This window comes from Salvia splendens, chromosome 21 (genome assembly GCF_004379255.2).
Source record: "Salvia splendens isolate huo1 chromosome 21, SspV2, whole genome shotgun sequence".
Taxonomy (NCBI): domain Eukaryota; kingdom Viridiplantae; phylum Streptophyta; class Magnoliopsida; order Lamiales; family Lamiaceae; genus Salvia; species Salvia splendens.
The window spans coordinates 7,840,836-7,912,924 of NC_056052.1; the positions used below are offsets into that span (position 1 = coordinate 7,840,836).

General features: G+C 40.0%; 2 protein-coding genes and 1 pseudogene across 4 annotated transcripts in view; all 3 read right to left on the reverse strand.

The window, feature by feature from the left end:
• LOC121783646 overlaps positions 1 to 1,296 on the reverse strand; it is a 2,488-nt gene extending 1,192 nt beyond the window's left edge. Inside the window, exons 1-4 of one of the 3 annotated variants that reach the window (XM_042181783.1) lie at positions 1,174 to 1,275; positions 1,033 to 1,064; positions 496 to 617; positions 1 to 177 (exon numbers count right to left, since the gene is read on the reverse strand). The exon at positions 1 to 177 is cut by the window's left edge and continues 162 nt beyond it. In XM_042181783.1, the coding sequence (XP_042037717.1) occupies positions 1 to 177; positions 496 to 607 (289 nt within the window). In that variant the 5' untranslated portion in view covers positions 608 to 617; positions 1,033 to 1,064; positions 1,174 to 1,275. Of the gene's footprint in view, positions 178 to 495; positions 618 to 887; positions 1,010 to 1,032; positions 1,065 to 1,173 lie in introns of those variants that run through there. The other 2 variants (XM_042181784.1, XM_042181785.1) reach the window with 2 other exon arrangements.
• A 21,223-nt stretch (positions 1,297 to 22,519) lies between these two features.
• On the reverse strand, positions 22,520 to 27,391 carry LOC121785017 (shaggy-related protein kinase eta-like). The gene is made up of 12 exons (XM_042183340.1): positions 27,214 to 27,391; positions 26,194 to 26,286; positions 25,861 to 25,920; positions 25,498 to 25,770; positions 25,338 to 25,412; positions 25,200 to 25,256; positions 24,914 to 25,054; positions 24,765 to 24,815; positions 24,595 to 24,690; positions 23,728 to 23,811; positions 23,449 to 23,550; positions 22,520 to 23,097 (listed from the first exon to the last, which is right to left on the reverse strand). The coding sequence occupies exons 1-12, from the start codon at positions 27,226 to 27,228 to the stop codon at positions 22,996 to 22,998; spliced, it is 1,149 nt and encodes a 382-aa protein (XP_042039274.1). The 5' UTR covers positions 27,229 to 27,391; the 3' UTR covers positions 22,520 to 22,995.
• A 36,237-nt stretch (positions 27,392 to 63,628) lies between these two features.
• Positions 63,629 to 71,251, reverse strand: LOC121784845 (annotated as a pseudogene).
• Positions 71,252 to 72,089: the final 838 nt, after the last annotated feature.

The window sequence follows — 72,089 nt, forward strand, 5'->3', positions numbered from 1 at the left end:
GGCCATCCTTTCCAGTCGCTTCAAGGGATAGGTTCGGAAGTTTTTCACTGAAAAACTGCAATACAGGAATCTGCAACTGGTCTTCACTGAAATACAAACGAAGTAACTGCAACACAGTGCTAAATCGTTCGATTTCAACATCCCGGAGAGCTCTGATTGCAGCACATTGACGTTCAACTGATGAAGAAATTATGCAAGTAAATACTATTACAAAAATTTGATGACAATTACATACTTCAAACAAAGAAAAGTATAGCCCAAAGGTTGTTTCTGATGTTTGTTAGTTACGAGTACAACTCAAAAGAAAAGGATCATATCATAATATTGCTAAACTAATAATCTGAATGTGGTAGCTGGTGACCGTGAATTCAACAGAAATGTTGATTTCTCATTGTACTCTTCAGACTATTTTCCATATTTAACAATGCAATGATTAAGTTGGCAAGCTCACGGATAAGTAAAACATATCACATATTGCGGAGGTGAATAGCATACCCTCGTAGTTGTCAAATGCTTCGTCTTTCTCTTCCGGTGGAGCACCTTCATTGCTGCAATTTTGTTCCTCTACAACCGGTTTCTTTCTCGGTCTACCTCTTTTTGTTCCCATTTTACACTATCTGAAAGTAAAACTAAAGAAAATTAGCAATGTGTACAGAATTGAATAATCTAGAATTTAAGAAATTCAATCATCCAATCTGCAGTGCAATTTTATGTGATTACATAGAAGTAAAATGAACCAGGAGAAATTTAATCTCTGTGACAAGAAATGCTGTTCCAATCGAAAGGCAAGATTCAAATTACATTTAGCTTTAATACAAAAAGAAAAACAAAATATCAGAAAGGGGAGAACTTTTCCCAACTGAACTGATTGTTAAATCATTACTCACCATCCGAACAATCACAGTAATTCATCGCGAAATTCTCTAAATCTACTCAAATAATAAAAGCAGCATTTCTGAGAATTGAAGAACAAATAAAAAACTACTGTAATAATTTACTGGTGAAATTGATGAATTGGAAAAATGAGGATACCAGATGTGGGAGAAAACGATGGCAAAGGGTTTCTAAAACACAGAAGAAATACAGAGGTCAACAACAAAACAAGTGGCAGTATAATTCGAAGTGAAAACTTGCTGAAACGAAAAATTAGGGCAAAATTTAGGGAAAAGATACCTTATCCGAGCTACTTCCTGATTTATGATTTGAGTGAAAGAAAGAAAAATGGGAGAGAGAGAGAGAGAGAGACGAGGGAAAATTCAAAGAGAATTAATTTAGATTTCATCATTTCAATAAAACGTCGTCGCTCATTCTTCTTTCTTTTGTATCTTTTATTTTATATTTATTTTTATCTGATTCTGTTTATATATATTCAAACATAGTTTTTTTCTTTTGATTCTTTTATTCCTCAACTCTTTTTTTCTTCTTATACCACTTAATCAGTTTGATGCAAAAAACTAAATTTATTAACCTCTAATTTGATCCAAAATTTATCATTTATTACATTCTAATAAATCATGTGATGCAAATTTGTATATTAATTACTCACAATCATGTGTGGATGTTTTAAAAGAAATTCATATAATTTCGTTCTTATTTTTATAAAATAATACTACTAGTTAAAACTAAAACTAAAACTAATTTATGTTATTTCAAATCTAATTCTTTAGATATCATAAACTTACTTTTAGTCAAGCTCAAAATCTGTATGGATCTTTATTTTTTTATATATATTTAATAATTTACTAGTAGTATGTAATTGTAATTTGATGGAAAGTTATTTTACATTTAGAGTTTGAAACATCACATTAAACTTTTGATATTCAGAGGCATAAAGATGACTCAACTTATTTTTACACAAGTGATACCCACAAGTGTACGGGGCTAGTGTAGCAATTAGTAAGCAAGGGTATTGTATCCCACAGAGACAATTTCGTATCAACTTAACTACCACGAACAAAGATTAACTACTATCTAGACAATCAAGAAGCGTTTGGTTTGTTCTAACAACTAATAAAAGCATATAATAAGCAAATAATAACTAAGAACACGGAGACACGGTGAGAAAAGATAATATGGAGAAAATTGCAGAACTCAAGGATCCGATGCACAATTCTAAGCTCTTATCCAATCGATTTGCCTTACCTTTTGGTATCTCTAGAGTTACTAAGCCGACCACAATTATAGATTAAACCCCCTCCCGAGGTGAAAAACCTGTAGATTAGGTGCTAGGATCGAAGTCCCCTTCTAATCCTAAACTCCTAACTCCCAAAAGCTCGATCAGGTCAATGACCTCACTCAAAACCTCAACTCTCCCGAGTTATATTGTATTAAGGTGTGAATTATTCTTATTTCCGGATTAATTATTTCATCTCCCGATTAATCTAATTAATCCTACACAATCAAGTGGTGATCAAGCAATTGAAAGGAATAAACTCAAGAACAATCAAATAACTACAAGAGCAAGGCAAGAACAAAATCAATCGGATAAAAACTATGAAATTAGTGCATCATCACCAAGAATTCTACAAGAAAAGTTTAGCTACTCATGTTCATAAAGGAAGCCATGTTCAACACAAAGTAATCCATCAAAAACATAAAATAAAGATACTAAATACTCCTGTAAGATCGATCTATGGAGTGAAGCTTCAATCTTTCGATGTGGACTCTTCAATCTTCAAATCTCTCTCTCCAAAGTGTTCTTGAGGGTATTTGTGTGTGTAGGGGCGGTAGGTGTGGAATAGAATGAACCCTAGGCTTCTTCTCCTCTTAATCCCCATCAAAAATCGCGTTTTTGGCATAAAAATACGCCAAAATAACGTACCCGGCCGGGTGGAATTATAAAGGGTAAAATTCACCCGGCCGGGTGATGATTTTCGACCAGTTTCTGCTCAATTTGCGACACCCGGCCGGGTGAATTTACAGGGTAATAATTCCACCCGGCCGGGTGATTTTCTGGACAGCGCAGTGTTCGTAAAACGGCCATAACTTCTTCTACGGGGCTCCGATTGAGGCGTTTAAGATATCCACGCGAAGCTCTTTCGAAGACGAAGAGAATGATGTGCATTGAGGGTTGATTGGACTTCAAAATCTCCAGTAAAATTGTCTCAAACCAAGACTGCTGCACATCCACCTATTTTGCACCTTTTTTCTACACATTCTTAACAAAATGGTCAACATACCAACATAATAGAGAAGTAGATATAAACACGCCTAATAATAGACGAAATATGATCAAATTCATACCAAACCACCCTCTAAAACCATGTAAAATCTAAGTGTGTCAACTCCCCCAAACTTACAAAATTGCTAGTCCTCGAGCAATGAAGAAAAAGAACTAAAAGAAGACTTGGATTTAAAAGGGTTTTAGACATTATCATCGTCTCAAAGAATATGGAATAAAGGAGCATATCACAATACAAATTCCATCATGTTAAGCTGTCGAATGCACTTTTACTACTAACTCGTATATCACCTTGGATTCATGCTTCACTCGGGATGTATATATATGTGTGTATATTCACCTCACTAAAAAGTGTATAAGATATCAAGTAGTCACTCAAATCAAGCAAAAATGCATGGTTTACCATAAGCTTGCTCAATGTCTGACCTCTCCTCTACCTCGTGTGACAATAAATCAAGAGTCCGAAAGGTCTTTTATGTAGGCTCTTTGGTAAGGTGAGGAAATATTTGGCTAAAGTGACTGAAATTCCCAAAACGTAAAATCCCGAGAAATCGCAACAATCAACTTTTATCTTCAGTCATTCTCAAAACACTTCTCGATAATAACTAGACTTTGTCTAATTTCTTCCCAACTTCCAAAGACCTCAAATTATTCTCTATATACAATTTTTTTCCTTTCTTCTTTTTCCTTTTTTTTTCTTTCTTCTTTTTCCTTTTTTTTTTTCTTTTTCGTTCATGTTTTTTTTTTCTAAGTACAAACTCCACCAACCTTTTTCAATTATACTTTCTCAACTCTTCTTTTCAAATCTCAACAAATTTAGAGTCTAGGATTCTCAATCCACTTGATTAGCTTGACAAAAGAAAAGGCTTAAGGCTCAAACTTGGCTAACAAGGGTGTTATATACTAAGGTTAGTGTTTAGGTAAAAATGAGGCTAACAACGATGGCCTAACATCTTCCCCTATATTTAAGGTCACTATGTAGACTCAAGAAGACCAGGAGCAAGTTCTAGAAACACATGCACAATTGATGATAAAACACACATGAAAGAATTGAAGGCTAAAAAATCTCACTTGGGTAAATAGCATGAATCAAGGCAAACAAGCAATTCGTTACTTATGCACCCAATTACTCAAACTCTCAAGTCAATGGTCAAGTGATAGCTCAAAATGGATGGTTCTTTTATCATAGACGACTAGTCTTCACCCCAATTACTACCAAAATTTTTTTTTCAATTCAAGCCCAAAATTTTCAATCAATCACAACTAATCAATCTATAAAACAATAAAATAAGTACCTCATTAGTGTCCCTATCCACCATATCATCCCCCCAAACTTATTCAAAGCTATGCAAAGAATAAGTTTGAAAAGTTGGTGGAGAAGGGAGACTTACACGATATGCAAGCAACACAAAACACACCAAAAACAAACTGAAACGATAAATTTAAAAGTTACCTACTAGGGGTTACCTCCCCTATAGTGCCTTTGGTTATCGTCGTCGGCTCGACGTCCTCCATGAGCTGCATCATGTCACGCCATAACTGGTGGTGTTAGACTTTCTGTCAATATTGGAAGCATATGATCTAGCCAATCTCTTCTTCCACCAAGTATTTTTCAGGGCTCCATCAGAAATTTTGGCTTCCACTTTGGGTGAATTTTCAGCTTTTGTTTTCTTCACCTTCACTTTAGGATTTGATGTAGTCTCTTCTTTAAAAATTGATCCACCACATGAACCAAACATCCATTGCGGTAAAGAAAAATCCCCATATGTGGACTCAATTTCTTGTGCCTTTTGGACCTCTAAAACGTGCACAGCTTTGCACTCCTTCTTCATAACAAGTTTTTCTTCCTCACGACTCTTCATAGCATTGTAGATAGATATGATGTGACGTTTGTTGCCCATATGAAGAGTGACCTCTCCCTTTGCTACATCTATCAATGCTTTTCCCGTTGCAAGGAATGGGCGCCCAAGGATAAGCGGTACATTCACGTCTTCTTCCATATCCAACACTACAAAATCGACGGGAAATATGAAGTCGTGTACCATCACAAGAACGTCCTCAACAATTCCTTTAGGATAGGTGATGGTTCTATCTGCCATTTGTAGCGTGATTGTTGTCGGCTTGAGAGTGCCGATCTTCATCTTTCTGAAAAACGATAATGGCATCAAATTTATGCTCGCCCCCAGATCACAAAGTGCCTTTGTCTGTCTGTCATTTCCAATGACGCATGAGATGTTGAAACTCCCAGGATCTTTAAGCTTGGCCGGTAGCTTTTTCTGAATTATGGCACTACAGTTTTCAGATATGTTCACCGTCTCATAGTCAGTCCACTTCTTCTTCTTGGAGAGCACATCTTTTAGAAACTTTGCATATGTAGGCATTTGCTGTAACGCCTCTACCAATGAGATGTTGATGTTCACTTTTCTAAATATGTCAAGAAACCGAGAGAAGTCATCATCTAGTTTCTTCTTCTGCACGCGCTGTGGAAATGGAATCTTAACCTCAGCAGGGGGTGCAGGTATCTCGGTGCTTGCCTTGGGAGGTGACACCTTTTCCACTGGTTCTTCTTCTTCCACTGTCTCATCTTGAGAGATTTTCTCCTTCTCTGCAGGCATGGTTGGGCCTTCATAGCTCTTTCCACTTCTCAGATTAATGGCCTTGCAATCCTTACAGTCTTTAGGATTTACAACCGTTTGTGAAGGAAATTGGCCTGGTTGATGCTGAATACCCACAGCCTGTGAAATCTGGCTTATCTGGTTATCGATGCTCTTCATGTGAATATTCAAGTCATTCACATTAGCTTCAACCTGCACTAGCCTTTTGTTGGAGTCTTTCATGCACTCTCCCGTTTGTTTCATAAAAGCCATTAACACATCTTTTAACTCATCATTCTTCGGTTCTGTGATTTGGCCATCTGATACCTGGAATCCGGGTGGTGGTTGCAGGGCATTATTCGGGTTCCCGTAGGACAAGTTGGGATGCACCTTGTTCCCATAGTGGTTGTAATTGCCTCCTCCTTGGTTGGGGCGGTAATTGTTGAAATTTCTGTTGTTGCCACCTTGATGAACGTAGTTCACATCTTTGACTCCTTGTTGCATCTCAGTCCCAACCTGACTCGTTCCCAAATACCCAAGCTTGTCAGTTATGAATTCCGGCTGCTTGGATATTGCATCCATCCTATCATTATCGGAGGTGGATGCCACCCTATAAGATCTGCCTCTGTCGTTTCTCCATCCATCATCATTTGAAGCCACCCTCTCAATCACTTCAAGTGCTTCTGCTTCCCCCAATTTCAAGAGAGATCCTCCGGCGCTCATGTTTAGTTCACGCATTGCTTCCAGCGTGCCTCCCCTGTAGAAGGTTAAGATCTGTTGTCCCGGAGTTAGCCCGTGATTGGGGCATCTTCTCATCAGCTGCTTGAACCTTTTCCACGCCTCCATGATATTCTCCTGAGGGTGCATCTTGTATTGAATGACCTCAGCTTGGCGTTTGAGTGCCTCGCTAGGTGGATAGTATTTCTCCAAGAACAGCTCCACCATTGCATCCCATGTGGGCACAGAGTTAGGACCCATGCTGTCATACCAGTCCTTTGCATCATCCTTCAAAGAGAATGGGAATAATCTGAGGCGAACTTGCTCATCTGTGACCCCGTTCGCCTTCACTGTATTGCTGATCTGTATAAACTTGGTGAGGTGCTTGTTGGCATCTTCTGAGCCTGTCCCACCAAATGCATTTGCTTCTGCCCTGTCTATCAACCCCGGCCTCAATTCGAAACTGTTGGCCGCTATCCCCGCATTGTTGACAGGGGGATTAGTGACCTGTCTGTAGGCAAACTGATTCTGTACGGGCACTGGCCTCACGTTCTGCTCATCCAATTGCCTCTGCATATCAGCCAACTGCAGACGGAGTGCACGAATGACAGGATCCTCATTGTTGTTCTCCTCCCCGTTATCCATTAGAATTGGGGAATGAGGCTCGTACTGGATAGGTGATGGAGGTGGAGATGGAGTGGGTGATGGAGTTCTCTGAATAGGAGAAGGTAGTCGCCTATGAGCGGGTGAAGAAACCCGATTCCTTTGGTTTAACCTTCTCTGTGCGTTCCTCCTTCTGTTGGTTGCTTCGATCTCGGGATCGATAGGCTCTAAAGGTGGACCTTTAGAACGCGTGTGCATACAACCTGAACAAGGAAACACATCTATTAGAGCACTCAAAATAAAAAGTAAAAATAAAGCAAGTAAAATCTAGACTAGTAATCTCAATTATTATCACGATATTAAGCTATAATGACACACAATTGTCCCCGGCAACGGCGCCAAAAACTTGACTCAACTTATTTTTACACAAGTGATACCCGCAAGTGTACGGGGCTAGTGTAGCAATTAGTAAGCAAGAGTATCGTATCCCACAGAGACAATTTCGTATCAACTTAACTACCACGAACAAAGATTAACTACTATCTAGACAATCAAGAAACGTTTGGTTTGTTCTAACAACTAATAAAAGCATATAATAAGCAAATAATAACTAAGAACACGGAGACACGGTGAGAAAAGATAATATGGAGAAAATTGCAGAACTCAAGGATCCGATGCACAATTCTAAGCTCTTATCCAATCGATTTGCCTTACCTTTTGGTGTCTCTAGAGTTACTAAGCCGACCACAATTATAGATTAAACCCCCTCCCGAGGTGAAAAACCTGTAGATTAGGTGCTAGGATCGAATTCCCCTTCTAATCCTAAACTCCTAACTCCCAAAAGCTCGATTAGGTCAATGACCTCACTCAAAACCTCAACTCTCCCGAGTTATATTGTATTAAGGTGTGAATTATTCTTATTTCAGGATTAATTATTTCATCTCCCGATTAATCTAATTAATCCTACACAATCAAGTGGTGATCAAGCAATTGAAAGGAATAAACTCAAAAACAATCAAATAACTACAAGAGCAAGGCAAGAACAAAATCAATCGGATAAAAACTATGAAATTAGTGCATCATCACCAAGAATTCTACAAGAAAAGTTTAGTTACTCATGTTCATAAAGGAAGCCATGTTCAACACAAAGTAATCCATCAAAAACATAAAATAAAGATACTAAATACTCCTGTAAGATCGATCTATGGAGTGAAGCTTCAATCTTTCGATGTGGACTCTTCAATCTTCAAATCTCTCTCTCCAAAGTATCCTTGAGGGTATTTGTGTGTGTAGGGGCGGTAGGTGTGGAATAGAATGAACCCTAGGCTTCTTCTCCTCTTAATCCCCATCAAAAATCGCGTTTTTGGCATAAAATTACGCCAAAATAACGTACCCGACCGGGTGGAATTATAAAGGGTAAAATTCACCCGGCCGGGTGATGATTTTTGACCAGTTTCTGCTCAATTTGCGACACCAGGCCGGGTGAATTTACAGGGTAATAATTCCACCCGGCCGGGTGATTTTCTGGACAGCGCAGTGTTCGTAAAACGGCCATAACTTCTTCTACGGGGCTCCGATTGAGGCGTTTAAGATACCCACGCGAAGCTCTTTCGAAGACGAAGAGAAATATGTGCATTGAGGGTTGATTGGACTTCAAAATCTCCAGTAAAATTGTCTCAAACCAAGACTGCTGCACATCCACCTATTTTGCACCTTTTTTCTACACATTCTTAACAAAATGGTCAACATACCAACATAATAGAGAAGTAGATATAAACACGCCTAATAATAGACGAAATATGATCAAATTCATACCAAACCACCCTCTAAAACCATGTAAAATCTAAGTGTGTCAAAAGACTTTCGTACTCTATGACAATAAAAACAATACTACTATACATCAAGATAAAGTGATTTTATGTTAAATTTGTATGAGTAGTCTTTTTACTCATGTTATGATACGATACCACAACCAGGGGAGCCGGCACAGCCACCGGAGACGCGAGCCGCAGCAACGGGAGCAGGCCAGCTGACGGAGCAGGACTCCATTGCGACGTCAAAGCCGAAGAGGAATACGAGGCCTCCACAACGGTTGGGCGATTTTGTTCCAAAGTAGTTTTATTTATTAATTAAGTTAATTACGTTAGTTTTGCTTTATTTAAGGACTATTAGTATTTTTATTATTTATTTTTCGCATGAGTCGAGTCGGGTTTTCTTTGTTAATTCTTTCCCGATGGATATAGGATTAGGTCGAATCAACCCTAGGGTCCGTAGTTTATAAATAGGGCTTTTCTTCACACATTATGCATCAATAAAAATACAGTTGCCCAAACCTATCGTTGTTTTCTTGTGACACAAGTTTTCGAGCCTGATTGCCTGACGGGGAAGAACTCCCGCACACAATCCGCTCGCTAGTCGTCGATCCCAAAGCCGGTCGCCGGCCGATCGATCTTCGCCGAGAAAGAACTCGGAACGGTTAAGGGAAAGGCCCTTAACAACTGGTGCTTTCATCCAGTACTCATGAAACGATACAACAACAACGGCAAGGCCGTGTGGGGCTCAGGCCGTCAAGATTCTTACCCACCGCACAGATTCGGTGGACGTGTTCCGATGATGGGGGGCCGCCGTGATCAGGGGGGATTTCAGCGGCCGACTATGGAGAATAGTGAGTTTGAGACGCGGGTGGGGGACGATTTGCCCCCCGGAGGACCCGGTTGGCATGAAACTAGACCGTATCCTTGAACGATTCGACAAATTAGATATATGGAAAGAGGAGACCGACGTCCGGTTAGACAATATGGAGCCGCCGCCGTCGGGGTCTGCGGACAGGGACGAGTGGGAGGACGATGGAAATCGTTGGCGCAATTCGGGGGACAGAGGCCCGCGAGTGCAGACCTGCCCATCCAGAAATCGGGGCGGGGGGATGGATTATCGTGGTCGTGGCGATAACAGAAGTCGTACGGGATTTGGAGGAGACCATTCTTCCGGGTGTGCCCCGTCTGGGGAGCGCCCGCCATCATGCTGGGACCCACCCCAGCGGTTCCAGGCTGCGGGCTACGACAAGCCAGAACGAGTAAAAATGCAGCCCCCCCGCTTCGACGGGACCGATGTAGCAACGTGGATTTCGAAGGTCCAATTCTACTTCAACCATCTGATGATGCCCGAGGCCCAGCGATTGCACTACGCGGTCATGTTGTTTGACCAACCGGCGGCAGAATGGGTGTTCAATTACTGCTCAAATAATGAATTCGTGACATGGCAAGAATTCCTGGAAGACGTACGTCACCGTTTTGATCGTCAAAGCTTCAAAAATTTTTACGGCTTGATAGCAAAGTTAACACAAACTGGGACGGTACTGAAATACCATGACACGTTCGAAAAATATATGAATCGGGTGAAAGGGGTGCCGGAGTCGGATCTGTTTACATTGTTCATCGCGGGCCTTAAACCCGACATGCAGGAGCGGCTGCAGCTGCACAGACCGTCGTCCCTAGCAGCGGCTATGGCTCTAGCATTGGAGCTGGCGGACACGCAGGCTGACCGTTGGCACCAGCCGGCCCAACCGGCGGCAAACCGTCGGCCCTGGCAGAACAGGGACAGAAGGGGTCCGACGGGAGCCACCCCCGGGCAGCAGCCACCCCAGGCTTCGGGTGCGGCGATTCAACCCCAGGGAGGGTCGGTCCGACCGCCTGTTCAGATGAGATCCCCGATGGTTCGGGTTTCGTCGGCGGAGAAAGCGGAAAGGGCTCGGATGGGCCTGTGCTATTACTGTCCCGACAAATGGGTAATAGGCCACGTATGCAAGCAACGTTTATTGTGCTATGCGGAGGAAGAGGATGTTAATGTGGCTTCAGACGACGAGTTTCTAACGGAGGAGAATGTAGCGACAGACATCTCCCATATCCAAGCCATGAAAGGGGGACAGCGGTCTCGACACCTAAAGGTAACGGGTATGATTCACGAGAGGGAAGTTAGCATCCTCATTGATACCGGCAGTGACAGGGATTTCCTACACCCGAGGATTGCAGAGGTCCTCCACTTGCCTTTATCGCCGATTCATCCCTTTCGGGTAGTGGTCGGAAATGGCGAGGCCCTACTTTGCACGCATGTCTCGCGACAGACGAAGTTGGAGGTACAAGGGACAGTTTTCGTGATAGACTTACATATCCTGCCTATCCATAGGCCGGACGTCATTCTAGGAATGGATTGGTTGGAATCGTTGGGGAAAGTAACGACTGATTTTGTGGGAAAGACACTGGAATTTACTCAAGGAGATAAGCCGGTCATCTTGAAAGGAATTCTGCCCCATCCCAGACGTCTTAATCTACACTCGCTGTTGGCACTGTCATCTTCTCGCGTGGATTATGATCTTTTTGAGGTTGTGCTGATGGAGCCGGAGGATACTGCCCCGACCACCGTCGCGGCGACAGAATTTCCAGCCAACCTGCCGCCGGGGGTGACGACCGCGTTGGACCGCTTTCGGCAGGTTTTCGGCCTTCCGACGGGCATTCCCCCGGCTAGACCATTCGACCATCGCGTACACCTGTTGCCTGGGGCGAACCCCGTGAATGTGAGGCCATACCGCTATCCGTATTTCCAGAAGAACGAGATAGAGCGGCAGGTCAAGGACATGTTGGAGCAAGGTATTATTCAGAGGAGCAGTAGTCCATTTTCGTCGCCGGTTCTCCTGATCCGCAAGAAAGACGGAACCTTCCGGTTCTGCATTGATTACAGAGCATTAAACAACGCTACTGTGCCCGACCATTTCCCCATCCCAACAGCAGACGAGCTCTTTGACGAGTTGGGCAAGGGGCGGGTTTTCACTAAATTGGATTTGCGATCGGGATACCATCAAATACGGATGCACGACAAGGACATATTCAAGACGGCCTTTCGCACTCACGACGGCCACTATGAATTCTTGGTCATGCCGTTTGGATTAACAAACGCCCCGTCCACATTTCAGGCAGCTATGAATGCGATTTTTCAACCAATGCTGCGAAAGTTCGTCATTGTTTTCTTCGATGACATATTGGTGTACAGTCCGTCGGCGGAATCGCATGTAGAACATTTATCGGCGGTCCTGACTGTGCTGCAAGATAACAACTTCTATGTAAAGCTTACTAAATGCTCATTTTGCAGTACGACTGTGGAATACTTAGGCCACCTAATCAGTGAAGGGCTCCTTAAAGCCGATCCTGCCAAAATCGAGTCGATGACCGCGTGGCCGCAGCCAAAGACCGTAAAACAGCTCCGCGGTTTCCTGGGCCTGACGGGTTACTATCGTCGGTTTGTGGCAGGTTACGCAGTGATTGCGGCCCCATTGACAGAATTGCTTAAGAAGGACGCTTTTGATTGGACCGACGCAGCGGGTACAAGCTTCCAGAACCTCAAGCACGCGATGACCACGGCTCCGGTCCTACACCTCCCGGATTTCAACCTTCCGTTTTGCATAGAGACGGATGCATCGGACCTCGGCATTGGGGCAGTGCTCTTACAGAAAAATAACCCTATTGCTTACTTTAGCAAGAAACTAGGACCCCGTCGTCGGGCGGCGTCAACCTACCATAAGGAACTATACGCGATAGTGGAGGCGGTCCAGAAATGGCGACAATATCTGTTGGGCCGCGCGTTTATCATAAGAAGTGACCAAAAGAGTTTGAAGGAATTGCTCCAACAAGTGGTCCAGACCCCCGATCAACAGCTGTATGTCTGGAAGCTTATGGGTTATAAATTCACGATAGAATACAAGAAGGGGTGTTCGAACAAAGTAGCGGATGCCTTGTCGCGTCGCGAGGAATCATCGCTTGTTCCGGGTGAGGGCAACGCGCCCACGACAGGGAGTTCCGAGGCCGACGCCGATGCCGAGGCCGCGTGCGACGGCGCATTACTGAGGGCAGCGGTTCAGCCCGTGCCCAACCTGATCGATCTGCTGCGCAGTGAAACAGCATCTTCCCCTGAAATGCGCGAACTCACGGCGAGGATCAAAGGGGGAGAGGCGCCGCCTCACCTGACGTGGGTGGATGGTCTTGTTTATCATCGGCGCAGGATTTTTGTGGGGTCACGCTCGTCGGCGAGAACGCCGATTCTTACCGAATACAACAGTTCACCCGCAGCGGGTCATCCGGGCTTTGAGAGGACTCTGCGGCGAGTCGGAGGGGATTTTTACTGGCCCAACATGAAGAAGGAAGTAAAGAGATTTGTGGAAGCTTGCGTCATCTGTCAGACCACGAAATACTCCACGCAAAAGCCAGCTGGGCTATTGCAGCCATTACCGATTCCATCACAGGTATGGGAGGACGTATCCATGGACTTCATCACGGGCCTTCCACCATCGCGGGGGTACACGGTTGTTATGGTTGTGGTCGATAGGTTATCTAAATACGCGCATTTCGCGCCTCTCCCCACCAAGTTCGATGCCATGAGGGTGGCACACTTGTTTGTTAATACTGTAGTGCGGCATCACGGGTTTCCCAAAACCTTAGTCTCGGATCGTGACTCGGTGTTCTTGAATAAGGTGTGGGAAGAAATTATGCGACTTAGTGGGACTAAACTGAACTTCTCAACTGCTTATCACCCACAGTCGGATGGCCAAACGGAGGTCAGAAATAGGGGTCTCGAGCAGTATTTGCGGGCATTCACGGCCGATCGCCCTTCACGATGGACCAATTTCCTTCCGTGGGCGGAGCTGGCCCTAAACTGTTTCCACCATGCGGCGCTAGGCTTGTCCCCGTTTAAGGCTTTGTATGGCCGTGACCCACCAAGCCTCGTATTCACGGCGCCCTCAACCGGGACGCCCCCATCCGTGGCGGAGATGATCACGCAGCGGAGCGAGCTGCTGGTTGAGCTCAGACGGAACTTGGAGCGTGCACAGCAGCGAATGAGGGACTCAGCCAATAAGCATCGCCGCCATGTGGAGTACGCGGTCGGCGATAGGGTGCTTTTGAAATTGCAGCCCTACAGACAACATTCGGTCGCTCGGCCCTTATCCGCGAAATTGGCGCGTCGTTACTATGGACCTTTTGATGTATTGGAACGAATTGGGCAGGTTGCATATCGGTTGAAGCTACCGGATGGGAGTCGGATACATAACGTGTTTCATGTGAGCCTGTTACGACCTTTTGTGCCCGGCGATAGCGATGGAGTGGGCGGGGAATTGCCCAGCGATTTTTTTGGAAATAGGCCGCTTGTTTACCCGGTTAGAGTGTTGGAGAAAAGGGTACTTTGGCTGGAGGGACAGCCACGTGACCACGTGCTCATCCGGTGGTCCGACGGGTCGGAGTCACCAACATGGGAGCCCTGGGAGGTGGTCGAGCGCAGATTCCCGAACGTGCTCCTTGAGGACAAGGATGTTGCTATCGAGGGGGGAGTTGATACGATACCACAACCAGGGGAGCCGGCACAGCCACCGGAGACGCGAGCCGCAGCAACGGGAGCAGGCCAGCTGACGGAGCAGGACTCCATTGCGACGTCAAAGCCGAAGAGGAATACGAGGCCTCCACAACGGTTGGGCGATTTTGTTCCAAAGTAGTTTTATTTATTAATTAAGTTAATTACGTTAGTTTTGCTTTATTTAAGGACTATTAGTATTTTTATTATTTATTTTTCGCATGAGTCGAGTCGGGTTTTCTTTGTTGATTCTTTCCCGATGGATATAGGATTAGGTCGAATCAACCCTAGGGTCCGTAGTTTATAAATAGGGCTTTTGTTCACACATTATGCATCAATAAAAATACAGTTGCCCAAACCTATCGTTGTTTTCTTGTGACACAAGTTTTCGAGCCTGATTGCCTGACGGGGAAGAACTCCCGCACACAATCCGCTCGCTAGTCGTCGATCCCAAAGCCGGTGGCCGGCCGATCGATCTTCGCCGAGAAAGAACTCGGAACGGTTAAGGGAAAGGCCCTTAACATGTTACTACTCAAATGGAAGATGAGTAGTATTAGTCAGATCAATTTTGACATTTTATCCACAATTTTTGCTACGAAGGAATTAAAAATCCAAATCCAAATTGATATCAAAGGTATTTTAATTATCTTATATCCAACTGAATATCACTATGGATGTGGATTTTGAACAAAATATTCCTCCCTAACAACTGACATTACCTAGGACATGAAAGCTCAATGGCCTCAATTACAAACGATGACTCTTCACGAGTTTCGTTCAAATTCAACGAGAAACTAAACGTTCGACCTTGACATAGGTCCGTCGCCGGCTGCTCCAGCTTCCCGTTTATCCCTTCTCAAGAGCAACGCTACTAGTCCTATCATCTCGACTTCTGTTTGAAACTGCAAACGTTTTAGGTGCCGGATGTTGAACTCGTAGTCTTGCTGCACTGCACACATCCAGATGATCATCAAGATGGTTATGCTATCGTCGTTTTTTAAGTATGGTGGTTGCATACGAGGAAGAAAGAGATACGAGGGCCATGACGAGGTACCGTATGATTTGTTGTAGCACCCCGGAAAATTGTGACTTTTTTTTATTATTTTTATTTGATGGCTTATTTTATTTTAATTAATGTGGTTGTTGAATTTGGAATATCTTTCATGTAATTTAATTTCTATGTGTTTGAGTTAGCGATGCGAGTATTAGTTGTTGTGAGTTATGCGAGTTAATGTGATTAAGCTTCCAATGTGTGAATTAACTTAAATGGGATAATGCATAATCATTCTAGCCATTTTATTTGAAATTTTCGGCCCTCCTATTTATTGGAAATAATACTTTCTTTCTTGGATTTAATTAATTGCTTTGGGATATTTATCTAAATTAAATCCAAACCAAATTATCCATATGCTATTTTACATGATTTTCGACCCCTTGGCCATCCCTTGAGATTTTCGAAATCTCCTATTAATTAGGAGAGGGAATTATTTTTATAGATTTAATTGGTATCTTGTTTATCTATTTCCTTGAATTAAAGTCCAATTAAATCTTACAATATCTTGCCAAATCTCTCCATATCCTATGTTAATTAGGATTTGATTCTTTCTTTCCCTAAAACCTCATAATTTTCGCCCATATGCCTTTCAATTACTTGTGGATTAATTTATTTGTTACCTATTTTGTGGGAGTCTTTTCCTACAATAAATTACCAAATTTAAATCTTATTCCTATTTGATTTGAGGATTAAGTATTTTTCCTTGATTTTTCCCATTATACACGCCCCTTTTTATTTCCCCACTTGGAGATGCTTGAATTATTTTGTTACCTTATTTATGAGATACTCAATATCTTTTTACCTATTTTGTGAGTATCTTTCTCTCCAAGTAAATACCAAATAAATATCTATGCTAATTAAATAGCAATTTTCGAAAATTACTCCCCCACATACTACACGCCTATTTTCCCTTTAATGGTGGGATTTATTCATTGACCTCTATTTTATTCTTCCACAATTTTAATTGCTTTATTGTGGGATTTATCCTAGACTATAAATTAAAAGAACCCTAACCCTAGCCCTCATATTTTTGCCTCCATCTTCTCTCCATACCACACGTCTCTCTCTTCCTCTCCTTCTCTACCAATCCTTCACCAATTCTTTGTTCTTGCATCATTGTGGAGTTGGAAATTCAAGATTCATCGAAGAATCGCATCATTCGTCATTCCTACCGATAGTTTTTCAAGAGAAAGGTATACTTTGATTCATCTTTCTCCTTCTTACCATTGAATCCATGTTTCTTGGTCCCCTCATGCATATAGTGAGTGTAGAAATCGTAGATCTAAAAATTAATCGGTTGGGAAGGATGTTTTCATGAGAAAGTATGTGTATGTGCGTGTATGTATGTGTGTGTGTGAGTTTGTGGATGATTCATTGGTGAATGCTATGTGTAAATAGGAGAACATGGTTGTGATGTCGTTTTTGAAGCGGGAATATGTGTTGAAAGCATGAATATGTATGCCAAAGGGTTCGTATCGTTTATGATGGTGAATGTTGGGGTAGGCAATATGAGAAAACGATGAAAGGAACGATAGGGCATGCATGAGTAATGTGTTGATAGAAAACTGATTGTGTTGTATTATGTGGTTATGATGTTGATAAGGGTTGTTGTGCGTACGTGGGTACGAAGAGCAAGGATTTCAATAAAGTTGTGAACCGTGTTTGTAAGCAATCGAGGTGGGCTTTCTTTTACTAAACTCTTTTACGTTTCAAAATTATGATATTGGAGATATAAGGGTGGTTTAAAGTGTTATGTCATGTCATGATTGTTTTGATGTTGAGATTGTTGCCTAGTTCGTTTGAGTTTGCTCCGTTAGGCTATAGGGCTATGTGTGAAACGAATTCGGGTCTGAGTAGGGCCGCAAACCCTATCAGGTTGTGTACACAGGTGGGATTGGGAGCCGTCCTTGCTAGTCGGCCGGTCTCATGGGCGAATAGTGTGGCCACACTTTCATCGCATTATGGTAAGAGGATGTGATTGATTGATTGTGGAGAAAGTGGGGAGATTGTTTTGACTGGCCAGTCTACGAAAATGTTTTGTGATACTCGATGATATTCTTTTCTAAAATGTTAAAACTCGAGTTCACTATGGTATGGATGACATAAATTTTATCAAATATTTTGGCGTGTGTCCACTGAGTAAGTCAAGTACTCAGCCCTGCATATGTTTTCTTTATGTGCAGGTTGAGCGGTGATGTTGAGGCGGATGTTGAGTCGAGCCTTAAGAAATTCCGGATGCGTCGTATCTTCATACATTGGCGTCTCCCTATGACTCTCTAGACACCTTTATTCAACTGCCTTGTTTCGAATCGTTCTTGATAAAGTCATTCGTTATGCTCTACACTACTTTATGACATTAATTACCTTGAGATATTAACCAGCTGCTTAATTGTTTAATTGATTAAAACTTTTCTTTTGAAGCTTTGTTTAAGATGTTGTCTTTCATTTTTTTCCCCTTCTTCTTCCCCGCTCCTTAGTCCCTTCCCTAGTCACGATTTCCCCGTCTTTACTATCCTTAGTAAGGGCGGTCGTGACATTTGTTGAGGGCGCAAGACCTATACAAGTGCACCCAGCATACAAGGAGTAAGATAGAAATAAGAAACGCGCAGCTGAGTCTGATAACGACAGCAACAGCTAGATGATGACGACGGTGGCCGATAATCTTTGGATACGAAGTTGTTTCTGAAAGAAAAAGATATATGAGAACACAAACCAAGATATTGTTGGAATCGTGCTTGGTCAAATAACTTTGACTAATAATAAATGTTACAAGACATTTAATTTTGTGAAATTAAATGCAATAGCGTCGATCTACGTTCCGAGTAGATGACCGTAGTATATTCATTTTCTCAAATCCGATTCCCGGTGAGTGAGAAATAATATATTAAAGTTGGTCACAATAAAGCTAAAAATGAGCTATGAGAAAAACTAAGGGAGTAATTAACTAAGTGTTAATTATCCCACATCGGGGATGATAAACTTCTTTGATGAAGTATATAATAAGATGAATTATTATGTGTAATAATTATCGTGGAACAAGACGGGTGACAGAGCCCACACGAGCGCGCCGCCGCCCGCCCACGAACCGCGCACCGTGCCCCGGGTGTCGGGTGCCTTGTACCTTGTGCCTTGTGTGGTCTTTGGAGCTGGTCGTTGAGCGTGATTCAAGCCCCGCTTATTCTTTTTAGACCACCTCAAACTTGGTCTTTGGGCTGTTCTTTGGAGCTGGTCGTTGAGCGTGGTTCAAGCCCGGCTTATTCTTTTTAGACCACCCCAAATTCCACGCTATCCCCGTTGGACCTCGACGCATAACGGGAGACAAAAGGTCCACGTTGGACCCTGACGGTCCATGGTTGTATCCCGTCGTGTAGCATGTCCAGGTGCGTCGTGTCTCTTCAGCTCCCAATAGCTAGTGCACCAGTCAATAACCCCCGACGGTTACAGTCAAGCCATCATGGCACACATAATGGCTGTTGACTCCATCAATGCCCCAGCGGGTGGACTTGGCCTATAAATAGGCATGCATCCATTGCATTCCACACAGAACAAACACAAGCATTGTTGCATACACGCTCTCTCCCTCTCTGCATAATCTTCCCGTCGAAGCTCTGCCCCCGCCTTACTCCCGTTCATCGGAGCTCTGCTGCTAGCGGTGCTGCTACTTCAGAAACGAAGTCGTTTTATCTTTGGGGACGACACGCCAAACCGAGAGCACTAACGGGGCGTATCTCGTATTGTGGAAAGAGGACTCCTAGACTCGGCTTACTGCTTTCCACAGACTTTTCCGTGTAATTTTGTTTTCAGTTGTTTCCGTGTAATTTCCTTATTTTTATTTCCGTGTATTTTTCTCCCGGCAAGTTTGTATCTCAAATGATTTTGGGACAACGTGCTTCTCTTTGCTGGCGTAATAAAAGCATCAGCAATGGCGGACGTCCACGCGGAATTCCCACCGGCGTGCGGGAATTCCGTGGCGGACGACCGCCATTGTGCGTCCCTTCCACAGATACGGAATTTTGCGAAGGAATTCGCAGTTCCGCCGCGTTCCGCGGAATTCCGTGCGGACGTCCTCCATTGCATTGACGCCCGCGGAATTCCCGTTTAATGCATTAAATGTTTTTTTTGGTTCCTATATATACATCCCGTTGAACTTCATTTCATTCGTACCACTTGTATTAAAAAGTTTCTCTGTCTCTAAATTTCTTTTATATATCCGTAATGGCCGGTAGTGGTAGTGGTAGTGGTAGTGGTAGTGGTAGTGGTGGGCATTATGAACACATGATGCGGATGATATACGCACGTGTGCGGGAGGCCGCAGAGAGGGATGAACAAGCGGCCTCTGCGCCGGCAGTGCCTCGACCCATCCATCGTTGCACTATAGTGCCCCGGGATCACCTCGCTGCCCACAGGCGGTTGTACGAGGATTACTTTGCGCCGGAGCCACGGTTTGGAGAGAACCTATTTCGGCGTCAGTTTAGGATGCATCGGCAGCTCTTTATGCGTATCGTGGGCGCTTTGGAGCGTCGATACAGGTATTTTAGGGTGCGGGAGGATGAGGCTGGTAAACCCGGCCACATGCCAATTCAGAAGTGCACTGTCGCAATTATGCAGTTGGCATACGGAGGTTCGACGGACATGTTCGACGAGTACCTCCACATCGGCGAGACGACTGCGCGCGACTGCCTGAAGTATTTTTGTCAGGGCGTTAGAGAGATATTCGGGGATAGGTATCTTCGGAAGCCTACCCCCGAAGATTGTCAGGCTCTGCTGGATATGCACGGGAATCAGCACGGGTTTGCGGGGATGTTGGGCAGCATAGATTGTATGCACTGGGAATGGAGGAACTGCCCTGCTGCTTGGAAAGGGATGTACACTACTGGTTTTAAGGCCAAGAATCCCACGATGATCTTTGAAGCGGTAGCTACTACCGGCTGTGGATTTGACATGCCTTTGGAGTAGCCGGGTCGAACAACGACATCAACGTCCTCCAGTCGTCGCCCCTTTTCAACGACCAGTGCATGGGCGTTGGTCCGACCGTCAACTTCGTCGCCAACGGCAACCAGCACAACATGGGCTATTATTTGGCGGATGGGATATACCCTATGTGGCCCGTCTTTGTGAAGACGATCAGGTGCCCAGCAGATGAAAAGAAGATATATTTTGCGGGTCGCTAGGAGGCAGCGCGCAAGGATGTGGAGCGGGCATTCTGGGTGCTACAGGCTCGATGGGCGGCAGTGAAGCGTCCAGCACGGCTGTAGTATGTTGACAGCATCGCCGACATCATGTACGCATGTATTATCATGCACAACATGATTGTCGAAGATGAAGGTCCAGCACTGACTGATTGGACCAACGATGACGCAGATGCTGCGGGTTCAAGCCACGGCGTGGCCACTGGCAATGTCCGCATGGGGATACCCCACGACGATGTCGAGCGAGTCTGTGCATTCGCCGACATGCGCCAAAAATAAGCCCATGTTCGACTCTAGAACGATATTATTGAAGAAGTATGGCAGCGGAGGCGTCGTCGTTGATGTGGGGGTGGGCATTATTGAAATGTATTTTTTAATTTGGTGAAATGTACTTTTCTTTTTTTTATTAATGGAATTTTTTCCCTATTTGTGTCGACTATTTAATTCCGTAAATTTCTTACTTACGGAAATGGTTTAATCCGTGAATTTGTGAATTTTTTTATTGTGGGAATTCCTTCGGGAATTCCTCGGGGAATTCCGTTTGACGTGGCAGTGCAGTGAGAAGTTCGTATGACGTGGCAGGAGGTGTTTTTGGGAATTCCGCGGGGAATTCCGCCGGGAATTCCGCACCACTGCTGATGCTCTAATGGTGCAGCTGTCTCTGTTTATTTGCACAAGAGTCCGTGGTTGGCTGAAACGACGTCGGAGCAAAGATTTCCCTCACATGATTTTTAAATTGTGGTTATTACTAGTACTCCCTTCGTCCCGGCTAAAATGACACATTTCTTGTTCGGCACAGAATTTTAGAAGTTATTGGTTAATGTGTTTAATTGGTTGTAACTATTAAAATAGAGAGAGAAAGAAAGACGAATGTTTTAATAGGAGTGACAACAAATGGTTAGGTGTATTAATTGGAGAGAGAAAGCTTCCAAAAAAAATGTGTCATCTTAAGTGGAACAGAGGGAGTACAATCTAGTACTCATGTTCCATGTTAATTGAGTCATTTTACTATTTTGAAAAGTTTCAAATTAATTGAGTCATTTCTATTTTTGGCAAAAGTAATCATCTCTCTTTACTTTATTCTCTCTTCATCTCTCTTACTTTATCCACCATCCGCTTAACTAAATATTCTTATTTTCCGTGTCGAAAAGAAACGCCTCAATTAACAAGGAACAGAGGGAGCATTGCACAATAATTGCTCACCCGGAAAAATAAAAATAGATGTCAATGATGTCATATTTATCATCTTATATCCCTCAGTTCTTGGGCGGTACTTCCTCCGTTCCGCTATAAACGAGTCACATCTTTTAGATATATAGTATTTAAAAAATTTATATTTAAAGAGTTAAATAGAAAGAAAGGGATAAAGTATGAAAGAGTAAGTGGAAGAGTGAACAAATTATAAAGTAGATCCCATAATAAAATAAGAGAGAAAAAATATATTAATATTTTACTCCATTTGTTTCACTATAATTGAGGCGTATTCCAATTTTGGTTGTCTCATTACAAGTGACATATTTCCTTTTATAGCAAAAATGCAACACTATCACTCTTACCTTATCATCTCTACTTTTTTCTCACTCCTACTTTATTTTCTATTCATTTAACCACTAAACACCACTCCATATAACTCACTTACAGTACTAGAATAAAAGGAGTACAAGATTTTAAGTGAGACAGTGAGTGTAGTATTTTCTAACTTTAGATCTATTGGGAAAAAAATGAGTCATCTAAGATTGAAACAGAATATAGGTAAATACTTGTGGAAGCATAGATGAAAACAAGGGGCAAATGAGTAGGAATAGAGAAAACTTGGCATAAATAAACAACATATTTTCTTTCACAAGGGCAACTGTAACAAGAAGAAACAAAACAGAAACAGAAGAGAAGCAAAAGACAAAATAGGAAAATAAATCGAACCCACCATTTTTGGTTCAGGCTGGCTCCTATAGGACAACATCTATTCATACACTCTCATCATATCTTTTGCCTGTTACGTTTCGCTTTCTCGCGCGTAACCAAACATATACACAAAAAGGATCTCCCCTCTTCCAGGTACACTACTGCCCGGAGACAACTTTGTAGGAAAAACAGCTTGATGGAAGACACAATCCAGATCAGCCTGCAACGGGATTGCCTCCCCCCTCTGTTCTGCCCTCGTAGCTCAACAGATGCCATAGCTAACCCCTCCCAGTTAGAGGTGTTATCCAACCGTTTTAATAGTTCTTCAACCCATTAACTACTGTTTTACTTGCAGATATAACTATTTTACGTCATTCCCTCATAGGATGCAAAGAACTGTAGGCCCATTTGTCTTTTCACGTGGTCGGGTATCAGTTTGCTGATGAGATCTGGAGATGCACCAGATAACTATACACAGGGAAGAAGACAGTAAAGTTTAATACGATAACTGGGACTAATCAAGATATTATAGCACTGTTCAATATAGGAAGCAACTCTATTCACCATTAATAACCAAACATGCAGAAGATTTAACTTCATTCTGCTTAACTAGCCTTCAGATTTTCACTAGTATTGTGCAGATGTAGGTTTCTCTAAGGGGGTCCAAATTGAGCACCACCCTTGAAATTACCATCAAGAAATGCATATATTCCAAGCTTGGTTTATGTAATTTGACTGCTGGTATGCTCCGGTTCACTTAAAGACATAGCTTGAATCGATTCTTTACTGTAAATGCAAGATAATATAATATACACACACCTCCTGTTTAAAGTTCAAGAGAGGCGGCAATGGGCGGCCATTTGGTAACCGAGCATTAGGTTCCCGTAGCTCATCAAAGAAAGGGTGGGCACATGCTTCAAGCTACAAGAAGAAGCATCATTTTAAAGGATGTGTATACAACGGCATGCATATATATTTGGAATGCATGTAGGCAGCAACTTACATAAAATATGAAACCAAGAATCAGATGATATTTACTTCAACCAAGACCACATCAATTTTTCCAAACAGACAGCAGAAAACATAGAAGAAACTCACCGCAGTGCATCGAAGATTTGGAGAGTATTGCAGCAACCTGGAAGTAAGATCTATTGCTTCAGGAGGCATCCTTTTTTGAAACACCTGAAGTTGGCATGGGTATGTAGCAAGTCAATAAACAAAACATATGAAAAATATGCAATGTTTGCATCACGGCTCTCAGAAGGACACTTTCAAAACTAGAAGTCTAGAACAAAATACAGAACATAAGCAAAAATGTAACACATATACTATACATCAGCATCTGCACCATTCCACAATACGCAAGGACAAGAATCCCACATAGCTTAGATTGTTTGACAATTGTTTTACCTTTACTCCTCTTCCCCTTTATTTTATACATACCATTTTCAAAATTACTCTACAATGGGCTTAAATAATGTGCATGATTATGCACGTTTAGGCTTAACTAAGGGGATCTCAAATTCGGATTGCAGTAAGGGGTCTAAATTCTCGCGAAGAAACCAGATGTTGTATAACATCGTTGCACAATGCAGATCCACTTGGATTCAGCAAGATTTTCCATTATGACAATCCAAAGCAACACACTATTAAACAAACTTAGCAGTCGATACTGCAAACTAAGAAAAATACACCAGTGAGGTAAAGATATCAATGATCATTCCATCATCTTTTGAGCACAAAGATAAGTAAATACACAAAAAATTGTCAAAGATTTGACTTCACCAATAAGAGGAACTATAATGCAACTTAAGTATGTATTTAATCCATGCTACCCTCTTCCCATACTTCTCAACCTTCCCCAATTCAGGTATGCCAATTCTAGTTTACCAACTATCAGAGGGTAAAAAGCATACAGCATCATTAACAAGACAAATAACCAAATTTAAAATGTGGAAAGTATACCTTGTGCCAAGGGTGTGCTTTAATTTGGGGAAATCTAAAATCGTTGTAGTTTGGATTCATACAACGGATTTCCTCTCGTGTTGGAGTTCCAAGTACCTAAAAGAGATATAATATAATTTACAGACAAGTTAATGCACAACATCCCCTCCAAAACAATGACTAAATTATACCTTAATGACTTCCACAAGCTGACCAACAGCATTTTCCCCAGGAAACAAAGGCTACAGATTGCAAAATATATATTATTAAGTCAGATGACCATGCTAATAGCCAGTGAGGGTTTCAAGCATGTACTTGTATGGATACCAAGATCACTCACTTGACCCAGAAGAAGCTCAGCCAGGACACAGCCAGCTGACCAGATATCAATGGAAGTAGTGTATTCAGTTGCACCAAAAATGAGTTCAGGGGCCCGATAAAATCGAGAACAGATGTATGATATGTTTGCTTCACCTCTCACCTATTTAATAATCAAAGTTAAGCAATCATAAGTACAAAAACAAAACAATTGAGACGCAAATAACTTCAGTAAAAAAAATAGAAACTAAGAAGCTATCATCCTCATTTTATTTCCAAATCATAGGGAGCTCACAAAGATCACTTACCAGTACTTTGGCACTTCCAAAATCACAAATCTTGACCTGATGGGTGGCAGGATCAACCTACAACGATACAGAAAACAATATCAATATTATACCATTCATTTTATTCTATTTGAAAGTGTGGAATCTATTTATCCCCACCAAAACATTTTGGGGCTTCAAGTCTCTGTGGCAAACACCAGCAACAGAATGCATGTAAGCCAACCCTCTGAAAATCTGCAGAATATATCCTAATTATCACATTGAAAACAAAGAAACCATTAAGTTGAAACTTGAAAGCACTACAGACAGAGTTACTTACTTGGTAAGTATAGAGTTTCACGTAGATGAGTGGCATTTTGTGGTTTGCATCACTATAATGCTTCAGAACACGAAACATACTTTCTGGAACATATTCCATCACTAAATTGAGAAACAGCTCATTTTGGCTTGTAGTTGAAAAGAAACAATGCTTCAAGGAAACAACGTTCGGGTGATCCATAGTCCGCATTAGCTGCAGTTCACGATTTTTATATCTTCTGTCTTGCAATACTTTTTTTATAGCCACAGTCTCTCCAGTTTCAATGCATTTTGCCTAAGTCAAGTAAGATATATAAAATAAGTTTCTGGAGAACCGACAACAAGACATAGGAAACTAGCACCTATAGCCTATAGATGTAAATACCTGAAAAACAATTCCAAATGAACCAGTCCCTACAACTCGCTCTGCCATGTAACTTACTGTCTGCATAGTAGAAAAAAATGAAATTAGATATAAACCAATGTTTCCTTCTTCCTAGATATTTTCTCCTTGCAGAGAAAATGAGGTGTAAGAACCAATTTTAACCCCTGTGCCAGTTCCTCTCAAACTTCTATTGAATACTCAAAGGCCACTGAAGATAGGCTTAATTTCAAGAGCTAGACTTAACAGTCTTAGCCAAACCTTACAAGCTTCATACAACCCAAATGACCAAATCATCTCAACTGAAGCAAAATTAAGCTGAATCAATAGGCTTACCTGCTTAGGTTCCCCATTCTTTCCCCCAATGGTGATCGAAATTATGTGACCAGTGACTGTACCATTCCCATCCATCACAGGAGCAGACATCTCCTGTATAATGATCAATGCTCGAATTAGAAAACACATTACTCCACTGCTATTAAAGATCAGCTATGAATGCAGTTTCAACAGATATGCGCAGTTTCTACAGATATGCACATTTCGCAAGAATACACACTCTAGCTGAGCAAAGATCAAGGGCATAAATCAAGAAAAATTATGAAATCCATAATTGACAACCAACACACAAATTAGCCAGAATAAATTTCCAATTAGCAAGAAACATTGGAACTTAAGCATCGATCTAACTCTCCAAGGCCATAGAAACTTTCTAAAATTCTCGTAGCTCGTCTTAAAATTGAAAACCTAGGCAAATCATAGATACAATATTAGAAATGAGTCACTCACCCCTCTAAAAGGCGAGGGTTATCCACACTTATATAGAAGAGATAAGATCGGGACAAGATATTAGAATTTTAACACGCCCCCTCACGTGTGGGCCGGAATGACACATCGGACTTCCATCACGTGGGTAGGCAAGAGAAGAGATAAAGAAAATAAACTCCATCATCGAGTTGGGTCCGCTCTGATACCATATTAGAAATGGGTCATTCACCCCTTAAAAGGCCTCATAAGGGGGAGGGTTATCCACACTTATATAGAAGAGATAAGATCATCACCAAGCCGATGTGGGACAAGATATTAGAATTTTAACACACAAGACCGATACTACAGCTCCTGCACAACGATTACAAGAAACAATAACCTCAGGAACCAAAACTATAAAAATCAGTTAAATTGAAGGCCGGAATTCCACTGGTTGAGAAAAAAATAAACCGAATACAGAAAATGCAGATCTGCAATATCCGGAATTGTGACGATGGGAAACAGAAGATCTAAAACGGTGCGATATTAGGAATCAACTAACAATATGAGCACAATCGAAAAGCGAAATCGAAAGCACAAAAACAAAATTACCTTATCGTCGGCCATAACGGTAGAATTCGTGCAAGCAAATCGAAAGCGAAAGCCTCAAAAAAACGGTGAACGTAAAAGGAGACTTTCAAGTCTGCGATCTGCGCAACATTTTGGCGTCGATGATTGAGAGGTGATGATTGTCGGTAGAGAAAAGGAAAAGAAGAAGAAGCGAAATACAGAGAGAGAGAAGGAGAGAGGAGTGTTAGAGGGAGGGTGGTGGTGGTCGGGTTGCTGGGTCCCACAAACCAAACAGCATCCCATGTGAATCCCTAAGAGCATCTCCAGTGGGCGGACATCCCACTCGGACATCCACTAGGATATCCCAAAAACACCTCCTGCCACGTCACTAGGACATCCCACCCCCACTGCCACATCACTAGGACATCCCATGCATATCCGCCCTTCCCATCGCCCTTCCCACTAGGACATCCCGCAATAAAAAAAATCATAAATTCACAAATAAAACAATTTACGTTTACGGAAATAAAATTTGACCGAGAATACGAACGGGAAAAATTAACAACTTTATCGGAAAAAACATACATGATTCGAAAAAAAAAATTACACACTAATAAAAAAAAAATTCATACATTATCACGTCAACCCCTCCGAGTCCAAACCTCTTCGATAATATCCTGCACGAGCCGTATATATAGAGTTTCAAAAAAAAATAATAAATAAAAACGGGACGTCCGACCGGACGTCCGAGTTGAAGCCACAGTGGCGGACGTCCGCCCGCCCGTCGCCGGGATGTCCGAGGACACCCGACGTCCTCACGGGACGTCCGTATCCGACCTCCGACCTCCCAACGGCGGACGTCCCGTCGCCCTTCCCGGTGTCCGACCGGACGTCCTACCGGAGGGGCGCCATAGGAGATGCTCTAAGGGTTCGTTTGGTTGTAGTGATAGTACTGTGTTTGATAGGGTTGACATATCTAATCTTCCAAAATTGTGTGCTGAGATTTCTCAATTGATGTTTGATTGCACCGATAGCATTCCCTTGATAAGTTTCATGGTATTTGTTTGGGAATGAAAAACTATTGATACAAATATACATCAACCAATATGACCTTATAAACATAACGTGTTGACACATTTGTCCTTATAAACCCTATTTCTTTTTGTGAGATTTCATTTAAAAAACCCGCCTACATCGGCCCAATTTCGCGCGGCTCTTCGACATTCAACTCCATCGACGGCTGCTGCTGTGTTGGGGTCCGATTATCGGCCTTCCGTGGTTTCGTGTTGACCCACCACAGGTACGTTCTGAAAGCTGCTGCTGTGTCGTGGTTTTGGAAGCTTTCATTTTATGTGTGAATGCTAGTCATCTGTGAAATGTTTCATATAAATTAGGTTGTGCCTCTTCATACTACAATCGACAATAGGTGTGTTCTCGGAGTTGTGCCTCTTTTGATTTCATCATATAAAAGTTGTGAAATTTTTTTATATAAAATTAGGTGGTGCCTCTTTTGATTTCGTCGCACAAAAGCTGTGAAATGTTTCATATAAAATGTGGTTGTGCATCTTTTGATTTCGTCGCACAAAAGCTGTGAAATGTTTCATATAAAATTAGGTTGTTCCTCTTTTTGGTATCGTCGCACATTTGTGAAAGTCCAACGTTACTTTCTGTATTCATTGTTGTGTTCTCGGAGCTGAGCTCGACATCTGTTGAATTCAATTAATCATTATTGATTCACCAATCTGGTGTGATGATGTTTTGTCTGAATCACTAATACATTCTTTGGTGCAATATTAGTCTTCCTTCAAAGAGCCTTCCACTTGTGTAAAATGGCATCCCAACAGATGGGAGGTAGTGATGATGAAGGTCTCCCCATGCCAAAGGGTACGATTACTTCACATGAGTGGCATATGTTTTTTGTTGTTGTGTTGACTATGGGTTGCAGGTAGCAATGAGTTGGGCAGGAGCAAGTCCATAAAATCGGACAGGTCGAGGTGCGTTTGGTCCGTGCGCGAGGAGGAGATCCTCATGGCAACATTGAAGGAGTTGACAACGAATGGATGGAAGTGCGATAATGGATATCGAGCTAGGTATTTAACTCGTATCAAGGAGACGATCAAGTGTGAATTCCCAAATACTGATATCTGCCCTCACCCCCACATCTATTCGAAGATAACTACTTGGAAGCGAAACTATGGCTCCCTCAAGATGATGCTTAATCATAGTGGTATTGGCGTTAATTCGGATGGTCAGTACAAGATAGAATGTGACGATAAGCAGTGGGCACAATTCGTTAAGGTTGGTGCTAGTTTAGTTTCCATAATAATGCATCTCTGATTAGGTTGAAAATGTGTGCTTTTGATTGAATTTAATTGTTTGTCAAGAGGCAGTTGATAGATATGTTTATAATAGTTGTGACGATTACTTTGTGCAGAAAGACTCAAATGCAAGGTACATGAGGAACAAGGCTTGGCCTCAAATAGAAGACTGGAAAGAGGTATTTGGTAATGATCGTGCTGGGGGTGTGAAGGTTGTAGATCTAGGAGATGCAGTTCAAAAAATCTATGGAAATAAAGTTGACTTGCCCGATGAGGCTGATAAATCCCATCCCATGACATTTGAGGAGCTATTCCCCGACGAAGTCTTCCCCCTGGTGTTCTCCCAGAGATGATAGACGAGAGTCAGTCCACTACTGAGGGAGATGGGGTTGGGGCTGGTTCGAACTCAGGAGCTGGGACTGGATCCAACTCATGAGCTGGGGCTGGTTCAGGATCAGGGGGTGGGGTTGGGGCTGGTTCTGGGTCAGGGGCTGGTACTGGCGCTGGCTCGGGTTCAGTGGCTGCTGCTGGCTTGAAGTCAGGGGCACATCCTGCTACTGTGGAAGCTCCGAAGGTGCCGAAGAAAGTTGTTAGAAAAAGGAAGATGGAGGATATTATTGATGGAGTCCTTTCACTGATGAGTCAGATCCACACTGACACAAATGACCGCTTGAAAGAAATTTCAACTAGGATTGGTTATGACTTCGATCTTAGTACTAAGCGGACTGAAGTTTTTGATCAACTGAAAGACATCCCTGGCCTAACTTTGAAACAACAATTCTATATATCAATGAAACTAGTGAAAGATCCGGAGCTTATGGATCTCTTTCTAGGATTGCCAGAGATTGCTTGTGGGGCCTTGGTCTTTGACCTACTATAGATTGATGGGATGCTTTAGTCGAAGAAGGTATGAATGTTCTGTATTTTGGATAACTACATGGGAGTTTTTTTGTCAACGATACTACTGAAGAGTTGTTGAAGCATTTACACATGGTGATGGTATATGTTTGACCACAACTCTTTTCTGTTGTAGAATTTTTTGTATCTATTAAAACCATTTCGAACCTTATGTATTAGGTGAATGTGTATGATATGCTCTAACCTCCCAAACTTTTATTGGCAACCCATCATTTATAATACTCTATCCAGTATCAGTGGGTTAATTTTCATGGGCACTCTCCTATTCCTATGCATTCCTATGTTTCCCCCCCTTTTTACCAATCAATAGGGTTTCCTTTTTATGAGGTTCTCGAGCAAATTCCTTGTAGACGGTTGGTTCTCTGGCTCTCCAGTGAGCCCCCTTCTATTTTGAACCATATGATCAGACTCCCATTCATAGTTGAGTACCATGTACTATTTTATGCAGCTTCTTACTTTATGAAATGAGAAAACGTGTATATGTTGCAAACCATTTCATCATGGATAACATAGATCAAATCTATTACATTCCCGAAGCTTCAAACTTACTAATTACCATTACATAGACTAATACATTGCTAAAACTACATCTCGTGACATAACGTGTGCCTTAAACATCACCTAACCCACTTGATGCATCATCCATAGACAAAATATTTTATAAAATTCCTTTATATACTAGCAAATACGAAAGTGCACAACAACCAAAACACTATGAGCCTCGACATGCACACAACATCATGAACCTACGGGGCTGGTTTATGTGAAGCCGGGCACAGACTCCATGATGAACACGATGAAGCTTTGGGTGACACGATTACATCCTTGTTTGTGGGGCAATAGCGATTAGGAGACTCGTAAGACGTCGTTCCATCGAAGCATGGAGCTCCAACATCAAAAAGCTTACGGCGTACTCGTGTGGAAGGGCCCGACATCGGTGAGTTAACTTCATCTGAATCGGCGGGGGATTGATACGTAGACACGCGAACTGGTGCGTTGGGTTCCACTGTCTCGGCTAGCACTATGACCTCGATGGTGTCGGAAAGTGTAATCACCTCGCGAGGGAACTCATCTTTGACGTCGAATAAGCCAAACAAACTCTCGAGAAGGCAGAATTCGGGCTCGTCCCGATGGTAGTAAGCGCCTGCCGAGGGATCCATCTCTCGATTCCATTTGCCTCGATAGAAGAACGTTGCTTGTTGTGGGATTTGGGACTTAATTTTTCAGATAAAGGTGTTGAAGCTATGGTCGCACTCTTCCCCTTATATACAACAATCGCCCGTGACTGCTTCCTCCAGCGACATTAAATTGGATTGGTTGAGAAATTACTCCGGTAGATAAACGTCAAGCCTAATGTTTGAGGGGTCGCCGACCTCATTTTTTTTTACTGTGGTATAGCACCTCATGGACAGATGTAGTAGATAAAGATGGAGGCATGCCATAAATATAGTGCATACATATTTATTTATATAATGGGTATTACCAGTTCAAATCATCCACACCCATTCCATGTAAAAAACACACGTGTTGATTAATTAGATACGATTGTTGGCATGGTTTGCAGCCAAACATATTTATTCTAAATACGCGTGTTAAAAAAGTGTTTGCATGTATGAATACAAACACTAAATTTGTTTCGACATTTTTGGTGGTGTAGTTGTATATACTAGGTTATTATGTTATTTTTTTAGTGGAATTATACACGCATGATGTAGATCATGGAAAAGTGAAAAACCGTCTATCACCAATTACTTTTGTTGAAAAATAACAACAAAAAAATTTATAAAACATGTACAAATAAATTGATTTGATTGATTTTTAGATAATAACATTTTATATTACATGTACAACAAATTAGCAAATAAATTTTAATATAACGTGTACAAATAATTTGATTTGATTGATTTTTAGATATTAGTTCTCACCAATTTCTTCTCTCCATAAATCATTCTCCTCTCCAGATTCTCTACACCATTCGTCACCCCATTTCTTCCAAGCAAAACCGCCCAAAAAAAACTGCCCAAGAAAATGCTAATTTGCAGTTAGAATTGAAGGGGTTTGCAGCGGAAGCGTGCATGATAGAACCGATCATATGAATTTGATCTATTTAGCATATTACTTAGACAAATTCTATTCGCGCAATTATCACATGCATCATGCTCGTAACTTGAATTTAAATCATGCTTTAGAACAAATAAATCCTAAAACATGCATACTACGGAGTCAGCCAATTTACCTTGTTGATTCTCCAAAGAATCGAAGATGGCTTGCGTCTTCTCCACGTGAAGATCTTCAGAACTCATCCTCGGATCTTCTGACTGGTGTCCCAGACTGTATACTAATATTTGTGTGGGCAAATCTCACCAGAATACTAGGACTCGAATAACGAAGACAGAACTCTACTCACGGAGGAAGTAATTTTTGAACTCTCTCTCTCAAAAAGGAGGGGACAAAAATTTTAATGAGAATAATTGTCCTTTCTGTCTCCTTTATTCTCCTATTTATATTAAGTCACATATTGGGCCCAGTCAGGGATCTAAGGAAGACCTCTTTAATACTCCATTTGTCTCACATTATTTGAGTCACTTATTTTTTCACTCATTTTGAAAAAAATATACAATAAATAGTTAAAGTAGAGATAGTAAAGTAAGAGAGTGTCACGACCGCATTTTTGCTAAGGATAGCGAAAGCGGGTAAACCGCGACTAATGAGAGGGATTAAAGAAGCGGGGAAAGAGAAGGGGTAGAAGTTGAGAAACTTGCACAACGGCCAAATCGAATAGATAGCATAGAAAAGAAGCCAGGTACTTGACTACATGCTTCGAAGCTAGAATGTAACAATTCATCAAATAAATCAGAGTTTGATGGTGAGATTCTACGATTCTCTCTTCACAAAAGCAAAGCGGAATAAGTCCTTACTAAACGACTTCGTGTATGGAGACACGAATCGTTGGAAAATCCACTTGATTATTTAATAACATCGACTCCGATCATCACTCCATTCTCTTGACGTTCAACCTGCACATTTATAAATACATGCAGGGCTGAGTACAGGAGTACTCAGTGGACACGTGCCGAAAAGCAAAACATACATTATATACAGTTGTCATCCATCACAGTAACACACGGGGGTTTTTCTTAAAAGGCCCGAGCTTACTAAATTCTTTTGTGAGCTAAAAGTTCGTCTGCAGACTAAGTTCTTTCATCATTCATCATTCCATTCATCATCCATCATCCATCATTCATCATTCCATTCATCATTCATCATTCCATTCATCATTCTATTCATCATTCATCATTACATTCATCATTCATAATTCCATTCATCATTCATTTGTTCCATCGTTCCGGGAAGGTGGCCACCTTCCGTAAACACCATATCCGGCCAACCCTCTTGGATGGCTCACAGCCCTCGCGCGCTCTATTCCAAATCGTAACGTTTTGGCTTAGCCAAAACCAACAAACATACAGTCCAACAGATAGGCCTCGAAAACAAACATTTTATGGCATGGCAACAACTTAAAAAAATAATCACAGCTCCATTTTGAGAAAAGATGATATTTCATAATTTCACAAGTATTTGATTTATCTCCACCCTTATGTGCTGGATATTAAAAGAAAGCCCACAAAACATACTTCTCATAAAAACTGTAAACATACTTTAAACTGAAAGCTCGCTAAAAATACTTTAGTTCGAAAGCCAACCTGATATGCTTATTCCTCAATTCAATTAGTCGTGTTGGCCTCACTTTGCCCTCGAGCAAAAATTCCCTTGTTCTGTTGATTCCTCTTGGTTCCTTGGCTGCCACTCCTTGCTCCTCTCCCTTCCCCTTGCTGCACTCTTTGGTATTGTATGAAGTTTATGGTGTCGAAGTGGTGGGGAGAGAGGAGGGGGTGAAGGCAGCTTATATAGTTCTCATTCTTGGCATCTTGTGCCTGAAATCTTGGGAAGAAAGTCTTCTATTTTGAGGTTGTATCTTAGCTCCCTTTCAAGCTTTGTAAGTAGGCCATCTATGCCTTTTTGGTGTAACTTATGGTGTTCCTGCAGGAGCTCTCCCTTTTGGGGCTTACTATGAGCTCATGTTCTAAACATTATTTGTCTCTACTCCCTTGTTGGGAAATTTGGAATATCTCAGTCTGTTGTCCATTCCTTGGACTTGGTAGCATGATGACATGTTGCATTGCTCCCATTGCTATTTTTGTGAAGCTTCAATTTCTTAGTTTTTTTATGTGAGAATCCTCTAACCTTTTTTTGGTGTTTCACTTGTAGGGTAGGGATGGCTTTGTAGGTGTATGGGTTGTCCCTTTGGAGTCATGTGGAGGCCGAAAATTGAGAGAGAAGAAGAGAGAAGAGAGAAGAGAGAAGAGAGAAGAGAGAAGGAGAAGGATTGCATTCCATTACTTGATTTAGTTGCTCCAATAGACTAGTATCCAAGTACTTATAGTTTGGAATCTCTAAGATGCGAAGCTGTATTATAACTATTGTGTATGCACAAAAATCTCACACATATCAATAAGATTGTGTAGTCCTTTTTCATTTATCTCTCCAAGATATTCTCCTAAGTTATTTCACAAGGAAGTGCACTAATTTACTTTCTTTTCTTTTGCATCCACAAAATTTCCAACAATTACGCCACACACTACTCCCACTAGAAATTAATAATACTAATTAATCCAATTTATCTCGAAAGAAAGGAACAAAATTTCGGGGCGTCACGGAGAAAAAATACGAGCGAGAAGACTCTACTCTACATTATTCCATCTCTTACTTTACAATCTCTCCACTTTAACTATTTAATACTTCTATCATTTTTTCAAAATGAGTGCAAAAAATAAATGACTCAAGTAACGTGGGACAGAAAGAATATATTAACTACCCACTTAGTCCCATAAAAATATGTGCATTTGAAATGATACGGGAATTAATGCACAATGAGTAAAGTAAGAGAGAGGAAGAAAATGGTAATTAAAGTAATGTTAGTGGATAGTGAGACCCTGTTTAGTGAGTTATAATGGTAAGCTATAGTGGTATAGGTTGTAAATAAATTGATATATATATATATATATATATATATAGAGTCTCATTATTCACAAATCCACTCTTAAAGACCGAACCACCGAACCATATCAAATTAGGGTTTTTAGATCTAGTTTTTTTTTATAGATGGGAGACACAAATTTATCAATTATTTCCGCCTTCATCACGAGCATATTTTAATTCATCCGAAAGTAAATAAGTCATACTAACATGTTACGAAGATTTAACTTCATTCCAGTAGGTTTTTACTTCATTCCAGTAGGTTTTTACTTCATTCCAGTAGGATTATTACTTCATTTCAGTACGTAAATGCGGTTTCGCCGTCGCGTGCCGTTCTTTCTCTCTACAATATCTATCACCACCGCCACAACGCTGATATGATGTAATAAACACATGGAATGATGTAATAAATTATTGGAATGAAGTATGTGTAGAAGCATTTGAAGTCCTACTGGAATGAAGTAAAAACCTTATCCAATGAAGTAATAACATTTATGAATGAAGTAATAAACGCACTTGAATAAATTGCATTTTTAATGTAAATAAAGTAAAAACTCAGGTCAATGAATTCAAATGAAACATATGTTGAATTATTTCAAAACCTAGTGGAAGAAAGTAAAAACATGTTGTAGTTTCAAGGTATTACGTACGGAATGAAGTAATAAACCTATACAATGAAGTAAAATGGGCTTGTAATGAAGACCGAAAAATTTACACAGCAGCACATCTCATAAAAAAAACTAGATCTAATGGCCCAGATTTGGTCTCTAGTTCGGTCTTTAAAATTGGTTCGACATTGATCACAACTATATATATATATATATATATATATATATATATATATATAGGTAATGAGTTGGGGACAATTTCTACAAATGAAAATGTCCATATTTTTATGAGACGAACGAGAACAAAAAGTGCATATATATTAATTTATCTAGTGGTGTTATTATTACTTTGTTTGTTTCTAATATACTAAAAAAAGTCACTAGTAGCTAGCAACTTATAATTTTGTTAATTTTTTTATAGTAAGACATTCAAAAGGAAAACGTGTTACTTAGGGTGGGACAGAAAGAGTATTTGATTGGACAAAATTGACCCGCATATTTGTATTCTATATATCACAAGAGCCTTTCAATATCATAAGAGCATCCCCAACTATTCGCACTAAACTCAAACGCATTTTAGTGCAAATGTTACATTAGTCCAACCATTTATACTAGACTCAAACTTAAAATAATATTTTTTTTACTCACAAAATTTTTAAAAAAATGTAGTTTTATTTCAGTATAAACCTAAAAACAAGATATTTTTACTCGAAAATAAAAAAATAAAATTAGTTTTGGAAATGCATTGGAGCTAATTCACTATCTTCATTTAGGTTGTAGTGAATGCTATTTAATTAAGCAAGTATATAATTTTAGTATCTAAGCCAAATAGCACCTAGCAAATGGAGCCTTATTACATTATACTCTATGATTTGATCTAATATTGGATGGGGTGAAAAGTGGTTTTCGTCCCTATCTAAACTTTACTAGCTGATGCACAACTGACTAAGAATGTCTGATGTGTTATCCAATTTTTCAAATTTTATGGTACAACTTTAATGGTTAATAAAATATGACACGAAAGTAAGTCAAACATGATTCTGTATTATCCGTGAATATGGATATTTCAAACATGGAGTATTATTTTTGTAAAAGTAACAAATATACCACGAAGAAGAGATAATTTAGTAGTTGGTTCATAATAAATAAGTGTCTCATAATTTTGGCATATTGATGTACACTAGTATAAACGGATCGACTTAGGTCCGCAACAAGGAAAATTGTTTAAATACGTCTAACACTATCATGTACTGGCTAAAGCCCTCAATAAAAATATTTTTTAAACATTTTGCTTTTATATATTTTTTAATATTTATACAAGTTTAATGTAAATTATAGTATAAAAGTCTTAAATAATCTAAAACACCCAAAAATATAACTTTTGAACAAAATTTAAAAATCACAGTCTATCAATATTTTTTTCTACATTGTATTTTCTTATACACCTACATTAATCTCAACAAAATTAAATAACTATTATCTATTATTCTATCATATGTTAGCGCAGTCTTTATCTTATCTATCCCCATTACCTCAATATTATTTCAATGGATATTAAGAGATCATGGATTAATTAGATTTTGATCCATGAAATTAATTATCAAGAACTTTCATATATTGTTAGCCGGATCCAATTTTTTACTAAATTCAATTGAACTTAATCCTTTTTAAATTGTACTCCTACTATAGAGTATAAATAAGGGTTAATCCAGTTCAAAACACGATAACTTTACCTAAGCTCCTAGCTTTTATCTTCTTATAAAATATGAAATCTTATGCTATGATTTTTTTTTTCAAGTTATTAAATACAAAGATTTTAAATTTTGAGTCGTATTAATGTATATTAGAGTATTTCCTTTTTCATTGTCAGCACCTACTTTAAAATTGATCCCACCTGTTACCTACCTATGCCGACGTCATTAGCCATCAAATTTATTTATTTTTTTGAAAAATAAGAAAATTATTACTAGAGGTTAATTTATACTATAAGCTGGTTAATGAAATCAGATTAAAAAGCAGTGAAATGCTGACACCAAGAAAATGAATTCTCAAACATAACTTGATCGAGGTATATCCGAACTGCAACTTACTCACTCTAATGGAAAACACATCATATTTGAGAGTGACACTCGAAATACCAATTTCTACAATCAAGACGTCCAATTAAATTTCTATCTAGCATTGTATTTTGTTATATAATTACTTAATATAGTTGAATAAACCTAACCGCTACTGAATCAGCTTGCTTTTAAATGACTAAGAAACTGTATAAATAGAGATATATGATCATAAATCCACTCATAGTTTTCAAGAGCTACTATGACTAAATTTTAAAAAAAATGGTGAGTTGCTTCAGATACTTGTTAATGTGGCTTGTGATTTGGCTACTGCTTTCATCTACAGAAGTTGTTGCAGCTCGGTTCGATAAGAATATAAGCATAGTGCGACGAGCCCTCGAGACTCAATTTAGTAAGCAAAACACGAATCAAAACGACCGCGACCGGCCTACAAGAGTTAGCCCTGGGGCCCAGATCCGCATCACCATAAATTTTTTCTAGGACTCGTGGTATGTATATATGTACTGTACAAGATATATGTTAAAGTTTTCTATATACATTTCATAATTTGAACTGTTATTAAAACATTTCAGTTGTATCAATTGAATGTTGGCCTCTGTGTTTTATGACATCTTGTAATATACATATGATATGATATGTGTAAAATACCAAATGGAAGATAAATGTAACAATAATATTGAAGTCCCCATCGATGGATATCAACCAAGTTGACCTCTCATAATTTGGAAATCATTTTTTTTCTTTTTTGTTGTTTGTTTTCCTGGGCGTAAATTGTACTACTTCAATTTTAATAAAAAAAAATTGTCTCATTTTACCATGTTGATAAGTGTTAATTTCAAACTTTGAAAGTGTTTAACTACCTGCATTATAATATAGATTTTACTATCCAATCATATTATTTCAATTATATATCTATTTCTCTTTCTTACTTTTTTTTCAATTTTACAATATTAAAACTCACATCATCTTCAAAATCTATATTATAAGGGATAGAGGGGTAGTATAATTCAGCCAATTTTGTTCGTAAATCAATTAACTGACATGGGAGTAGGGGTGTCAGTGCAACCTGTAACCCATGGGCTGGCCCGAATAGCCCGCTAGAGGGTTGGGGTTGAAAATTTTCAACCCGATTAGTCTGCACCCGATTAAACCACAACTCGATAGGGCCAGACCCGAAACCTGATAGGCTAACCATGGTGGATTGGACCTAGGTACTACAATTATTGTCTACTATTTCTTCTAATTTGACACATATTCGACATTTCATTAATTATTTTTATAACATCAAATCATAAATAACTATATAAAAACAACATTCAATTTTATATTTAATATACATGTATGATAGATATTAATATAATAAATAAATAAATAAATAAAATTCATATTAACTATACAAAATATTCTATTTCTAAATTATACTTTAAATTACTTAAAATATTTATTTTATTTATACATATTTTAAATTAGTACTTATTTAATTATGTTTGATTTTAAACATGTATCTTAAAATTATCATAATTAAATTATTTACATCCTATAAAAATGACTATTTTTCATCATTATGTATTGGATTGACTACATGTTAATTTTATCCCCAGCAACCCGATTAGCTCGCTGGGCTAGCCCTAAACCCGAACATTTAGGGTTAGAGTTGAATATTTATAACCCGATTAAGCCGCAGCTCGAGTAGGGTTGACCCGAAATCCACTCGGCTGACCCAATTGTCATTCCTACCTGGGAGCTACGCTGTGTATGGAACCAAAACCGGGACCAAAGCACTTTCACTTAGTACATTAACAGATCTATTAACCAATTCACCTAGACTGATTCAAAAATGCAGAAATTGAACTGGGAAGGATTCGATTTTGGGTCTCCAGCTTGTGAGGCACCATGTCTTATCGTTTAGGCCACTCTAATGCTTTAACAATATTTTATTTGATTATTATTCGATCCGCGACTTTCAGGTTGGATTGCGCTATCATATAATTATCATATGATGTTGTATAAGTAGTATTGTAATTACCAGTATTTACTCGTTTGGAATCCATCTCCATTATAAGCATACTTGCTAGCCCAACTAATTAGGGTTGGAACGGTACGGTATACCGCGCCGAAATGGCCATATCGCATACCGTACCGTACCGTGCGGTATGATCAAAAACCATACCTTTACCGTACTGCTTTTGTCGGTACAATTGCGGTATACCGAAAAGCCGGTATACCAAAATTTAGATATTGTTACCGTACCGCTTTTGTCGGTATACTGTACCGTGATTTCGATATACCACAATATGCGGTATACCGCGGTATACCGTGATTTTCGGTATATACCGTATTTGCGGTATACCGTGTTATTTGCGATATATACCGTAAATTTGCGGTATGATGCGGTATAACGCGGTATACCGCGGTATATACAAAATGGATACCTTTACCGTACCTAAAACTGTCGGTACGGTATACCCTACCGAAAAGTACGGTATACCGAAAATTCAGTATTTTCGGTATTTTTTCGGTACGGTAAGTGCGGTATTTCGGTATATTTTCCCAGCACTACAACTAATAACCCTTTTTAAAAGTAATTGTCATGTTGCACTTAAGATCTTTGGGATAGTGGATAAAAATGGATTCAGGTTAAACGAATAACTGAAATCCTGTAGCTGGAAATGCACTTTGCAACATGAAAAATCTTTTTGTAAAGTAAAGAATCTTTTTGATAAAATTAGTAATAATATCTCATTGTTAAATATACCCGCCTTCTATTTTTATTCATTATCTTCTAACCGAATGGAAAATAGTTACATACATATATATTTGAAATGGACGCGACTACCAATAATTTGAGACGTGTTTTTATAAAAGTTATGAATTTATTTATATGATCAGTGTAAAAAAAATCTTTACTTAATTATTTTTATAATAGTTAATATAGATAATGATGAGCTATGTTTATTTTTTTTTCATAAATAGATGTACCAAATGAAGATAAAATATGAAGAAATTGTGTCTAGAAAAGGAAAGTAAAAAATGCACTATTTTTCGGAATATAATGTCTACAAAAATCGCAATGTGGCTTACAGATAATGTTTAAGTAATTTCAGATTATAATGTCTAAAAAAAGCACTATTTTTAGGTTGCAATATTGGTTTAAAAGGTAGTAAATGCAACACTTAATTAATCAAATTGTGGCCCTAATTTTGAATTAGGATAAACATCAAATTGTTTTTAGCAACTAGCCCTATAATCGATGACTAGATCGCAACTTTGATGCGGCAAAAACAGAAAGAAACAACAACATATCTCGGCACGCAAAGGGAGTGCGATCTCACAAAGCAATCCCATTTGTAACACTCAGACAAAACAACTCTTGGATTTTCTCAATACTTCACAAAAAATTAAATGCATGCTTTTGTCCATCATGATCAATATTTTAATTTACAAAATCCAATTTTTTTGTTATATAATGACCCGAGCTCTCCTTACATTTCACAACACAGTCGAAAATTCTCACAAACAAAATGGCAGCTCCAAAAATATCCATGTTTTTATTAGTGCTACTAATGTCTTCAAATGCTTGCATTATTGAAGGGCGAAGCTTAGGAAATGGAATAAACAGCATGAAAATAATGCGTGAATTGTTGGTGGGATATCCTAAGAATAAGATAGAGGCAAATGGTAAGAAGGTTATAACTAGAGAGGCGCCGGAGGGGCCGGACCCTCAACATCACTAGTGGTCTTGACTCGGTTATAACTAGAGAGGTGTTGGAGGGGCCGGAGGCTCGACATTACTAGGTCTACACTCCAATGGCAAAATAATCGGACGAGATCCTTGTTTGATTATAGAATTGTTGTCACTTGTATTTTGGATGTTCTTAATTCTTGGGACATTTTTATTGAAGTACACTTGCTGACCTTTAGTGCCTAATTCTCTGCTTTTATTAAATTTTGTCAATGGTGAATGTTCATGTTATTTGTGAAAGAAAGGTGCGAAAGCTATTGACACACACAAACTAGAGATATATTTGGAGAGAGAACGCTGAAATTGGCATTTTTCATTACTTCAAATGTAACCAGATGCAATAGATATATACTACATTCCAATGACCTAAAACATTGTACTAATCTACTTTAACAAACTCTGCAAGACATGTTTCCTCTTTAAACTGCGCAACACCACGTCGAGCCAAGTACACATGTGGTCCTCCATCTTAGCTGGCTTTTCGGCGGTTTCAACACGTGTGAGGTTGATCATTGGCTCCTTTTGTGCCGCACACTCTTTCCTCTTCTTTGTCTCATTCTCAGCTTCAGCTCTCGTGAAGTTCATGGTTGTTCTGGTTTGCGCACAACGTACTGCAGCTTGATCAGCTTGACAGTCCAGTCACTTGAGATCACGGATCGCGGCTTGTTGATCAACTCGGCAGGTGGCGGCTTGATCAACTCGGTTAGTAGCGTCTTGATCAACTTTGTTATCTCTTTCAACTTGATCAACTTGGCATGCAGCGGCTTGACCAATAACTTGATCAACTTGGCATGCAGCTGCTTGACCAACTTTGTTATCTCTTCCAACACGCCCCCTCAATCCGAGTGAGGCTAGAGATATTATTCCCAATCTTTCTCTCAGCTTCACGAAGGGTTGTCGACTCAGGGGTTTAGTGAATATATCTGCTATTTGATCCCCCCGTTGGAACATGCCTTAGCTCAATCTCCCTGCTCAGAACCTTATCTTGAACAAAATGGATATCTGTCTCAATGTGCTTAGTTCTTGCATGTAAGACAGGATTAGACACCAATGCAATCGCACTCAAGTTGTCTACCTAAATCACTGGACTCCCTTTCTTCTTAATCTTCAATTCACTAAGCATAGAAGACAACCAACTCACTTCAGCAGCTGCTTGAGCTAGGCTCCTATACTCAGCTTCTGTGCTGGATCTAGCAACCACAGTTGGCTTTTTAACACACCATGAGCCAAGGTTCCTTCCATGATAGGCACACACTCATGTGGTGGATCTCCTGTCGTCTAGGTCTGCTGCCCAATCTGAGTCAGAGAACGCACAAACCTCACCAGTAGACTTTCTAATTTGAATTCCATATTCTAAAGTCCATGAAAGATATCTTAAGATCCTCTTCACAACCCTCCAATGTGTGTCTAATGGTTCAACCATGTACTGACTCAACTTGTTCACAGCAAAATTGATGTCTGGTCTGGTAATAAAAGCATATTACAGAGCTCCTACAATGCTTCTGTAGAGTTTTGCATCGGAAACTGGTTCTCCAGAGTTTTTGCTCAATTCCGAGTACGAGATCATTGGAGTTGGACAGCCCTTAGCTCCTGTCATGTTAGCTTTCTTTAAAAGATCTTTGATATAGTTGTATTGGCAAAGATGTAGACCTCTATCAGTAGTCTTAACAACTTCAACTCCCAAGAACAGAGTCATCTCCCCAAGATCTTTTAATGAAAAGCATGAGTTAAGCTGAGATATCACTCTCTGAATGGAGTCTTGAGAAGTCCCTGTGATGAGCATATCATCTACATACATAAGCAAGTAGATAACCTCCCCACATCTCTGTCTGATGAACATGGAAGCATCAGATTTGCTCTGGGAGAACCCAAGCTTGATCAAAACAGAATGACAGTGAAGAACCATGTTCTAGAAGCTTGTTTTAGTCCATAGATTGCTTTGTTGAGTTTGCATACCAAGTGAGGACCCCCTTGTTCAAAACCAATTGGTTGTTTCATGTAGATGTCCTCCTTAAGCTCACCATTAAGGAAGGCATTATTTACATCAAGGTGAGTCACTGTCCATCCGAGAGACACAACAAGACTAAGGATAATTCTGATTGTAGTAGGCTTCACCACAAGGCTGAAAGTCTCATTAAAATCGAAACCAGACTGTTGAGAGAAGCCTTGAGCCACTAATCTTGCTTTGTATCTAGCAATAACACCAGACAAGTGAAGCTTAATCTTGAAAACCCAAGTGCAGCCTATAAGATTCTTGCCTGGAGGAAGTGTTGTTAATATCCAAGTTTTATTGTTAAGAAGTGCATTAAATTCACTCAACATAGCAGATTTCCAGCAGGGAATAAGTAAGGCTTCTAGAGCTGATTTAGGAAGACGAGATGACACAGAAAGAGTGAAGACTCTGGGCTTAAAGATTCCAGATTTTGATCCGGTTGTCATTGAATGAGTTGCCTGAGTGACTGCTGGAATGATTGGAGGGACATCATGAGGTGAGGAATCAGGCGACTGGACATCAGGTGATAACAGTGGTGAGGACTGCAGACAGAATCTGTACCAGATGAGTGATCTGGTGCAATATTTTCTCTATGAGGAGAAACAATAGGTGCAAGGATTGAAGGCAAGGAAGAATGATCACATGATGATGGTGGTGGAGCAACAGTGGCACTAGGAGATGGAGAATTTTGAAATGGAAAAACAGTTTCATCAAAGATGACATCTCTAGTCACCATGACTTTCCCTTCAGGCAGAAGAACTTTGTATCCTTTGTGAGAGGAGCTATAACCTAGGAAAATCCCTTTAACAGACCTTAATTGAAGTTTGTGGTTTTTATAGGGTCTAGTATAAGGAAAACATAAACAACCAAAAATTTTAAGTGCTGAGTAGTCAGGTTTGGAGTGAAAAAGAGCCTCAAATGGGGAAATGTTATTGATGATTTTGGATGGCATAAGATTAATGAGATAAACAGCTGTGACAAATGAATCATCCCAGAATCTCTGTGGAAGATAAGACTGATGTGTTTTCTCTCAGCCAAACCATTTTGATTTGGTGTGTATGGACAGGATACTCTATGAACTACCCCACTCTCTTTCAGAAAAGGAACTAATCCCTGATACTCACCTCCCCAGTCTGATTGAAGTATCTTAATTTAAATGCATGGACCTATATTTTAATATATATGTATCTTTTAATATTAGGTTTAACTTTGAGAAAATGCTTATTTGGAAACTAGGTTTGTAGTTTAAACTTTAAAGGATGATGCCTAGATTATCCTTTTCTACAGTAATAAATTACTGAATATTACAATAAGTATGTAAGTTGTCTGAAGAAATAACGTGTAACGCCCCACTTTTCGAACCCTAAAATTTTGCATTTAATGTTTTAATGCCGTGAAGTATGTGGATTTATTTGACGAGTGAATTAATTACTTGATTTCTATGCGACCTAATTTTGTTTTGGAGTTGAGAGGTGGAATAGTCAATCTTGTCGAATTGATGACGTGGCCTTAATTAATCGATGCGGAATGAAATATAGCCGCAAATTATATTTTTATTTTGGGGAGTGAGATTTTAATAGGATCATCAATAATTGCCTTACCCATTTTATTGGAATTTTCGACCAATATGAATTTATGGAGAGGAATTATTTTCTTAGATTTAATTATTTGCTTGGGATAATTACCCAATTAAATCCAAAGCCTAATTATCCTATTTCTTGATGAAAGAATCGGCCCCTATTATTCCTAAGGGAGATTTCGAAATCTCCTAGCTTGTGGGAGAAGAAATTATTCATTATTTATTTTGATCCCTTAATTATTTCTTTCCATGTTTTAATTGGAATATACTAGCAAATCTTGCCTTATCTTATTTTATTCAAGTTTTGGAAATTTATTCCTTGTGGAGGGAGCATAAAAATCGCCTACTCCTTATTTTAATAGGGGGATTTTATTATTTTATTCTGCTCCGTATTATTCTATTCTACTCCGTAAAAAATGCCAAATTAAATCATGGGCTAATTAAATAAGCCAAGATTGGAAATATTCATCCCCAAATTCACGTTAATTCCCTCCCCCAAATCTCCCCTAATCTCTTTCAAATATTCATGCAATTAAATCTCCAAATCTTCCTAATTAATTGGGAGCCTATTCTAATCCTATAAATAAGAGGGGAAAAGAACCCTAGCCCCCAAAACTCACGTCCCTCTCTCCCTCCACCCGCCCCCTCCCCTCTCCAACCCTCTCCACTTGTTCTTCTATTCCATCCTTTCATTTGGCCAAGAGTTGTTGAAGAATCAAGAATTATATTCGTTTCTACCGATTGTTTCGTTCAAGAAAGGTACAATAAAACCTCTATTCTTCATTCCTCTCCATCTAAACATTCTTTTGACTCCCTCATGCATCTAGTGAGTATAGGGATTTCAAATCTAAGGATTTAATCGGTGGGAATTTGTGTTTGTATGTGTGTATGCGTTTTGAATTAATTGTATGGAGATTTAATGAATCATTGGTGAATGATGTATGATTATATGAAAACATGAGTGTGAGGACTCTTTTAAGCATGTTTGTGTGTTCATAGCATGAAAAGGTTGTGTTTGAATGAATGGGGATAAAACCCTTATTCGAAATTTTTAAAGGCATGATAAGCTGTAAGTTCGGACAGTATGTTCCGACATGTATTTGACCGACCAAATGAACTCCGATTTGATCGATTCTTTTTCCTGAGTAAACGTCATGATGTCTTCTGTATTTTGTGCGAATTTCAACTCATTTGGACGAAAGATGAATTTATGGTGAATTTTTAAAGTTGACTGCGCATTTCTGGCAGTGAGTTACGTTTTCTATTTGACTGACCTAACAACATTATTTTAACATGATTTTTAAACGGGAAGTTATTTGATGAGTCTACTGCGTGGTGGTAAAAATTTAGCCCTAATGGAAGTCGAGTGAATTTTTAATAATTTTTATAAAATGGTTGCGCAGTGCTGCCAGATTTCTACCTTTACAAAAACACTATGTTGTTATAAGTGATATACATGATTGATATATGTGATGACATGATGTGTTGTTCAAAGATGGGAAAAGGGAAAACGATAGGGACATGCATAATATTAAGATATATACATTATCTAAAGGTGATAACTCGTGCGCGAAGCGTGATAACAAAGGAAAGGCAGTAGTTGGTATCTAAACGGTCGAGGTGGGCTTCTTTTCTACCCTACACTATGTGTGGGCTTTCTTTTACTAAACTCTTTTACGTATGATTGTGGAGCTATAAGGGTGGTTTAAAGTATTTATCATGCCATGATTTGTTTTAACGTGCCTATCTGATGTGGCTGTTGCCACTGTTATATAAATCGAATTCGGGTCCTCGTAGGGCCGCAAACCCTACCTGGATTAGTGTACACCTATGGTAGATCGTGTGCTAGCGTACGGGCTGGCCGGTCTAGTGACCTGGTTTGCGGCCGCATTCCTTGTCATGTATTGGCAGATATGGCTATTGTCTATGGGAAAATGACTGATCAGTCGAATTTTACAATGGGAAATGATTTGAGTGCCTCGGGCCTTTCTAAAGCTAAACCCCGATGGTTACTTACGTATGGCATGATAAACTATTTCTTTATTAAAAATATTTTCGGCATAAGTCCACTGAGTATTTTATAAGTACTCAGCCCTGCATATGTTTTCCTTATGTGCAGGTTGAGCGGCGACGAGCGGTTGGCGGTGTTGAGCAAATTAAACGAAATGATAATATTGTCTTGAAACTCCGAGTGTCGTCGTGTCTTCACACATGACTTCACTCTTTCTCTTGGTCGTTTTCCGCTGCGATATTTCTTTTACTTATTAGCAATTGGGCTTGAACTTGAATTTGTTCCGTTATTGGATATTTTAAAGTCTTGATGGATAATGTCAAACTCTTAATCTTTTCCATTAATATTAATGTCTGGCCCAACTCATTATTTAAACCCGAGCCCTCATCTTGTTTTATACTTAATTGCTCGTTTAATATGTTGGTCAAGCCTTATTGATGAAACCCTAGCCTATTTTCCTTGTTATATTTAAGTCTGTTTAAGTCGCGATCGCCCGCATTTATTATACCCTAGAAGGGCGGTCATGACATAACGACTCAACTGTAAATGCCGTCTCGGCCTCTCTTCCGACTTGGTTGCGTTTTTTCTCTTCATCATCGGCGCTGCAATTTGGATTGTCGGGTACCTCTTCAATTTTAAATTCTCGATTTGTCATTCATACTTGATCAAATTGTGGTTTTAATGCGTAAGAGATGAAAGCCAAGAAACATGGAGACGTTTTATATATGGATGAAGTGTTGGTAAAATTGTAGCACAAATTATGTTAGAAATAAATACTAGCTATCCAAGTAGAGACGAGTCATAGAACGCACGGGTCGAGTCTGGACAGCCCATAGGCCTCATCCAAACGGTCCTGGTCCTGGAGTCACACCCCACCTGCATAGAACGCACGGGTCGAGTCTGGACAGCCCATAGGCCTCATCCAAACGGTCCTGGTCCTGGAGTCACACCCCACCTGCACAAGTCTATTTCTACATAGTAGACTGATTAAATTTGTAAAATTAATAGATAATAGAACAAGCAAGTCTAATTTCTACATTGTAGACTTATTAGCAGACTCATGGTTATAGAAAATCTTTCATTAAGTACTTTGTAATTAATTGATATTCTCAACCTAGATGAATATAGATAATTAGTAATTAATGATTGCTAGTGTCAATCTGAAGTCACTTCTTATCTTAGATGACTAATGACAAGTGTGGTATAATACTAAATGAATCTATCTCAATGAAATAAATATTAGGACACTTTCTGATTTTCTCATGAAGTCAAAAACAATCAATTAAATGACAAATTTTGGATTTTGTGCAATTTTCGCAACCTAACCCGTCTTTTTCTAGCCAAATTTAGCAGATATGGTACGCCTATACATATACGTGGCCACACTGAACTTATAATAGTCAAAAGAGCATTGTTTTTGTGAATCCAAGATCCAAGAGTGAGATGGACAATACAAACAATAAAAAAATTAGGAAGAAGTCAATACACGATCAACCACGAAGTAAAAACACCAAGAACACAGGGGATACGTGGTTCGGTTTCAAGAACCTACGTCCACGGGAGAATGATACGTTCATGATGTCAACACAACAATTATAGATGGATCAACTTAATCACAAAGTTGTTGCTCGATCGGAACTATAGCTAAACAATGTATAAACTAAAAAACTCGATTGAAACAACTCTAAGATCACTGTACTTTAGCTTGTGTTAACACTCAATTTTATGTGAAGAAAAGTAACTCCAAATCTTGATTGAATGAACTACCCATGCCTCTGATCAGTTTATATTTTTATAACTAAGCTCCCACATATGTTTAGATGTTGGATGTTGTGATACTCCGATAATCAGTTTCGTTTTCAGGTTTTGAAAAATTAACCACGTGAACACATAACTTTGCGAATGACAGGTTAAGTTTAGGTGGTGGAGATGGGTCGCAGGTGTTGTGTAGGCTAATTGCAGTTTTCATGAGGACTGCCCATAGCAAGTGCATGGTTGTACCCGTTCAACTTGAAACTTATTATCACATACTTAGTAAAATCTTAAACTTGCCTTTTTCTGATATGGAGTATGGATTTTTTGGAGTATTTGGTGTTTTTGTCATGACAAAACTTATGCGCTTGAAATTAGCAAACTGTCTAGAAAATTCATCTGTCTCGAATTAATCATTTGAGGTTTCTGTTTTATCATGGTCTGACATGGTTTAGAGTTTCTGGTACAAGTTTGTATGAATGTAGTTAAAGTTTTTTGAGTTTATGATCTTGGGTTGAGGCTTGTTGTGTTGTTTATGTCTAGTGTTGCTACGGTACTAAAGATTATTTAGGTTGTTCCTTCAATTGATGTTGAATTTGTTGGACTGTAATCTCGTCAATTTTACAGCGGCTATGGCAGATACTAGACAGTGCTCGCCGATTGTGGCTTCCAGCCAGGGGACACAAGATGAGTACATTGACTGAAAATTGCATAAAGACCTTTTAAAGTGTAAACTTGTAGCTCCCTAATGACTACATCCTTTGCTCTATTGTTTGTTCTAATTTTCAGGAAGCAACCAATATCGGAGGACAAGTTTTTGCAAATGCGAAAGGTCGAGGCGTTGTTGGTCTGATAGGGAAGAAGTTGCGCTGATAGCTGCCCTTAAAGTGTCAAAGCATATTAGAAGATATACTTTCCAAGAAGAGAAGATTGCAGAATAATTCCATGATTTCATAAATCCCGTGATTGATACATAATTGATTACAGTACTAATTGTATTTCCATAGTTGGATATAAGTCATGCCTATATAACAAAGGTTGTAAATCATTATGTAAAAAAAACATCAAAGAAATAAACTAATATCAATCTTCTTCTCTTATTCTTTTCGCCATTATGCATCCTGCAAATCCCACCTCTCTCGATCACCATCTCTAAGATGGTATCAGAGAAGGTTTATCTCGGGATCGAGACTCAGAAAAGTATCATCATAGTCTCGGTACCTTTCCCGACCTTTTAAGACCTGTAAAAACAAACAACCAATCAAATGTCAGACATCGGATCCGAAACCCCATCCAACAACAATCAATCAATAACCCTTTCAGCAGAGCAATTTGCTGAATTCTTGAGACTGAATGGGTCTCAAAAATCACCAAACCAGGAGCCTTAATCCCATCCAGAATCATTAGGTGAAGTACACATCGCCACCAAGCTCAATGGGGATAACTACCCCCTATGGGCGAAACTGATGAGACTGGCCATCGGTGGAAAAGGGCTGGCCTCTCACATCTCTGGAGTTCCAGACCCACCACTACCGAGTGACCCGACATACACCCGATGGCAGCAACGAGATGACTGCTGCTTCAATTGGATCATCAGAAATATTGACGCCAGCCTCGTAAATGAGGTATCCCAATACACAACGACTCACGACTTATGGGAGAGTCTGGCCACTACGTACGAGAGCAGCGCGGACCAGTTCCAGATCTCCGATCTACACAAGCAAGCCTACAGCTTGAAACAGGGAAATCTGTCATTAGAAAACTTATGGCAGAAACTCCAGGATTTGTGGATCTCCATCGACACCCGAGATCCAAACCCCATGGATACACAATCCAGCATTGACAAGTATAACCAACACATACAACGACACATATTATACCAGTTTGTATGGGCATTGGATGACCGGTACGACAAGATTAAAAGAGAGATCCTAAACATGGATCCAATACCAACCGCAAGGAAGCCTTACGGAATGGTCAGGCGCTAGTACGTCAATGAGAGACTGATGAACCCAACATCGAAGGATCCGAGAATCGGCATCGGACTAGGAGTGTTCGACCGAAACCGAAACCCTACCTCACAAATCCGCCGCCTCCACCGACCTTCCAAAACCTACCGACGGGAAGAGGACAAAAGCAAAATGGTGTGCACCCACTGTGGGGGAAAGAAACACACAAAAGAATGGTGTTTTCACCTCCATGGATTCCCGGAGTGGTGGGAGGAGATGAAGAAAGCTCGACAGAATCGAGGAGGCTCAAATTGGAACAGCAGCGGCGGGGGGGTAGTGGGAGAGCAGCAGCCGCCGTAGCTGGAGGGGATCGAGTTGCCTTCACCGACTCTTCGGTGGGTAGCATCGGTCCACCATCCACAAATAGCGGCGATGACAAAATCGGGGCAAATGGAGGAGGAAAAGCCGTAACATCGGCGTCAGTGGCGAGATCGTGGTCGGAAGTTATGATATTACCGATCACACACGCCGTCAGCGGCGAGGAGAAGACGGCGGAGGTGTCTAGGGTTTCCACAAGTGGTGAGGCGGCTAGGGTTCTACTCCAGCCGAACCCTTAAATACTCCCTCATTTCTTAAATCCCAAACCAACCCCACAAAAAACCCAAACTATCACTACCCACACACCCCAGAAGTCCATACAATCCCAAATCAACCCCCACAGTCTTCCAATTTCCCACAATCTAACCCAAACTTCTCCAGAATTACAAAATACACCCCATACTGCCAAGAATTCGCAAATTAGCCCCCATCATTCTCAACACATAGAAATACACCCCTCAATACCATGTAAAAATTCCTACGACACCCTGGCATGTTCCTCTACGTCCACATCAGGCCCAAAAGACCCCCATTAGATTTTTGACTGCGGGGCGACAGACACTATTTCCTATGAAGCCTCCGATTTCTTATCCATATCCGATTCCAAAAAATCCTATGTCCAAACCGCAAGTGGGGACCTATCACAAATTCACGGGGCAGGCACAATCAATATTTCGCCTATCTTATGCCTCTCGAATTGTCTTTATGTTCCATCCATGTCACATAAGCTATTGTCTATTAGTCATGTAACTAAGGAGCTTAATTGTAAACTACTAATGTAACCCCAATTTTGCATGTTGCATGATATCAAGACGGGGACGATAGTTGGGCGTGGCACTGAGCGACACGGACTGTACTATGTGGACGAGATAGCCCAATAGAGTACTGCCATGATGCTCACTCACGGACCGACCGACAGGCAGGCTTGGTTTTGGCATCGTCGGTTAGGACATCTATCTATGGGATACTTTCGTCTTCTTTTCCCACATTTAGTTACTTCTATGAAATCTTTCCATTGTGAAACTTGTGTGTTAGCCAAAAACCATAGACATTCCTTCAAGTTGAACAATACTCGAATGAAATCCCCTTTTGCTTTAATACATTCTGATGTGAGGGGTCCGGCTCCTATTACTGGGGGCCAAGAATGGAAATGTGTCATTACTAAGAGCAAAGAATGGTCTGACTGTAACAGACTAAGGTAGTAGACCAAGATCATACATCAGCTCAATGTAAGCTACTGACGAGATCTAAATATATTACCTTAAAATGTTTCTACTAGGGATCCGTGCAGTCATTCGCTACAGGCTCGGGTTTTAGTATGAGTAATGGATGCAATTGAAGAATCGCTCGTAGGACAAGATTTACGTAATGGGATATAGTTTCACCAGATCGTATGAAATTAAAACCGACTATACGATTTTACTTGTGGTGCGCCAAAATACCTAGAAAAATAGCTACGGGCTCCTCCAACATGACAAACCTCCCGTTACGCAACCACCCCCAGCCGGCCAAATGTATTCCTATCCATACGTAGGTTGGAAAGGCAATCAACATGTTGATTCTAAGGATTACAAGAGATAAAAGCCGGGCGTAATACAACCCAAAAGAAGGAATACAAGAAACGAAACTGAACTGAATTACAATGAAACAAATAAAACCGTGAATGTTTAGCCGAGTCGAGGAGGCCTCTTCCCGCAAGACGAGATACGCCCCGGTAGTGCTCTTCGGTTTGGCGTTTCGTCCCCAAAGGTAAAACGACTACGTCTCTTTTGATGCAGCACCGCAATCAGTAGAGCTCCGGCGAACTGGATGGAGGAGAGGGCAGAGCTTCGACAGAAAGACAATGCAGAGAGGGAGAGAGCTTATGATGCAGAGAATGCTTGGAATTGTGTGTCCTAATGCAGTGGTATGGCTAGCCTATTTATAGGCCAAGCCACCATGCATGGTCAACCGAGCCATGAAGGCTCATCATGGCAGATTCGTAACCGACGTCGGTTACGAGCGTGTGGCAGGCGTGTGCCTTTCGCATGTGGAGCGTGTGGATTTCTCACGTGGCAGCCGTGACTGTGCCTCGCTTGACGACGTGTCAAGCCACTTGGATTGCTGACTCGGCGGTGGTCCAAAAAGAATAGTTTGGGCCAAGCCCCAAGCCCAAAGACCAATTGCCAAGATCCAAGTCCAAGTCCAAGCCCAAGCCCAAGATCGAGATCGAGATCGAGATCGGGATCGGGCTCGGGCTCGGGCCCGGGCCCAGGGCCCGCGGCCCGCGACCGCGAGCGCGAGCACGAGCACGAGCACGGGCTCGGGCGCGGGCGGGCGGGCGGCGGCGGCGGCGCGCGCGTGTGCGCGCGTGTGGGCTCTTTCACCCATCTTGGTCCACTATAATTATTAAGTAACATAAAGTCACTTAATTTATACACATTAAAAGATGTGTTAATCCTCCAATGTGGGATAATTAACACTAGTTAATTATTCCCTAAGCTCCAACTCCAAGCTTTAATTAAAAGCTAATTATGCCCAACTTTAATCCACTATTTCTCACTCACCGGAAATCGGATTTGAGAAAGTGAATATACTACATTTATCTACGTAAAATGTAGATCGACGCTATGTCATTTAATTTCACAAAATTAAATGTCTCGTCACATTTATTATTTGGTCAAAATCCATTGACCGGGCATATTTAATTCCATGATTTCTACAATCCCCCACATGAGTGGAAATAGCCGAATGCATATGCATGCAGACACAAGCTCAACCCTCGAGAGGTATATAAGCATAAGGATAGGTAGTTGTTGACTTTGAACCCTCCATAGTCGACACCATCGGATACACAAGCGGCTTAGTAGCGCGATGCTTTGAACTAATCCCCCACGGCGTGCACCGAGACAATGGTGTTAACGCTTAAACACCTCAACCTTATCCGTTTTCACGTTTTGTGTCCATTGCGGTCTTGGACACCACTTTGGATTCATAAGTGCATTTTTTTATGAAGCGACCACACTTCGCACTTACATAGGTGATTCTTAGTCAAGTACCTTGCCATACTTGGTCTCTTTGAGAATTCCCATCTCTTTGAGATCCTTAAGAACCATTAAAAGTCATAGACTTAGCCTTTACCACTAGGCAAGCTCTCCAACACTCTATTGCTCTCTAGGGAATAGATATAGTTGAATGTTTCTCATGAACTCTCATAGCTTAGTTGTCCCTTTGAACCAAGTTCTTGGGATCTCCAGTCATCATGGTTGGGTTACCACTGTGATAGTTCTTTTAGTTTGTGGATTTCAAACTCATTCCCTCTAGCAACTTATTCATTTGATCACGGTTTAACCCTTTGGTTAGCGGATCCGCTAGATTATCTATTGACTTCACTAGTCAATTGTAATCACCCCTGTTGTGATCAAATGTCTCACGGTGTTATGTCGTCGACGTATATGTCAAGACTTACCGTTATAGAAGCCATTGTTTGCCCTTCCAATAGCTGCTTGGCTATCGCAGTGGATCGGCACTGGTGGCACTGGCTTAGACCAACATGGAATGTCTTCAAGGAAGTTCTTAAGCACTCGGCTTCCTCACCCGCCTTGTCTAAGGCGATGAACTCCGATTCTATGGTTGATCGGGCTATACATGTCTGTTTTGTGGATTTCCACGATACAACACCACCCCCAATAGTAAAGACGTATCCACTTGTTGAAAGTGAGTCTCTATTGTCGGATATCCAATTTGCATCACAGTACCCTTCAAGTACCGGGGGAATCTCGAGAAGTGTAGCCCAAGATTTTGAGTATGTTTTAAATATCTCAAAACCTTCACAACAGCTCTCCAATGCTCTTTGCTTGGATTGCTCGTTTAAGGACTTAACTTGTTCACGACACAAGCAATGTCAGGTCGAGTGCAATTAGTTAAGTACATAATGCATCCGATGACCCGTGCATACTCTTCTTGTGCAACGGGCTCGCCCTTGTTCTTGCTCAAGTGAACGTCGAGTTCAATTGGAGTCTTAACCGGCGCCATCATAGGCTTTGAATTTATTCAATATCTTCTCAACATAATGTGATTGTGTTAAGATGATTCCATCATTCGTTCTTAGAATCTTCATTCCAAGAATTACATCGGCTAGACCCATGTCTTTCATGTCAAAGTTTCTCTTTAACATGGCCTTTGTATCGTTAATTACTTGAGTGTTGCTACCCAAGATTAACATATCATCAACGTAGAGACACACTATAACATGACCGTTATTAGTGCTCTTGATGTAGACACATTTGTCGCACTCGTTGATTTTAAACCCATTTGATAACATCACATTATCAAACTTCAAGTGCCATTGCAATGGCGCTTGTTTCAATCCATATAGGGACTTTACGAGCTTGCATACCTTTTTCTCTTGTCCAGGTACTACAAACCATTCTGGTTGTTCCATATAGATTTCATCTTCTAGTTCACCATTTAGAAACGCGGTCTTTACATCCATTTGATGAATCTCAAGATTGTGCAATGCAGCAATAGCGAGAAGCACTCGTATAGATGTAATCCTTGTTACAGGTGAATAGGTATCGAAGAAGTCATGTCCTTCCTTTTGTTTAAAACCCTTTACTACTAATCGGGCTTTATACTTATCAACTGTTCCATCGGCCTTAAACTTTCTTTTAAGAACCCATTTGCATCCTAAAGGTTTAGCACCTTCGGGCAAATCAACCAACACCCATGTGTGGTTTAGCAAAATTGAATCAATTTCGCTTTGAACAGCTTCTCTCCCAATGCAGCCCGTCTGGGCCAGCAAAGGCTACTTTTATCGATGTTGGTTCTTCATCCAACATGAAAGCAATGTAGTCAGGACCAAAAGTTTTGGTGTTCTGACTCTATTACCACGTCTTAGTACTGTATCTTTGGATCTGGCCTTGCACGCTTGCGCGATTCAGGTTCCGCATCTGCTGATTTAGAGCTAGTGGCTTCTTCTTCCACTTGTTTAGAACTAGTGGCTTCTTCAATTCTTGTCTCAGAATTGGTTGAGACTTTTTCCTTGTCTTTGCACGGAAATGTATTTTCGAGAAATACAGCATTCCTCGACTCAATTGTTGTTCCTACGGTGATAGTCGATATTCAGACTTGTGAACAACAAATCGATATGCACTACTGTTAAGTGCATATCCAATGAAGATGCAATCAACCGTCTTAGGTCCGATTGTAACTTCTTTGGGGCGGAGGAACCATCACCTTTGCCAAACACCCCCACACTTTGAGGGTATTTGTAGGATGGCTTCCTTCCCTTCCACAACTCATAAGGAGTGACATCTTTTCCTTTGAGAGGGATCTTATTCAAGATATAGTTGGCTGTCAAAACAGCTTTCCCCCCACATGTTATGTGGTAATCCTGAAGTTAGAAAGCAGTGCATCATCATCTCTTTTAGAGTTCGATTTTTGCGTTCTGCAACACCATTAGATTGTGGTGAATATGGAGCAGTTGTTTGATGAATTATACCACTTGCGTTGCATAACTCCTCAAACGGGGTCTACATATTCGCCTCCTCTATCGCTTTCGAATCATTTTGATTTTACAACCAAGTTGATTCTCAACTTCGTTCTTATAATTTTTGAACGCTTCTATTGCTTCATCTTTACTTCTTAAAAGATAAATGTAGCAATACCTTGTGCAATCATCTATGAAAGTGATAAAGTACTTTTTACCACCTCATGTTTGCACCATCTTTAAATCACATATGTCCGTGTGAATTAATTCAAGGGGTTTTGTGGCTTCGTTCAACCGAGTGAAACGGCAACTTAGTCATTTTTGCTTCAAGACAAATTTCACATTTATCTTGGGTATCCAATTCATTAGCCTTTAGTAAATTTAAATTCACTAATCTTTTAATAGCTTTTGAATTCACATGTCCCAATCTACAATGCCACAAATTTGAAGACTCAATCAAATAAGAGGAAGTAGATGCTTTATTCTTATTAGCCAGTGGCTTTGGAACACGCAGTGTTGCTACACTAAGCTTGAAAAGTCCGTCGGTTACATAACCTTTTCCGAGGGACTTCCCAAACTTATACAATGCAAACCTATCGGATTCAAATACAAGTTTAAAACCCTTATTCACTAGTATTGATCCTGAAAACTAGGTTCTTCCGGATGTCCGGAACGTGCAGTGCATCCTTCAAAGGTGATTGAGACGCCAGACGTCATCTGAGGATTACATCACCAACTCCGAGGATTTCAGACGAGGCTTGATTCCCCATGTTTATCTTTCTCCTTCAACGTTGTTGTAGGTGGAGAACATACTCCTATCTGCGCAAACATGTGCAGTAGCGCCGGTATCAATATACCAGCCACCCTGTTGTTGTTAACAAGGTTGACCTCTTCAGTGACCACAGCAATGAGGTCGTTCTCATCCCAGTCCTTGAACTCCTTCTCAACGACGTGGGCAGCCGGCTTCTTCTTCTTGCTGCGGTAGTCTTTAGCAAAGTGGTCTGGTTTGCCACACTTGTAGCAGTCGCCTTCAAACTTCTTTGAAGGCTGCTTTCCCTTCCCTTTGTCATTTGGACGGTTTGGGCGAGGGCGTTTGTTGGAGGGTCCGCCCCGCTCCAACAGATTGGCCTTGGCTTCATTTGGGGCGAATCCCTTAGCCTTTTGATCACTTTTGCGCACGTCGGCCTCATGCGCAACTTCACGATCAAGTCTTCAAGGGTCATCTGCTTTCGCTTGTGCTTGAGATAACTCTTGAAGTCCTTCAACTTGGAGGGAGCTTGTCAATAATCGTGCACCTTAGGAATTTATCGGGCAAGGTCATCCCTTCAGCCACTAATGAGTGGATGATCATTTGAAGCTCTTGGACTTGCTCCATGACCGGTCGAGAGTCGACCATTTTGTAGTCCATAAACTTGGATGCTACAACTTGTTCCGTCTCTGCAGCATTATCTATGCTATACTTCTTTTCTAGGTTTTCCCCCACATTTGTTTAGATGTGGTTACATTGGAGTATACATTATAGAGGCTATCATCTAATGCACTTAAAATAAAATTTTTACATAGATAATCCCCTTTTCCTTGTCCTCTTTCTCCAAGCTTCATAGTCCGCCATGACTTCGAGCCTAGTCTCTTTGGTCGCTTTTCGCGGGCGGCTCGTTCTCCGCCTCGAGGGTTGGTCGACGCCCAATGTTGTCAAGTAGAACAACATCTTTTGATACCACCGCTTGAAGTCAGATCCTCCAAACTTTGGTGGCTTCTCGGCAGGTGGCATCATTCTTGGTGCCAAAGGTGCCGCAGTTGGTCCTTGGAAGGAACCAATTCCGTTGCCCCCGAAGGAGCCAACAACTTAAAGAAATTAGTGGGGGACATGCCCCCCTGCCCCACCCTCCCTCCGCCCCTGCTTACGTCTCTATGCCTATTTCCTCCTTATCCTCGCATCAACTACTGATTCGACAATCAAATTCATTATCTCATAATGGCAAATGATTTTAGTTATTTATGATCTATAAATGAAACGAAGAACAATGTTACAACCTCAATATCAATTATCGAAATTAAAACTACAAAATCTCATTACTTACATGAAATACTTTTAATTTTGTCAGTAGTAATAATTGCCTCCAATATATCAATTCATCTAGTGTATATAATTTCAGCAATTACATAACCAATGAGAGTTAATAAAATCTCTAAAAATACGCTTACAGAAGATTGTAGAGTAAAGTTTCATCGGAAGAAGAAACCCGATGATAAAGTTTATCCGAAATTCAGTAACACATGCAAAGAAATAGAAAATAACATAGTGAGTGAATGGATTTATAGCTATCACACATCATATATTTATTGCCCACAAAAAGAACGGGGATGTTATTTTTAAACCTTTCGCTTGCTCCCCTATAAATTTAATGCTAAAAAATCCTATTTAATGGCGTAACCATATTTCTACCATTCTCGTACAATTTAAATGTCCATTTTATATCATTTAATTAAAACTGAGTTTTATTTATGGATTTATACATTTCAACTGCCGGTTTCACATCTTTTATTGAATGTGATGAATATTTAAGAATTGAGTATACGATTCTTTATACGTTTCAATCGGCCGTTTCACATTTTTAATTGAATGTGATGAATATTGAAGAGAGTATATGATTATAAAAAAAATTTGACATTAATTTAATTTGATATTCAATTTCAGTTAAATATATTAATTTCAATTAGCATTTATCATTATACAATTTCAATTGATAAAACGTTTCAATTGAAAACTATTTTGTGATTTTAGTATTGTGCTGATTTGCATTATTGAGCAATTGCAAAAGTAAATTGATGGAAACGTTTTGTAATATTTTAGGACCATCACTCAAAACTCCTAAATTTTCAGGATGTTGCCCAAATCTATACATATATATCGTTTCACATTTTTAATTGAATGTGATGAATATTGAAGAGAATATATGATTATATAAAAAATTTGACATTAATTTCAATTTGACCTTCAATTTCAATTAATATATTAATTCCCATTAGCATTTATGTGATGGATTAAAACGTTTCAATTGAATATCATTATACAATTTCAATTGAATACCATACTGTGATTTTATTATTGTGTTGATTTTGCATTATTGAGCAATTACAAAAGTAAATTGATGGAAACGTTTTGTAATATTTTACGACCATCACCCTAAACTCCTAAATTTTGAAGATGTGCCCAAAATTTATAAATATTTTAAAAGAAGATCAAAACTCGCATTTTATATATGTATAGATACAGAGTATAATCAATACACAATATAATCAATACATGTATACATTATACTCGATGGTAAATTTACTACTCCCTCCGTCCCATTAAATATGCAACATTTGAGAATAGGCATGAGTTTTTATGTAGAGTTGTTTTGTGAGATAATGAAGAGAGAGTAACGTAAGAAAGATGAAGAAGTAGAGATATAGATGTTTCTATTTTAGGAAACATTTCATTTTTAATGGGATAAACTAAAAAGGAAAATGTTTCATTTCTAATGAAACAGAGAGAGTGTATAATTCTACACATACTCTCTCATTTCAGTCAGTGTAAATATTTCTTTTAGCATAAAGATTAAAAATGTATATTAAATAAATAATAATAAAATAAAAAAGAAAAAAATAAAGATAATATGAGTCTCACTTGCATATAGTAATAGTTTTAAATGAAATATGAGTGGAATGAGTTAGTGGAATGTAAGACCATATTACCATTTATGGTAATAATGAATTGAGACTCCTATTTAAGGACAGACAGAAATGAAAAAGCGGAATTCTATTTACAGACAGAAAGAGTACTTTTTATTAAAAAAATAAAATGATTATAGAAAGTTTAAAATTGAAAAATAACTCTAAGTAGTATGAGCCGTTGAGTCTCATAGAATGTATGACAACCTTGGAAAGTGAGAAAAGATAGAATTTCATGTGGCGGTAGACTTGGGGCCCATCACTTTGCCCAATTTCCAACTCATCTTCTTCATCCCACACATCAATCTAACCGCAAAATAGTTTGTCCAAGCTTAAAAGTTAAAACTCAAATTTGTTGCATTCGTTCTACATCGGTTGAAGATCAAAAGAAAAGGCGTCTCAATTTAAATTTATTTGCCTGAAACAAACAAAGTTTTATTCAATGGCATGTATGTCATCGTGCATTTGTAAACCATATATGGTCCTTATTAATACTATACTCTCTTTATCCATACGATTTTAACAAGATTTATGTAAATATTATTTGTTGAGAATAAGAGCATCTACAACGGTGGACGGACGGCGCCGTTCGTCCATCCGTGCCGTTGCACTTGCGCCGCTGGCACAGCTGCTCGATGCATCGAGCACGTCCATGCCAGCGGCGCAAGTGACGTGTCGTGCTGTGATTGGGCAACATCATAGCCGTTGCATTTGAATTATTATTTTTTTTTAAAATCAGTTTTTAATTTAAAAAACAGATTAAAAATAAAAAAAATATTTTTCCACTTCCAAAAAAAATATATCCGTTTTTTACCGTTTTCTACCCACTTTTTATTTTTTTTATTTCCCCCCCCCAAAAATACACATTTTCATCTATAAATACCCCCACTTTCACACCCAAAAATTCACACTACGCTACACAATTCTCATCTACATTCTCTCATTTTCATTCTCATCTACATTCTCTCATCTCCATTCTCAATCTTTCTTCCACACATACAACATAACAATGTCCGGCCAAGGCGATTACCCTCCGGGCTCCCACGGTTGGAACCCCGATTGGTTCGGTTCACAACCGTTTCCTAGTCCGGAAACGGAATATTCGGCCCCTTCTCAAACCCAAGTTCGGGCGTTCGGGCCGGGTGGCTACCGGCCATACCCAATCGACGACCAAGATGCCTCCGAAGGGCGATACGGTGGACACCAGAGCCTAGAGCGAGGTCGACCGCCCCCTCCCAAACTCCGACTCCTCCTACTCGCAGTGTCCGCACACTGTACTCGCCTGCGGAGATGGAGCAATTGTTCAAGGCGTATTTGTCAATCTCTGAAGATCCGGAGGTTGGCACGAACCAATCCGGCGATCACTTTTGGTGGCGCATCTGTCGCCGGTACAATGAAAACCGGCCGGAGGGAACAATCGAGCGCAACGAGAGTATGGTGCGCAACGCCATCTACCGAGCCAACGAAGAAATTAGCAAGTTCTAGGGGTATTACCTCCAGGAAGAGCGGTCGGTGGGGAGCGGCCGGAGCGAGGTCGACGTCATCTCTGCCACGATGAACACCTACCAATCCATGAACTACAAGGCGTTCAAGTACCTCAACATTTGGCAGGAGACGCGATCGCATCCGAAGTATAGGGGAGGCGTAACATCTTCCTCTAGCGGCTCCTCCAAACGGTCAAGGTCGGTATCCCTATTTGACGCCGGCTCCGAAGACGTGGTTAGCCAACTCGCCGGAGCTAACTTGAGTAGCCCCGACGCCGGCCCGAACGGTTCCCAACGCCGACCGCAATGAAGGAAGAAGGCGGCGGCCAACCGCCGTCGCGCCGCGACTCCATCCGGCGATGCTCCCGAACCCGCTCCCGTTCCCGTGCCCTATGCGCCACCTCCACCCCCCACCAACTCGTTGTGGGGGATTTTGGCCCAACTCAATATGGCCGATAGGTCAACTATGACCCCTCGCAACTTCGATCGCACGATGCCATGATATGGGGCCTCCAAAAATAATTGGGGGTAGTGCCGCCGGATGAATAGTCTTCCACGGGGATATTTTTAGCTTTAATTATGTAATTTTTAATTTTTAGTATTTTAATTATGTAATTTTTAATTTTTAGGATTTTAATTATGTAATTTTTATTTTTAGGATTTTAATTATGTCTTTTTTATTTTATTTGTAATTTGTAATAATATTTTAGTTTTTTAATGAATTTTAATATTATGGAAATGTTTTTATTTAAATTGAATAATAGAATGGTGGGACCCTTGTGCTCGTCCTTGCGGAAGAGCACAGCTGTGGGTGTTGTGCTCTTGCCTAAGAGCAGACATAAATAGTGGCGCCGGGCCCACATCCGTGCTCGTTGGCAAGAGCACGGTTGTGGGTGCTCTAAGACAAACATAATACTCCCTCCGTCCCACAATAATTGTCACTCTTTTCCATTTCGTGCGTCCCACAATAATTGTCGTACTTCATTTTTTACCATAAATGGTAAGTAGGGTCCACATTCCACTAACTCACTTCACTCACATTTTATTATAAAACCAATATAAAAAAGTAGGTATCACATTCCACTAACTTTTCCAACCAAATTTTCTTTACAATTTTTTAAAACTCGTGCCCATAATAAGAGTTACAATTATTGTGGGATGGAGTGAGTAATAGAAAAAGAAATTTACCATTAAAATAAGATTACTAATTTTATGAATGATTCTTTGTTTGTAGAAGAGAAAATGTTCATACAATTTATTAAAGGTAATGATGTTCATACAAAAATTCATCCCTACCTATTAGGTTGAGTTCAAATAAAATCCCCTTGTTTGTGAGAAAATGAAAACACAAACATTGCACACCTATAATCTCTGAATTTATATTGCATGTGTTATTTATAAATGCACTGCAAGTACTATCACATTCTCACAAATAAGAGATTTTATTGGAATCCAATCATGTATTGCATACACGATTTTTCAAAGAAGATTGTGTGAAATAGGTTTACGTTAAGATTATTCATAAGATAGTACTAATACTTAAAAACTTAGCCCTACCAAAACAAAACTTAGATCAAAATATGATAACGTTTTGTTTCGATCATCAAAAATCACACGGTCACTAGTATACGCAATATTACAATATCCATGTTTATCACTGAGGTAGGTTGCTGCACAACGTATAAGGAGAATCAGATCGACCAGCACTCTGAAACTATTGTGAAACTTGTGGTGATCGAGCACCAACACGTGGAGACGAAGAAGCTCTGACTGCTGCATAATCTGGTGTACCCTGCAGTAAATGTAAAGACAGATGTGACTCAGGTCGGGGTGGATTTGAATACATAACGCGCCAACAATGATATCGCCAACGGAAAATGTGACAGAATATACCTGTCGATTTTGGTTCATATGTTGAGTGAATTTATGTTGTGGATGGGGTTGGTGATATTTGTGCAGTTGTTCGTCCGGCTGCCTTGGTGGATCGTGATGCACATTGTGTCCTTGCGTATTCATAGACCCTTGCTGCTGTTGCTGCTGCTGGTGTTGCAGAAGCTGATACTGCTGGTACTGCTGCTGCCAAAGAAGCTGCTGTTGCTCCTGCGACAAGTGCTGTTGATACGCCAGTTGCTGCGCTTGGTAAGTGGCGCCCTGAGGTTGTTGGTATTGGGTATCATGTGCCTGCTGAGGATTCAGATGAGGCTCGCAACCTTGCTGTATCTGTGACTGTTGCTGCTGTAGAGACGGCTGCACTTGATATGGCTGCTGGGTTAGATACTGTTGCTGCATCTGATAGTAGGGATGCTGCATTTGCAGCTGCTGCTGATACTGCTGTTGCAGTAATTGCTGCTGCTGGTAATGATACTGCAACATCATCTGGTGGCCAAGCTCTGTTGTTCTTGCCATTGTTGCTGAGTCGTTGGAGCAGCCGGATTCATGTTTTGCTGAGCATAAGAAACCGGTTGCTGTCCTCCAGACATACTTATCGAAGTAGGAGATGTCAAGGTATCCATTTGCTGGTCCAGATCAGTTGCTCTATCCTCCGACTGGCTACGCTGTTGTCTAGCAGGAAACTTCTGAGCGTTGTGTTGATTTGTGACAGGCTCATCTTGTTCAGTTGCTTTATCATCCGCAACCGCCCCTACTTCCGACTGGCTGCGTCTTCCACTACCTTGATTTTTTACTAATTTATGGCGACCAATGAAGGGAGATTGTTGTAACTTAAGCTCCCGATCTTGAGCTTGGTTTTGCTCTTGGAACCATGACGATGCATGTTCGGGAGCTTGGACCACGTGATCTATTTCAGCTGAGTCACCGCGGGTGCTAGAAGGCTCCCCTGGATGATGCACTTCCCTTGGTGCATTATTCTGAAGGCTCACTGATCCATCTCGTTCAGATTCACCATGGACTTTGAGAGAGTCGACTGAATGAATGCTCTTCGGACTAGTCTCATACTCGTCACAAGTCATGGGGATCAACTCCCGAGATTCCTTTTCCTGAGACTTCAATGAATTATGGTCTGACGAAGCTGGACACTTCGACTGGTTGAGCTCATGATCCAACTCTGGTTGAACATTGGGTAAACTAGATTGGCATGCTTCAATTGATTCAGTTGTGTCTATTGACTTCCCAACCTCATCTTCTTTAGACTGCATACCTAATTCAGCACTAACATCCATTGGCCCTGGTACGTCTCCTCTAGATTGGGACGAGAAATCCCGGCCTGAATCACACACAGTTAAAGCATTCCCCGTAGCATGGTCAGAAAATTCAGCAGCAACAACCATAGGCCCCAGTCTGTCTTCTCTAGACTGGCAGGAAACTGTAGCTGGTTCACTGTCTCGAGATTCATCAACATTAGACAAAACTTCTTTGGTCGATAGCAGTTGCAGTTTTTCCTTGGTGTTGCTGCTTTGGTCCACAAGAGGTACGGGAGATTCAGGTAACTGTTCTTCCCCATGAAGTTGGTTGCAACGGTTTGTGGATGGCCGGCTAAGCACATGGTGGTCATACTTCCCTTTTTTATCCCTGGTCGAACCTATTGGGTAACTGCCCGGTGCAGGGTGCTTAGACAGCGTCTTTAACCTTAGCGACTGGGGGAATAATTTGACGTGACGATTCCATGCCTCTTTTATATCATGCAAAGTCCCGCAAAGATTGACAAACTGAAACCCGTATACGAATATTAGGCATCAATGCAGCATCAGAAGAACAAGAATCGAATATTAGGCATCAATGCAGCATCAGAAGAACAATAATCAGGTCTAGCAGAGATATAGAAAATTCTGTTCGAGTATGCTAAAGTTTATAATTGACACAGTCATGGATTCAGTAAATATGCTTCTCGGTATTAGTCAAACAATATCACCCAGCCATTTAAGTTCATATACAAGTTGCCTGCTTAACACAGATCATCGATAAAACTTGAGGAAAATACAAGAAAACATATCCATTTATAAACATCATACTCCGTAAAATGGCTGACTCAAATAATGCAAGAATGATCACATAGTGACAAAGTGTCAGCATAATGATACCGAGTGATGATGGAAAAACGACCTCTAAAAACATGCATGACAGGTTCTCTCGATCTTTGGCATCCAAACCTTCATTTTCATCTAATCCGGGTGAAATTGCATCTGCTATGACTGAATTTATGATGTTGAGATGGCTTGCTCCTTCATGAATCATTGCAAATTTTACTAATTCCTGCAAATGAGAAATAACAATTTATTGTTGACCTTTAACCCTTGTTGGTTTTGTATATAAAACACAAAAACTATGCTATAGACAAGTAAATCTAGAGGAGAAAAGGGGATAACTCATACTTTGTAATGTAAATCTGGAAACATTGTTCACCTATTTTAGATCTGTGTAGAATGGAGATCACTTTTTCTATTTAATGACCAAAGGAAGAAAAGAACACCCACGATCGTATGCTAGTCTTCAATTACCTTATCCAATAAAAAATTAATAGAAACAATAATAGTACCTCTAAAAGGGATCTGCAATGAGGCACCTGTTGTATACCTTCAATTAATACATCTCTACAAGCAGCAGTGCTACCTGTTGTCTATCAGCCAGTTAGGTTTAGTTAGAAAAACTTATGGAATCAGGAACGAGCGACATAATATATCATGACAAGAGAAATTAAACGAAGACCATAGAAGAATACTCTAAAATAGTGTGCACAACATCTCTGGCACCCAAGAAGCCAAGACAAATGATAATTTTTTCACTGCACTATACGGTATGCACACCTATGGTAGATATGTTTTCCAAGTCAAAAAAGTGGGGGCTAACTGTGAACACTCTCAACTGATTGCTTTCTCACCATTCATTTCTTTTGCAACTTGCGACAGCACGAACACTATAGAACTTAAGTTCTTCTGATACTGGAATTACTTAAGTCAAGTTTCATACCAAGAATGTAAGGCGGGAAAAGTGCAAATACAGAGTGGGAAGAAGGCGTGGCTTCTGCTTCTCCCTTGGTTTTTTAAGTGCTTTCTCATATGTGGCAGAAGCTGCTGCAAAGTTCCCCTAAAAGTTCAAACCATGCCTTTAGCACTAAGTTCCTCAACCAAGTGCTGGAAATATGCAACATACCAGACGTCTTTCCAGGTTAGCTTGTGCAGCAATGCTTTCAATGAAATTGGAATCAGTTTTTGGATCACAAAGAGCTAATGCAGCACGAGCACCATGGGCGTCTCCTATGTGCTCCTTAAACCTTGCATCAAATAAATGAATTTCTGGTACAGTCTGCACCATATTAACAAATCAGAAATCAAATTCTCTAAAACAAAAACGTAAAAGTTCTTTCTTTAGAGATAAGACAAATTAGATGTTAAACTCAGATATTTCACATGTAGTAAAAAGAAGGTAAAGGAAAGAAATACTAATAATTTAGGAAAAGCCAAATTTGAATAAGGTTAAATGCAGAAAAGCCAGTTATACATATAACTAAACATTGTACGCATATTTCCAAACCATACCAATTTCGGCTTATACTATCAAGAAGATTTTCGGATCTCTGATACCCCTTCTCGCACCAAGCCAGCAGAGGAACCATGCATAATAAGACAGTTTGACTGTATCCAGAAATTGACTAACTTAACCACAAATGAGGGAGAACTGAACCTTTAAAAATATTTGAGTGGCCCGGGCTAGGGCAGAAATAGCCAGCTCACGTCCTCCTTTTGATTCCAGGAACTCCACATATCGTATCCAGAATTCAGGGTAACGGGCACAAGGAATCAAGCATCTTTCATAGAGTTTCATGGTCTGAACATATATAGACATTTTAATACAATATGGTAAATCTATAGAGAAGCATGATAACTGTTAAAAACTTGCCCGGTCCAAATTGTCTTCCTTCTCAATGAAATCCAGGTATAGATGCCAATTAATTAATTGGTCATCATCGAGAGGAGTAACATCAAAAAAACGCCTTTGGATCCTTGACTCAAAACGTTTTACTTTACCATCCATGCGGCATGCTTCCAGATAGAATTCTTCACCAATATATCTATATCTATCCAGCGCTTTGGATTTGAGGGTTCTATTGGAAGAATCTAGCATATCCTTGATGACAAGAGCAATTTCATCCTTAGATAATTCCATTGCAGCACAAGGAACAGATATTTGATCTACTATGCTGTCATTTTTTTCATATCCAATCTCCTCTTCCAAATTCGCAACAAAATGCTTGAAGCTGGAGTACAGGGTGAAAAAATGTGAATGACAGAAATAAATAGGGTAAGTCATAGTTGTGATATTAGAGAAACTATTGAGGGCAGGGGCACTGAAAAGCATACCCCTCATTTTAGATAAGTTGGAGAATGAGAATGACTTACTTGTCATAATACAACTGCAGCTTCTTGTCGGAAACCTCAAAGCCCAGATGTAACTTTGTGCAAGAAAGCTCCACCCCTCCTGACTGAATTCATATTTCATGTACTTGTCCCATAGGACATGGCAAAAGTAATCCTTTCCAACAAATGAGATGGCTCTTTCAAACAATCTGCCAAAATGAACTACATATTGAGTACTATTAGGATCCTACAATAGGATCCCCAGTATTTCAATCATTCGGCAGCACAAACCAGTATCAGAAAAGAGCTTCACTGACACAGGAAAGTTACTCATTTAAGGGAAAACTTGAATGTTTGGTAACATCAACTAGCTTGATTGACTTGGTATCTATGAGAGACAACATTAACTCCAGACAGTCCAAGAACATATACATAGTTTTCCAGCATTCGAATTCTTGCCATGAGACATCAATATATTTATATATGGGTTGGTTATTATAAGTCCCCTTCTTATCGTGAGTCCTTAGCCTCCTTGTTACTGACCTGTGAGTATAAAATTACTAATTCCATTGTATAATTTATTGAACTCAAAACAACAAGAAAATTGCCACCTCCATGAGGATTCAAACACATGAAAATTTCATTTTTTAGTTCAGAAAATTATACGGCGGATACAACACTTTTATACGTCCAATCCAAAAATAAAAAGGAGACCCATGGACTCATGATAAGAAGGGGAATAATTTGATCCCTCTCCTATATACTACTCCCTCCGTCCCATAATAGATGGCACACTTGAGGAATGGCCGAATGGCACGAGATTTTAGGAGATGTTGTTTTGTGTGTTAGGTGGAGAGAGAAAATAATATATATATATATTAATGTGAGAAGAAGCTTTTTTCAAAAAGGGAAATGCAACATCTTTTGTGGGACAAACTAAAAAGGAAAGTGTGACATCTATTATGGGGCGGAGGGAGTATAAGTTACAAAGATTGATGTCATTAATCCAAATTTTGGTATTATATACATTTTCATAGAATTCCCTACGGTAAAGGTCCACAGATAGAAGTAGCACTAATTCATTGAAGTTTATCCCTAATGCCAACACACACAAAATCTTACTTAAGGAATAATATCTGGGTTCTAACAATAACCTACTCATGTATATCAGTTTTCTCATAAAAAATTGCAGCCTGCAGCTCATCAAAGTTCATTGGCCAATAAATTTCCCAAATAAAAACAATAGACAATTTAGCTCCAAAAAGAAAAACATTCAAGCATATATTATTATCTAAGGAAGTGCCTATAAATGGACAGATTCATTGATAGTACCGCCGAATATCCCCAGGGGATTCAAAACAAGCTGCAGCAAATGTGAAATAATCAGACCAGAAACCGACTGAATGCATTGCCACTTCCACTGCTCGCTCATAAATATCAACAGCTTCTTGAGAGTTGCAAAACTTTGCCTTCTGATAAGCATATTTCTCCAAATGCCAATGACACAATGGGAATCTTGACAAAAAGGATTCATATGCAAGGGAAATAGTATTTATATCCTCCTGCAGTTCAAACTCATTTGTTAACTGGGGCAGGACATAGTATTGATAATATGTTCCCTGCAATTCAGAAATAGGTAAATTCTAGTGCATTCACCAACCGAATCATGTTTATGCATATCCTAACCGAATCATCAACACAAACATGTCCTTGTGTATATTATGATATCAAACTTTTGTAAAACACTTAAGTTACTGATTCTCAATAACATATTACATAACTTTCAGTGGGTGTTATCTAACATCTCGCACGAACTGCTTATTAAGGACCTAAACAGAATGGCCGTCAGTGAGAAAGGAGAACAAACAAGGATGATAAGAGTACATATATTTGAAGTATATCCAAGATTAATTGTTTAAGCACCAAGCACTTGAGGATTCTACTAATTGGATATAAGAGTTTAGTGATACTGTTTAAAATTTGAAAATAAATGCAGAGGCAAGCACATTTAACGAAAATCATCACAACAAAAAACTTATTAACAGCAGGCACATATATATACTTACCGGAGATGCAGTTTCAAGCTCCGAAATCAACGATCGCCAGGCATTGTAGTCTTGCGGGCAGCCAGAAATTACATTGCTAACTTTCTCAGAAAGACTGATGGCTACAAAAGCACATGATGATTGATTAACCACTAAATACACAGCTGATAATATATGCATCTATTATGTAAAATGGATACAAGTTTATGTAAAATGCAATCACTAACAAATATATCCAATAAGTTTACTTTATTAAACCTATTTAGCATTAACCAAATCAATAAGCATAAGAGCATCTAAATGTCAATCCGTTTTGCTAAACCCTGAACCAATCAAACAAGCAGAAAATTAATAAATTAATAAATAAATAAACAAATACTACATCATGTTGAATTAGAGCAATGAATTAGCTTAAATTTTTATCCTCCAAACCAATATTTTCACAGGCATGAATTGAATAATTCAAGTAGATAACAGTTTAAAGTAATTGAAGTGGAATATTTACTCAAATTTGCAGCGGCGGAGGTCGGCGCAGCCATTGAAAGAGCTCACTCCTGCTGCTAGGGTTTTGATACTAGTAGAAGTAGTAGCCTTCCATGTGTTTATGCATTCGCCATGACTTGTTCTCCTTTTCTCAGTGAACAAGTAATCGAAGCTTGCTCAACATAGGAAATTTCAGGATTCGATTCATCGTTGAGTATTCCTTTTTTTTTCTTTCTCATTAGTAATTCAATTAAATTAAAAAAAAAAAGATATTGACATCTAATATCGGAAAATCGGGTTTATGGGGCACTTTACACTAAATATTACGTAAATGTACCCATTTTGTTATCTATTCCAAAAATGGGAAAAACGCCAACCACATTGGCGTTTCTATTAGTAAAAACGCCAACCTCATTGGCGTTTATCTTCGCGTCGTATTGGAGGTGTATTTTCGCCAAATACAGCGGCGGGAAAAAACGCCAATGAAGTTGGCGTGTTTTAAGGTAAAACGCCAATGTAGTTGGCGTGTTTAATTAATAAAAACGCCACTGAGGTTGGCGTGTTATGCTTAAAAACGCCAATTTGAGCGGCGTGTTTCTGTTGAACCATATCCTTATCAGATCTCCCCCAACATCGCGACCCTAAACACTTTCCCTCCCCAAAACGCGAAAACCCTTCCCAAACGCATAAAAACCTTTCGCTCGGGTCGACCCGGTGGTGGATTTAAGCGTGGATATTTTGAATTTGGCTAATTCTTTCAACCATTAGTCCTTCTAATCGGTTAGTATATCAAATTTTAGACTCATTCTTCTAAACATTAGTCTTCCAATATTTGATTGATTGTTGTGATAATATATATTGTAGTGTAATTAATATAATAGTTTGACCAATTATTATGGGTACACTAATATTTTGATGGATTATTATGATAGTATATATTTTAATGGAAATATTTTGACCAATTGTTATGCTATTATATGTTATAGTATATTTTATGGATTGTTATGATAATACATATTGTAGTGTATTTAATAGAATTATTTTG

Bases quoted from the DNA above. Each gene is read 5' to 3' on its own strand.
- LOC121785017 (XM_042183340.1), bottom strand. The intron at 25,257-25,337 runs GTGGGGATAAAT...GTATCGTTGTAG, and splicing joins TGAAGCCCCAAAATGTTTTG to GTTGATCCTGCCACCCATCA. The intron at 23,098-23,448 runs GTGTGTGTATAT...CCCTGTGTATAG, and splicing joins TCTTGAACTTTAAACAGGAG to TTATCTGGTGCATCTCCAGA.